At 35.6% G+C, this 60,948-nt stretch overlaps 2 protein-coding genes, 2 long non-coding RNA genes and 1 other non-coding gene across 11 annotated transcripts in view; 2 read left to right on the top strand and 3 right to left on the bottom strand.

The window, feature by feature from the left end:
- LOC126817238 (E3 SUMO-protein ligase PIAS2) overlaps positions 1–10,196 on the bottom strand; it is a 17,787-nt gene extending 7,591 nt beyond the window's left edge. The window contains exons 1-5 of the mRNA XM_050544037.2: positions 10,189–10,196; positions 9,790–9,840; positions 9,410–9,414; positions 7,384–7,571; positions 109–214 (exon numbers count right to left, since the gene is read on the bottom strand). Of these exons, the coding sequence (XP_050399994.2) occupies positions 109–214; positions 7,384–7,571; positions 9,410–9,414; positions 9,790–9,840; positions 10,189–10,196 (358 nt within the window). The remainder of the gene's footprint in view (positions 1–108; positions 215–7,383; positions 7,572–9,409; positions 9,415–9,789; positions 9,841–10,188) is intronic.
- A 10,910-nt stretch (positions 10,197–21,106) lies between these two features.
- LOC126817239 (NADH-quinone oxidoreductase subunit B 2) lies at positions 21,107–27,104 on the top strand. The gene is made up of 6 exons (XM_050544038.2): positions 21,107–21,150; positions 22,385–22,502; positions 22,785–22,920; positions 23,221–23,400; positions 23,715–23,850; positions 25,616–27,104. Exons 1-6 carry the CDS (start codon positions 21,135–21,137, stop codon positions 25,711–25,713), a joined length of 684 nt encoding a protein of 227 aa, XP_050399995.1. The 5' UTR covers positions 21,107–21,134; the 3' UTR covers positions 25,714–27,104.
- A 2,674-nt stretch (positions 27,105–29,778) lies between these two features.
- On the top strand, positions 29,779–39,891 carry LOC126818370 (uncharacterized). Of its 4 annotated transcripts, none has more exons than XR_008787997.1 (8): positions 29,779–29,797; positions 32,756–32,898; positions 35,964–36,087; positions 37,288–37,394; positions 38,118–38,214; positions 38,449–38,525; positions 38,765–38,913; positions 39,426–39,891. It is a non-coding gene; the product is annotated as an uncharacterized LOC126818370 (transcript). The 4 variants fall into 4 exon arrangements; XR_008787994.1 differs by lacking the exon at positions 29,779–29,797 and adding an exon at positions 31,039–31,145; XR_008787995.1 differs by lacking the exon at positions 29,779–29,797 and adding an exon at positions 31,375–31,400.
- A 5,145-nt stretch (positions 39,892–45,036) lies between these two features.
- Positions 45,037–48,963, bottom strand: LOC126818432 (uncharacterized). Its single transcript, XR_007679233.1, has 7 exons — positions 48,830–48,963; positions 47,747–47,870; positions 46,571–46,677; positions 46,258–46,354; positions 45,979–46,055; positions 45,477–45,625; positions 45,037–45,343 (listed from the first exon to the last, which is right to left on the bottom strand). It is a non-coding gene; the product is annotated as an uncharacterized LOC126818432 (long non-coding RNA).
- A 1,977-nt stretch (positions 48,964–50,940) lies between these two features.
- LOC126818431 (uncharacterized) lies at positions 50,941–59,712 on the bottom strand. 4 transcript variants are annotated; one of them, XR_007679231.2, is made up of 7 exons: positions 59,567–59,712; positions 58,398–58,521; positions 57,202–57,308; positions 56,846–56,942; positions 55,509–55,585; positions 53,301–53,449; positions 50,941–51,674 (listed from the first exon to the last, which is right to left on the bottom strand). It is a non-coding gene; the product is annotated as an uncharacterized LOC126818431 (long non-coding RNA). The 4 variants fall into 4 exon arrangements; XR_007679232.1 differs by lacking the exon at positions 59,567–59,712 and adding an exon at positions 58,892–58,988; XR_007679230.1 differs by lacking the exon at positions 59,567–59,712 and adding an exon at positions 58,675–58,885.
- Positions 59,713–60,948: the final 1,236 nt, after the last annotated feature.

Below are 60,948 nucleotides of genomic sequence, written 5' to 3' on the forward strand. Positions count from 1 at the left end.
ATTCATACTTTGTCATGTCATTTTAAATACATTTATTATATATTTCTTAGCATTTCTACCTTAATTACTGATTACGGTTCTGGAAATGCAAATGTGCTAATTACTTACTTAATGCTCGTGTATGATCTGGATGTCTGTTACCAAACTGTTTTAATCTTTGTAATAAAATATCAGATGTCAATCGACGTACAAGAAATACAGCTAAACAATATCCCTGTAAAAATAATTAAAGAAAACAATACATGAAATACTGTTCATAAACTATATTAAATATTCAAAAACCAAAATCAATATTAACAAGCCAACAGTGAGTGAGGCTGATATCATCAGCCGAAATCCCAAAATAAATAGATGACACATTGATTAATTGCACATTTATCTTTTTCAAAAGTATTCAGCAATCAAACTGATTATCTATACTAAGTCTAAGCATAAAATGTTCACATCAAACTAAATCAAGGTTTTGAAGTACCTGGTATTGAAACTATACACTAAGTTTTATCACTCTCCATCAGTTAGAATCAAATTTATCTTGTCCCAAAGCATTGACTAATGAAATTGCTTAGCTTTAGTGGGAAATGTTAATCGATGAACTCAGTCATTGAACTCTCCTAATGAACACCTACATCAAGTTTAAACATTTTACCTCAATTAAAAGCAGAGTTGTTAAGTTCCAAAGTTTTGACCAATCAAATTGTTTATTGCTACTTAGTCTACTAAGCAGAAAATCCTCATTATCGAACTTAGTCAAAGTATCAATGTAAAGAAACTATACACCAAGTTTCATTACCCTCACTTAATTAGAACTAAATTTATTTTGTCCCAAAGCATCAACCAACCAAATTGCTTATTTCTGTGTATCCTAATGAACCCCTACACCAAGTTTGAGAGAGAGAGAGAAATGGGGTTTAACGGCCACTCAACACAAACTAGGTCATTTTGGGACTAACATATGGTTTTGATTTTATTTCAATAATTCGCTTGCGTGTAGGGGTCTTTAGCAGTGGGAGGAAACCGGAGGACCCGGAGAAAAACCCACGAGGTTGGACAGGCGACCGTACTCCTTGTCACGTACAACCGGGGATTCGAAACCACGCCAGTCGACTCAATGACAGACTTTATGATACAGCGTGCACACGCTAACCATTCAGCCATCCAATCCCCCTACCAAGTTTGAACATTCTATCTCAATTAGAAGGAGAGTTATTGTGTTCCAAATTCTCGACCAATCAAATTGCTTATCGTTCTGCTTACCCTGAGCAGAAAATGCTCAGTAACGAACTTAATCAAGGCAATGATGTAATGAAACAATAAACCAAGTTTGATCACTCTCACTTAATTAGAAGTAAAGTTATCGTGTCCCAAAGCATCAACCAATCAAATTGCTTATCTCTGCAACAAAGTGAAACAAGGGCCATAACTGTAGAAATAATTGACAGAAATTGCTGAAATTCAATAGGATTCTTCTCTTGACTAATTTAAATGGCGCATATAAATTTCATACAGATCGGCAGTTAACTTTAGAGATTAGAGCGTTCACAAAAGTGAAACAAGGGCCATAACTCTAGAAGTAATAAACAGAAATTGCTGAAATTCAATAGGATTCTTCTCTTGACTAATTCAAATGGCACATGTAAATTTCATACAGATCGACAGAGCGTTAGAGCGTTCCCATTTTGCAACAAAGTGAAGCAAGGGCCATAAGTCTAGAAGTAATAAACGGAAAATGCTGAAATTCAATAGGATTCTTCTCTTGACTAATTTAAATGACACATGTAAATTTCATACAGATCAACAGAGCGTTAGAGTGTTCCCATGTTGCAACAAGGTGAAACAAGGGCCATGGAAATTGCTGAAATTCAATAGACTTCTTTGTTTCACTAATATAAATCATGCATATAAATTTCACAAAGATCGGGTGATAACTTAAGAAGAAATTAATGGAAATTGCTGAAATTCAATGATTCTTGTTTCACTAATCTAAATGATGCATATAAATTTCATACAGATCGGATAATACCTTTTGTTGTTGGAGTGCTCACAAAGTTCAATAAAGTGAAACAAGGGCCATAACTCTAGACTTAATTAACGTAAATTGCTGAAATTTAATAGGCTTTTTCGTTTCACTAATTTAAGTGATGCATATAAATTCCTTACAAATCGTATGATAACTTTTCTCGTTAGAGGGGGGGTTGGATGGCTGAATGGTTAGCGTGCGCGCGCTGTATCATAAAGTCTGTCATTGAGTCGACTGGCGTGGTTTCGAATCCCCGGTTGTACGTGACAAGGAGTAGGGTCGCCTGTCCAACCTCGTGGGTTTTCTCCGGGTCCTCCGGTTTCCTCCCACTGCTAAAGACCCCTACGCGCAAGCGAATTGTTGAAATAAAGTTAAACCATATGTTAGTCCCGAAATGACCTAGTTTGTGTCGAGTGGACGTTAAACCCCATTTCTCTCTCTCTCTTTTTTTTCTCGTTAGAGCGTTCACAAGGTTCAACAAAGTGAAACCAGGGCCATAACTCCAGACGTAATTAACGGAAATTGCTGAAATTCAATAGGTTTCTTTATGTCACTAATTTAAATGATGCATATAAATTCCATACAGATCGGATGATAACTTTTGTCGTAAGAGCGTTCACAAGGTTCAACAAAATGAAACAAGGGCCATAACTCCAAAAGAAATTAACGAAAATTATTGAAATTAAATAGGCTTCTTCATCTCACTAATCTAAATAACATATATCAATTTCAAAACAATCAGATGATAAATGTAGGCTGTAAAGTGTCCACAAGAAATTGTGGACGATGGACGGACATACGGACAAGGGCGACAGCAATATACGACCACATTTCCATGTGGGCGTATAAAAATGAATATATTGAAATTTTCATTCAAATTACTTTATTCTGAGCTAAGTTATGACTGTTTGAAGATGTACTGGACAAACAAGACTAAGTCTCAATTTTACATTTTATCATTAAATTTCTTAATCGAGCAGGCATTTTAATCCATTCAAATCCCTGACATCCGATTGTCTAGAGAGTTGATTATGGGCTTGTCATGTTGATGTCTAAAGAATAGTTTATATAACATTTGAAGCTCCCAAAAAAGACCTGCAATAGGCAGATTTAGCTCTTACATGATGTATCTTAAGAGAACAATAGTTACTGTTAACTCATAAAATCTAAAAAAAATGTATAATTTAGTTCTTGTGCAAGTGTCTGTAACTTGAACTTTCACCCAAAGACTAGAGTAAGAAATCGCTGAACTGGTTGGGAATTACTGATGTGCTTGACTGTACTTTTAGTTCTAGCGGTTTTTACTATGTATGAGCTGTAGTGAGATTTTCTTATTGTTGATATGTTATAAAATGCGGTTTATCTAAATTTATATATATCTACATCAGATAATTTATTGACTATAGAGTAAAAGATTCTGGAATGTTATAACATCCCCAAACATATTAATTTAATATTAATAGAATCATAAAACCTAATTCAGGGAAAAAAAAAAAAAAAAAATGACCAAGGGTTACTTATTCATGTAATAAACAAAACACATACAACTGTATTCAATTATTTTAGAAGCCTTCTGTGATGTATTTGAGTTTTAAGTTTATAATATTTGACATATATTTGGTTAATGCCTTGAAGTCCCAGTTTTAATTTTGCTCTGTAATAATATTCAAGATGTAATGACATTACAAAATATCAATACATCACCCATCCCTAGCTTGAAGGTTGTCAAAAATGTCACTTTTAAATATTTTCATTAAAAATCACTCCTTTAGTTCTCGGTCATATCAGTTAGTGGTTCTATTCTTTTTTCTTTTAGAACATAAGTCACTGTCATAACAAATTGGTCATGACTATGAGGACCTTTTCATTTTCAAAATCAAATATTTTTGTGTTTTTCAGGAATTTTGAGGACTTTTATATTCAATGAATGCCACATTTCTACCAATTTAAATCTAAGAAATTTCTATTATGGGCTTCATTAGTAGATAATGAATGTTTCTATTATTCCTATTTCATTCTTTTTGAAAATGAATATCTTCCAATTTATCTGAATGTTATCAACTGACAAAAATAGAAATAGTGCACTGAAATATTAATGTGATAAAAACTTAAACTATGTCATATATTCATGTATTAATTAATTCATGCAAATAAGAATATTTTTATCAAGAGAGAGAGAGAGAGAAATGGTATTCGAATTTCACACTATTTGCATACAAGGGGCGGCCATTTTGTCTGGCAGTTTTGGTCCGATTTTCACGAAATTTTAAATCGGATAAAAATTGTGACCTCTAGAGGGACCAAAAGCTAAAAACACGATTTATTGTAAATCAGGGGACATAATTTAGGAAGCTACCATCCGATATGCGCGAATTTTGAAAGTGAATAAGACATTTGGGTTATAAACATGCATATCAAGTTTCATCAAAATCGGATCAAAATTGTGACCTCTAGAGAGTCCACAAGCTAAAAACTTTTTCGTACAATCAGGGGCCATAATCCATGAAGTTATGGTCCAATACATGCGAATATTGAAAGGAACCAAGATCTTTGGGAGATAGACCTATATTTCATGCTTTGTCAAAATCGGATAAAAATTATGGTCTGTAGAGTGTCCACAAACAAATTGTAGACCGACGGACAGGGGCGACGACAATATACATCCACATGAAAATGTGGGCGTATAAAAAAAAGTGAACATGGAATATGATTATAAAACTGCAAAATTTTGTATTGCGATGCGTATTGTGAAAGAAATATATTGCAGTATATTAATTTTTACGGACAGTCCTGATGTAGGGTGGGGAACTTTTAGAAATGATAACAAATGCATTTGTTTCCCTGACTACTGAAACAATTTACATTTTAATTTTAAAATTCAGTAGAAATATTAGAATAGAAATCATGTTTAACTTAGTGATTTTAGTGAACAAGTCAACAGCGATGCTGACAGTTATATACCCGGCCTCAATCACTAAATAAAATAGATGACACTTATTAATAACTTGTACACTTATCTTTTTATAAAGTATCAAGCAATCAAATTGTTTATCAATCTGCATAACCTAACCATTATCAAACATAGTCAAGGTATTGATGTAATGAAACCATACGATTAACAACCTCTCACTCCACTTGCCACAAACTAGGTCATTGTTGAATAACATGGTACAATTTCTTTTTTAATAATTTACTTGTGCAAAGGGATCTTTAAGTGTGTGACGCTACTCCTCGTCACGTACAAGCTTGGGATCGAAACCACACAACTTGATTCAATGACAGACCTTATTATCTAAAGCACATGCGTCAAGACCTCTCAACTACAGAGGACAATAAAAAAAATCCACATTCTTATGACTTTTATGTGAAATTTCAATTTTGATGTACTACTGCCAACAAGAATATTAATTTTCAAATTGTTGATGACTAATTACTGGTTTTACAGTAAGGAGAAAATATTTCAATAGCATCACTTATGTAACCCCATCCCATCCTAATTCATACACTATTGTATTAAAACTTATTAACACAGCTAGTGGAGTTTGGTTGATTCAATCAAAGGAATCTATTTATAGCAAAAATTATTCATTAATACTAGTAACAGGTTTATTACAAATGGTTGTTGCAGCGACTTCCTATTTCTTTTCCTGTTTTTACAACCAGCTACTATCTTCTAAACCGGAATCAATTATATCAACATTATACAGAATTAAAACAGTGACCATTAAATAAACAAAATATTGTGTCTGTTGTAGGCCATCCCCACAATATCATGTTATAATGACATACATCTGATACCTCCACTACAATCGCAGGTTTAGTCAAACACTATAAAGATATATCAGATAAGAGAAGATGAGGTGATCCAAAAATAATTCTGGTTCTGAGAACAAACTGATGCGGCATTGAGGTTTCTGTGTTTTTATTTTGTCAATGGACCACTATTGGGCTATATGACTTCTCATAAACATCACTTCTCATCACATTGTTGAATGTATAATTATCCACTATCATTTATGATTGACATTTGTCAATTAAATCTATCAGGGTTGCATATTTGATAAATGAGCCTACGGTACATTAATGGATTCATTTGAAATTTTTTAATAGTGTCTTTCAATCAGATATATATTTCGTTCCGTTTTTTATACTTTGAATGACCTCCACTACATGACTAGTTGTAGTGGGAGGTCGTGTCAGGGGTCATACAAGCGGCTTTTGACACTGACATCTGATCAACCAATCAGCATTAGATGTTTTAATTGGGTATACAACTTTTGCTTTGTCTTCGTTGCGAATGTCTACCCACAGTTCTGTGTGCCGCACACCATTAACTAGACGCAACAGACAATTCCATTGGCTAATCCCTCACATCAACCAGAACACGAGTTATATAACAATGCTTCCAGATCCTTGTGTAGTGAAGGCAAGTAATCAGATTGAAATTACTTTCTGAAACATTGCGAATACATTTACATGTGGCAATTAATGAGAAAGTATTTAGTTTTTTTTAATAAAAGCAGTTCTTGCAGCTCTTTACAAGTGATGTGGAAGTATCTCAGAACCAGACCGTTTTGATATGGCCTTAATAACCAAATGTATTAATTGATAATTTGTTTTGTCATTGGATGTGATTAGCAATCAGATGTACACTGTAAAACATTGATATTGTGAAGATAGTTGTAGGTGGGTTAGTTTGGTCAAAACTAGATGTATACCAAGGCTTCTGCTTCAGATATTTTGTCAATCGGATATAAATATCACTAATAATATTATTGTAGAATTTTGCATGCATTATAGAATAGCATCTATAATTACAACAAAACCTATTATGAAATATTTTTATAAAGGAGAAAATATCATGCTAATAATATGAAATATGAGTGTTCTGTACAGAACATGGTAAAAATAACTTATTAGTGTTAATATAGCATGGCATAGCATAATTTCACCATTTAACTTAAATGACTAAATTCAATGTTTTGGTTTGTAACCAATTCTTGTTTCAGAACAGATAGATCACTAACACTAGTAACAATCAAACTTAATGAGTGTATAGAGGTTATTTACAAACAATTAATTGATGTTTTACGGTAATCACGTGCAGTAACAAAGAAACCATTAGAAGCTCAAAGAAGAAAATATGAAATTAAAGATCATGCATTGAGAGTATCAACAAACAATTCACAACGGTTGATATTGATTAAACATGTTCTTTTTATATTGATACAGTATCAAAGTAATCAGAACAGTAAGCCCACTTTATATTTTTTTATTATTAGTAAATATCCGATTGACACAAGTTTGACATGGTGATAAAAAGGTACCAGTCTAGGGGTGAAACAGAAACCTTGCTGTATACCTACCACCCCGTCTTCAGAAGACCACGATACAAGAATATTATTAGGCTTTGATGCCTTAAACTCTAACAGATCAGAAATGGTTAATGGACGATCACAGACACTTTTCTTTTGACATCTTGCTGTCTGAAAACACAGAAAATCCCCTACAACAACACACACAAATAAAACAAAACAAAACCTACCCGCCCAAACTCAGATGCCCAGGAAACATCTAAATGATTGGATATTGTTGGTGAGAGACGACAAAGTGACGTGATGTCAATTGCACGACCAGGACGTTTGGGTTCGATGCCAGGTTTAGTTGTAGGAATGGGATTCTGTAAGACATATAGTTGCAAAATCAGTTTTACGTATCAATAAAAAACAAGCGGTTACCAAGCAATTTACACCAACAATTTGCAAGAGATGGACAGAGAACAAGCCTAAAAAACAGAAGCGATTTTTTGTACAATCAGGGGCCATAATCCAGTAAGTTACAGTCTGATATGCGTGAATATCGAAAGGAACAAAGATCTTTTGGATATAAACATACATTTTAAGTTTCATCAAAATTGGCTCAAAATTGTGATTTCAAGAGGGTCCACAAGCTTGATATTACATACTTAAACACTAATGCGTACAAGTAGCGGCCATTTTGTCCAGCAGTTTCGTTCCGATTTTCACGAAATTTGAACTTAATCATTATTATGGTGTAACGGTAATATAATATTTGAACGTTTCTTTTTTAAATCAAATAAAAATTGTGAGGGACCACAAGCTAAAAACACAATTTCTGGTACAATCAGGGGCCATAATCCAGGAAGTTGCGGTTCAATATGTGCAAATATCGAAAGGAACTGAGATCTTTGGGTTATAAACATACATTTCAAGTTTATCTATATCGGATAAAAATTGTGACGTATCTAGAGTGTCCACAAGCTACAACGTTATTTTTTGTACAATCAGGGGCCATAATCCATGAAGTTTCGATCTGTTACATGCCAATATCAAAAGGAACCAAGATCTTTTGGAGATAAACCTATATTTCATGTTTCGCCAAAATCAGATAAGAATAGTGACCAATAGAGTGTCCACAAACAAATTGAGACCTGTAGAGTGTCCACAAACATATTGTGGACAGACATCCGGACGGACAGGGGCGATGACAATATATGTCCACATGAAAATGTAGGCGTATAAATATAAATTATGTAAAATATTTTAAGATAACAATATCTGGAACAAACTATAGAAAAGATAGGTTGCCCACAGCAGCTAAGTCGTCCGGAGAGTCAACAAGGGTTGTTGCATATTTTTTTCTTTTGTCAGAAATGAAAACATTTACGGCACACTAAAACCTGACGAGTAACAACCCATTTGGCTTCTAGTTCTGCCCTATTCCAACATTTAGCATACAAAACATTTAATATCAATTGCCATTCTAATGACCTTATTAAATATAAAGTCAATTGGATATTAACTTTAGCGTCTAAAGGGTCACAAGATTTTTCAAAATCGTTAAAAATCAATAGGCTTCTTCGTTTCATGTATAAATTTAAAGTCAATCAGATATCAAGTTTAACCTCCAGAGTATCCACAAGATTTTTTAGAGTGATCAAAGGTTATAACTCTGGCAGTAATTATCACAAATCGTTGAAAATTAATAGGCTTCTTCGTCTCATGATCTTAAACACTGTGTATAAAAGTCAATCGGATATTAACTTTAGCCCGTAGAGCGTCTACAAGCAATTGTGGACGCCGGACCGACAGGTGGGGACGACGACAATATACTATTATACAACCACCTTTCAATGTTGGTGAATAGAAACACCAAATGCAAATATTCACATATTTGATTACAATAGAATAGCATGAACTAGGTAGTTTATTTGCACAGAAACTGAAGTACACAGAAAGCTAAGAAGCTAAATATATTCAAATTATTTTTAATGTTTTGACATTACCGGTAATGGAGCCATTTTCCCATTTACTCTGACACAAATACTGGGAGGAAAATTGTCTGCTTGTTCACAACTTGTTTCTAACAAACAAAACCTATAATGAACAAAAAATAAATCTATTAGAGTATTATTTATTGTAACGTTACATGGGGAGAAATCTTTGAAGTCTGCTGCAAAACCATAATATATCATAAAGTTCAAAATAACCTAACCATGTATTCCTTGTAAATGGTTGAATAACATGCATAAGTCAATAAATACAGCAAAGATGAAAGGAAATTATCATCCCAGATATGAACTTTTTTATCATCAATATTCAGATGAAGCGTTTGGAAATAATGAAATATAATGAACATATTTACTGAGCTCTGTCAAAAGTTTTCCATATATCAAAAACGCAATTCTTAATCTATGAAAGAATCTGACAACACCAAGCAAAAAGATAATGTCCTCAGTAATTATAACTAACCGTAATTGAACTTGTACTGTATATTCACATTTAGCTCCTGGACGAAAATCTCTACAAAAAACAATAAATCAATAATTAGTAAAACAGATAGTTTAATTTTACTTACTTGATCATCTGTCAACTATCAATTTTCTCCTAACAATTAATTTATCAATGGAAAATTAGTTAACCGACAGTTGAGGATAGAGTTGACATGCATAGAACATAATGCACATATGCTAATTATGGGTCAATCATAATAAAGTCGAACTTGTAATATCAAAAATTATATCTTCCATTTGAAACATGTCGTACAGTAAAATATATCTATCAGGAAAATTCAGGTTGTGAAATTGTGAGATCAGCTGCAATACTTTTATAAATAAACCAAATAAATAGGATTTTAATGATTTCATTTACCTTGACATTGCAATATCTTGGGCTTGTTGGGGTGTCAGATGAAAAACGAAAAAGGATTCTTGGAAACGATTATTACTTTTCGGCACTGTAAAAATAGAAATTTAATTAATAATGACAATTTATATTTCAACCAGAACTAATCAAAGACTTTCTCAATATGTTTGTGATATTGTGCGGAAAATGCACTTTTAAGCATATCATTATAAAAATAATAATATTTTAACTTACCAAGACTTGTGGGTTTCATCAACTCTGCTAGTAAATCATAGAATGGTAAATGTTTGAAACGAACATCTGGATGCACAGGCATAGTTGATGTGGGTTGATGCAAACTTGCCAAATGCTTCCCCCCATAGTCAATACCTGTAATATACATGTTATAGAATACAACTTTATACCATACTTAGATTATACTTGAATTGCTTCTTTATATCTTTCATATAAATTTCACCTACTTAATTACCTAATGTCATATTAAATTCAGTTCATCTACTTAATATATCGAATTCATTATCACTACACTGTAGTACCGTAAGGAAATAAATATCTCTATATTTCATGGAACCAACAATGCACTAAAACTCAATAAAATCAGATCAAAATTTGGAAAAAAATGACAAGTCACAACCAAACAAACTTAGAACAATGTGTTAGTCAAAACACAAGCAAACACCATTCAAGCAAAATGAACCCACTTTTAGTCGTAATTAGTGATCTGTACCTTTATTATTATTTCTAGACATTTGAGAGGGTGCCATTCTGTTATTAATATTTGGCGCCACTGCAATGGGCCTAGACCTGTTTGATGGCATACTAATGTGGTTACTGTTAACAGAGGTAGCTGTTGAACTTCGTGAAGACCTTTGACTATATCCTGAATAATAATGATTTGAAAATGGGTTCTTGAAAAAAAAAAAATGACATGTATATTATATGTGTAAAGTGAATGAAATGACTGCTAAAGGATTTAGGTAGATTGACTGATAACTTGTTGTACACTGGTATTTTTCACATTGTCAAAGAAGTTGAAATATTTCAGTGGAAAAAGAATATGAGTTCAGTAAGAATGCCATGTCATGAATTGAAGAAAAAAAAGAATCAAAAGATGAATTAATCCAACAGACAGAAAAGCAAAGTCATATTAATAAAACAGCTGATGAAAGTTTTGTATACAACCAATGGGGTACTATCATTCACAAACGAAATATCAGAATGGACAGAAATGTATTTTATTAATTTGAACAATTTTTGTAACATGGTACTCCAAGCCAATATACCAGCAAAACATCTCAAATACTTAATGAAAAGGAATATGTATGAAACAAACAGTTCCAATTAAGCACTGCAATAAGTTGACATGAATAGAAATGTTTTGGTACCTGACTTCACAACTTTTTTCTTTCTTTTTTGAATGCCACCATTGCTAACATTTACTTGTTTAATAAAATCTGGCCCTGACCTACTCTGAGCTCTTGTGACAACCATCCTAACTAAACTGAATGCAGGTCTGTCTTTTTCAACAATATCCAATGACCAGGTGAGTTCCTATTAATACAACTCAAATGCAATCACTTGAACAACTAACCTGAACATAACTAGTGCTGTAGCAGCTCTACATATCTGATCAACTAACAATAGGATTAGCCCTTACAGATTATTGATTTCTCCTAAAGATTACAGACCATGTAGATTACTCTCAATGATTATTTGTAAAAGAAATTATAAGGAAACAATATTTTACACCATAATACATTTTAAAACATAGATATCACGTCACCTTTTGATGTTTTTAACCAGTATAGGAGAAAGTACGCTTTTCTTAAACAATCGTCTATTATTAATAAAACTTTCCATTATTGAAAATAATGGACAGGTTTACCAATAATAGACACTTATCTGAAAAATGAATGTATTTTGGGATAATTTATTCTCTGAACAAATTAAATTACAGTACATGAAATTACTTTAAAACATCAGTTACCAAAATGTCACATGACCGAATGTTGATTTCATGTGTTTGTCTACATAAAGAATTCCACTTAAATCCTTCCGTTTTATGTCACCTGTCCGTTTAATAGTACGTTCGGCACTAGATCGATGATACGTTTCTTTATCACCCAATAATACATTCTACAGTAGATATCGCTTGTGTGATATATTTCATAATCTACTGCGATATCTCCTTAGGAGATATCGCTTTACATGAATTTGATTGGTCAGTTGAAAAGGAACTACTTTTTTTTATTTTCAAAGAACAGTTCATTTCTTATTAAAAGTAACTTTTTTTTCTATTAAAAATGAACTATTGTTATTCAATTGGTCACCTTGATGGAAACGCTGGGTCAATATAAAGGACTTTGCAATGGTTGAATTGCTGTCAAAAAATGATGTATCACTACGCCGTAATGTTCAGTAAAAGTGAAATCTACAGCAAACAATTATATTTATCTATTTGTGTATGTAAGAAGGGATTGGGTGATAAATAAAATCTCCTACTCGTCTTTTTCAATATTCAAAAAGACTGGTAGGAGATTCTCTATATACGCCCACATTTTCACACCTTCTTTGTGGACACTCTACAGGTCAATACTTTAGGTATATATCCCAAAGATTTTGGTTCCTTTCGATATTGGCTTGTATGGGACGTAACTTCAAGGATTATGGCCCCTGATTGTATACACTAGAGGTCACAATTTTTTACCCATTTTGATGAAACTGAACATGTGTGTTTATAACCCAAAGATCTCAATTCCTTGCGATATTGGCGCATATCGGACCGTAACTTCCTGATTGTGCACACTAGAGATCACAATTTTTAGCCCATTTTGATGAAACTGAACAGGTGTGTTTATAACCCAAAGATCTCGATTCCTTGCGATTTTGGCGCATATCCGACCGTAACTTCCTGGATTATGGCCCCTGATTGAACAAAAAAATATGTTTTGAGCCTGTGGACCTATACAGGTCACAATTTTTATCCGATTTTAAAAACCGTTCAAATATATCACCGTTATACCAAAATGACAGTTGAGTTCGAATTTCCTGAATTAGTTTGTGCCTTTGATACTGTGTCCTGTCACTTATATCAGAGTATATATTAATTTCCAAATCAAAATTTGGACGGCTAGTACCCTTCATAGTACTAAGAATATTATCAATATCTACATCATTTTCGTGAGCAGCCTTTCCATCACATCTTTCATGGCTATTATCCCCCATTTCAAGAACATCACAATTTTTACGGCTATTATCTTTCATATCGAGTCCATTACCAAATGTAATCCGTATCCAAATGCTTATCACATATATTCTCATTATCAATATTTGTTTTCATCTGTGTTATAAACATGTCGTCTCCATGTCGAATATTTTGGACTGTCTGTGTATGCTTGCATTGTATGACTGGAGTGTTTTTTCACATGCATTCATCAGCATGTGCATGTTGTTTTAAGAATATATCCATTATTTTGTGACTTGTTCTTTTAGAAAACTATCCATTATTTGTATCTCTATGGTGCTATGTTTTAAGTTTGATAATATATTAATAGCCTCAGACTGTCCATTGTAAATACAAAGAAAAACTTTGGGGCTAACTGCTAATGCCCCTCAGTTGTTCTTTCTATTTACATAATAGACAGTCTTCAGCCATTATCCATCACGTACATTTGAGTTTATATGGGATTTATGATCTAACTTATTTTGCATCCACACAATACTAACGCTGTCTATCGCCATTTCCGCCACTTGCGATAAAAATATATATTTTGTCGATAAAATATTCAATCTGGCAAAATTTTTGCCTATAGCTTTTTCCTGTATGGCAATTCTCTTTTAACCGTGGGGATAAATTTGTTTTGCCACAAAACTTTGATTTCCAGTCTGTTACAGTCTATTGCAATTGGCCGAGTCAGTTATTAATAAATTTGGTATCAGTAATAAGGCTGTTTTTTGTCTATTAATTAATCTCAGATTAATGTTGATAAGTATTTACAGTAAGAGTAGTAATAAACTAAATAAGAGACACAAGATTTAATTATTTGTCTTCAAATACAATTTGGTGGCTTTTTTGATAGTTTCTATAATCAAAATGGTGGACACTATTATGAACAATACTCATTCGATTGGTTTGGGATGATGCTATCTGTTTGATCTATTTCAAATCCTTGGTTAAGGTATGATGCAAATACCGAAACAATGTTTTGTTCCACACGTGAATCAGCTAACTTTACAAATTCATTCACAACTGGTTGTAGTGTAAGAAAGCTTTCGAAAAATGGCGGGAAAAAATGGAACCCAGAGTGAGCGATGCAATCCATGCATGTTACTTTGCGATAAATTATCCACGATATGATACAACAATGTTATTTAGCTGGATGTAAGTTTATATCTACAATATAAATTTGGTTAATACTATAGTCTATAGCTAACCATAACTTTAGTCAATAGAGAGAGAAATGACAGTCAATGTTTTTTGAGGCGCGCGAGTGAAGGGAGGTTTTTCTCCCTCGCCTTAAAATTGAAAATCGCTTTCTTTATTTGTAAATCATGGACATATGTATTTTTTTTTTCAAAAGAGTGTGAAAGACTCACATTCCAGTCGCCGCCATTCTGTCATTGTGAACATTTATTTGATGTATTGGATTAGTGTATAATGTGATCGCACATGGTAATAAAATTCTGATGAATATGTTGCTAAAAATAGATGGTGCCTATGCGTCATTGGTTAATTTAACTGAAATGTAAAGTAGAACTCTCGCGAGACATGAGAAATTGCGAGAGATGGCACATGAATATTTCCAATGAGAATAATTCCGGATAAGAAATAGACTATATTTTGATGGAATTGTCAAGCGTTTATGATTATATTTTGAATAGGGGTTATGTTTTTAAACAAAATTGATATAGGCTATAAATATTTAGAAATCTCGACAAGTATTTCTATTGGAATACCGTAAGTAGTTTTAGACAATAGCATAAGTTTGACTTGACCGTACGACTAAGAGTGCTATTATTTAGCAGACGATGTTTATTATCATTTATGTAACCAGGAATGACCCCTTACACGCAGTTATTGATCTTCAGAACCATTTCCCATACATACAACTAATCACTCTCCTTAATATCAGATCTGGGAGAGCTTTTTTAGGGGAGCGATTTTTTCAATTTGTTCATAAAGGGAGCTCTCCTCTAAAATACAAAAAACGACTGAAATGAGGTTTTAATGCCCACTCAAAACAAACTACATGTAGGTAATTTAGGAGGAGCCAGGGTGACTCTGTGAGTACAATGTTTACTCGATATTAACCTCGAGGACCTGTGTTTGATTCCTGCGTTGGCCGAGAAAGTTCATCAGGATTTTCCGACGTGGTTCCTCCTTGTCAGTGGTGCAGGACAAAGGGTTTGGCAAGGGACAACGTACATTTATAGTAGTTTGGATGGGACAAAAAACCCAAGTCCTGTGTGCACATTGATGTGCATGTAAAAGACCCTTGACAGTTGGAATTCAAGTAGGCCGTAGTGCTGCTTTTCGGACAAAATTTCCCTCATAGCATTCTGTATGGTGTATGCCCATCTTCATTAGCCCTGTCACAGCAGAACAGTAGGACATAAAACCCTATTCATTTCATTTCATGTCATGTCATTTTGGTACTAATGTAGTTTTATTTCAATAATTCACTAGTGTATAGGGGCCGTTGCCAGCAGCAGGAAACAAGCGGAGTCAGAGGACCCAGAGAAAACTCTTTTTTGTACAAACTTTGGATCGAAACCATGCTACTTAATTCACTGAATTGAATGATAGATCTTATGATCTTAAGTGCATGTTAGACCACTTGACTACCCAACCCACCTTTAAGTCAATAGAAGACAGAACCTGTCATTATTATGAACGGTTAACTTGTATAAAGACAGTGAAAGAAAGCATGCCTACATCTATGTGAGAAATGAAACAGAAAAGCTCTCTGCAGAGTAAAAAGTAAGAAACTGAAATTAATTTCTCCACATGCTGAGCGTCTTTAAGAAAAAACAATGTCCCATTAAAAGTGTTAATAATCATAAATATTGTGATGTTAGCCAGTATATCAAAGATAGAAAAAGTCTAAATAAGGAAACGGCATAAAAGCAGGTCTTTTGTTAAATTACATAAAATAAGGTCTTATTTGTAGGGTAAAGCTGATGGTCAATAACTATCTGATACTAATAATAGTAACAAACAAGTCAACAGTGAGGCTGATGTCCCCGCCGCAAGTTCAATTAAATACATGACACATATTAATTAATTGCACATTCATCTTTTTGAAAAGTATTAAGCAATTGAACTGATTACCTATACTTATGTCAAGGTTTTGAAATACTTGGTAGTGAAACTATACACTAACTAAGTTTCATCACTCTCCATCAGTTAGAATCAAAGCTATCTTTTCCCAAAGCATCAACCAATGAAATTGCTTAGTTCTGCTTAGCTTTAGCAGAAAATGTTAATCATTACATTCATCTAATGAGCATTCTACCTAAACCAGGTTTAAACATTCTACCTCAAATAAAAGTTATGTTCCAAAGTCTTGACCAATCAAACTGCTTATCGCTACTTAGCCTTAGTGGTAAATGTGCATGATCGAACACTGTCAAGGCATTCACCTAATAAACACCAAGTTTGAACATTCTACTTCAATTATTGTGTACCAAACTCTTGACCAATCAGATTGAAGTCTCTACTTAGCTTGAGCAGAAAATGTATTAATATAATGAATCTATACTCGAGTTTCATCACTCTCATTGAATCTCATCCAATCAGAACTAAAGTTATTGTGTTCCAAAGTCTCAACCAATCAAATCACTTATCCCTGGAAAATGTGCACGAATGACATGGCATGATCAAACATTGTCAAAGCATTCAACTAATAAACACCTACACCAAGTTTGAACATCATACCTTAGTCAGAAGGAGAGTTATTGTGTTCCAAAATCTAAACCAACCAGATTGAAATCTCTACTTAGCCTGCTCATCATCGAACTTAGTCAAGGTATTGTAATTGAAACTATACCCCAAGCTTCACCACACTCACTCAATTAGAAATAGAATCAAAGTTATTGAGCTACAAAGTCTCGACCAATCTCTCGGCTTACCCTTAGCAGAAAAAGCTCATTATTGAACTTAGTCAAGGTATTGATAATATAATGAAACTATACATTACTATTTTCCTATAAACAAGGGAATCAGATCATATTGAATTGATGGATCTGAACAATTATTGGATTGGACCAATATCTCTTTTAGTGTTTGCCTGTATTTCTGACATGTAGCAATGTGTTTATGCAATTTAGACTTTGTCATCCCTAATCAGCCTTTAATTGTTAAATTTATAAGACATTTTTACAACTTTAAGTGGTAATATTGTTATTAGTTTATAAACCAGCGACTGCCAGGCAGGATACGCCCACATTTTTCAAGAGATGGATAGAGAACAAGCTAAACAAAAAGTGTATGTTTTATCTGAAGATTAGTGACGACAATTTTTTTTGCCTAGCAAACTCATTGCCTCTTTAAGTCCTGTTACACATGTACATGCAACCCTCTCAAACAATAACACATGCAACTTTGATTACCATACATGTACTATATAATACACATGCCATTTGGGCTCCCATCTAATATATGAAATTGAGTTTTTTTCTTCTTAACTATGACTTTTAAATGAAATGAAATGGGGTTTAACATCCTACTGTTCTGCTCCGGCTTGGCTAATGAAGATGGATTAAAACTTTTAGAAGTGAACTATTAAATCATGTCCGCACACTGTTCAATTTCCTAGCCTATGGTTTACAGTTGATTACTGTTGAACTTTTAAATTGTGTCAGCATCCTGTTCAATTTCCTAGCCATGCCTTATGGTTGATTACTGTTGACTTGAGTCAAAAGCTGGCATGATCATTGTCAGTGTGACAGTTGTGATACAATATAATAAATGTTTTAGATCAAAAAATAAGACATTTGTTGCAGTAATTACAATTTTTTTTACTGAGAATATCCTCAGACATTATGTAAATTAGACCAAGAAACCTTAGACATACATTTAATGTCTTTTGTACTTAATTCTCAAATCATTAAATTATCACAATGCAGGCTATCAGTTTATTTCTTATCATTTTGAAACTTTTGTGATGTGCTGGTATTACATTTATTGGTACTCTGAACTTTCCTGTATGCCACAAACTACATGCAAAAATAGTTAGAAAAAGCAGAACAGTGCATTGATTAGTAAAACAGAACACTGAAAAAAATAAGCATACATTTGTATGATACAATACTAACCACTAGCTATTCCTGGCGTTGGTGCTTGTGGATCTGGTTGACCAGGAGATATGGTGGTTGTTTCATTGAAACGCCGTCTATGTGCATTGGAGGCAAATATTTGTCTACAAACAACAAAAATGACTTGATTTTTAGAATGTTTTTGACAATGTGATGGTGAATTTGTTAATATAGTCATGGTTTTTTGTTAATATTGTCATGGTTCAAGAAAATTAGATTTTTTTCTGTATGATTCAAAAAACCCTACACAAATAAGGTTACATGTTCGTCTAAAAGCCTCACCTGTATAATTCTCTAATTTTAATCTGAACTTGTAATCCACATCCTTTTTGAACCAATTGTAATGCTCGCTGTAATAATTCTTGTTTTCGTCCACTTTTATTTCGACCAGCAAAACCTAGTAAAACCTGAAGTTCCGATACTCGGAAACTCATAATCATATGCTAAAATGAGAAAAAAATATTAATGAGATTCAAAATGCTATAAGCTTACTTGTCCATTTTACATGTACCTATTTTGTTACAAAGTGTTAATCAATATGTTTCGTTTCCTACTTGAATGATGGGTGAAGGAAAAATCATCAGTTTATTAATTCTGCAGTCACAAGCGATTTAATCAACCTCCCATATCCAGAATACTTATTCTTCTCTTTGGCCTTTCATGCAGACTGTTCACAACGGATGAAAGTTACAGCCTTCTGATTATGTTTACATGTACTGAGAAGCTTGATACATGTGTCAACCACAACAAGTTTACAGACAAGGTTATCCAGACAAACTTCTATCAAATCAAATCAAATCTGACTGTTTCAGTAGCTACACAATGCTCACAACCCGAATGAATGTTCCAAAAGATTTGCACACAATATTGACAAATGTTATTCCCTACCCCATTTAAAAAAATCCTTGCTTTTAAAACAGAGAGGAATTTTGCTGGGGTTTTGTCTGATAGATTGTTGCCAACAAGTAGTACTTCATTTGCAAAGGCCAAATATCTGTGTTTTAGTGCTGGCACGCTACATGTATAAAGTTGTATCGATGTATCGTGATTACACATTCTCCTGATTCATGTATTGAATCGCATGATGCTGAATCGATGTATCACGATTTTTTTTCAAATTTTTGTCGCTTCAATAAGTAACCTGTCACTCTTAATTATCCATGTTACACATTATCCAGGCCATAGGTAGACTTAAAGAACCATTATTAAAGAACTAAATCTGCCTACTGCAGGTTTTTCTTTGAGCTTTAAATGTTACATAACTTATTAATTAGACATTTATTAACATGACAAGACCATAATCAACTCTTGTTACCATCAGATGGCTGATTTTAAGTAGATTAGTACAGTTCAGTCCTTTACTGATTTAATTTTAAAATGGAGAAGCAAGGTTAAGACTCGAATAACCAGCACAGTGGTTACAATAATAAACAATCAATGCACTCATCTTGTCAAAACTACAAACAGTGATTAGTTCTTTCAGAATAAAGTTTTTTGAATGAAATGTTCAATATATTCATTTTGCATTATCTATTTTTAAACTATAGCAAGAACGGACAGTTCTTTATCTAAATATTACATGTATCATTAAACGAACACTCTTATATTGTTTTGGTCCTTATTTTGATCCACATCAATATCGTAATGACATAAAACAGTTTTATTTCTTTCACATCAGCAGGATTAACAATTTCAATTATTCATTTATCCTGTTGTTTTCTTGGTAAATATTGAGCTGGTTATGAATCGTGATACGAATTGTATCGTAGCACCTGACAGCACTACTGTGTTCTATAAGCTTACTTCTCTTTCAGTCTTTGTACAAGTAAAATAAGTTAAAGCTGCATTATGTAAGATTTCAGTAAAAAGCTGGCGATTTAATATCTTCGGCATGGTCTTGAGAGTTGACTGGGCTTCAACACATCTTTAAACTTCCTATTAATTTCAGTTGAAACAGGAATTGAAATGTAGCAGTTGGTTTGCATTGCTTTGCATGACACTGACATGAAATATTTTCCATTCGACAGGATATTTTCTAAAGTGATTTAGAATAAAACCTGTAATTTTTCCTATAAAAATTTTGTCCTGTTAATTTCAATGATTAATTTGATGCTAAAATTACCAAGTTCTTCCTACTTCCGGACTTTTAAGGCTAAAAGAAAATGAGTTACCCCCCTTTGAACGAATTTTAAGCTGACAAAAATATATTTTATGAATAAACGATGAAAGTAAAAAAGACAATAACGACAAATTACAAATCTCTGAGTTATGCTTTACAACTGAAACAAAATATATCATACATTAATGGACAGGATTCGCTAAACTTTTCATGAAATGTTGATTGGGGCGATCCATGACAAAAACTGACCGGACTTTCCTGACCAGAGAACACTAGGATTAGAATATCGTGTACAACGAACGCCAAACTATTGGAGATATGCGTTTACAACACACAGTACCTGTTCCAGATTTTGTCTACCTACATTAAACAGTTAGAATAACTTATTATCCATTCATTTATTAATTTCTTTCCTTATTTTTCCTCGAATACTTTACCTTTAGCTCAGCGGCCTCCGCCATTTTTCTTCTTTATGTCTGACATGCGCAGTATTACTTTTATTGGATGGTTGTTCAAGATGGCGACTTGCAGAGGTTGTTTGTTTCTCCTCTAAGTCCGTTCAGTTTTTTTAAGGCTTATCGCGATAGGTGTCATTATTATGTCGACTGAAAACAATAAGCTATCTTTTAATTTTGTGTACTATAATATATAATTAACCGTTCCTTTTGTAAAACTGTTGTCAATAAACACAAGACATAGACTTTGTTTATAAATTATATAATGTAAATTGTAGCCTATAGTATTTGTTGTATTGTAATAATGGCATTGCAAACTTTTTCAGTTGAGTAACATAACGTTATTCAGGCTTATTATGCTAGATCCCGGTCAAATTAAGCAAGTCCCATTTCTTATGGCATTCTATGGCAGACGTATCGCCTTTGGAAAAAGCAAAGTTAGATGCAGAGAATCTTTCTTCCTGCGCCTTAATTTTTAATTAAAATGTTTAGCTGCTGTCCTGTGAGAAAGAAAATTGATTACTTTTTTTTAACATGCTGCCGGTGCCCCTGTCTAAGGACGAGACTCAGTTTAATAAAATAAATAATAATATATCATTAGCATTGTTTACTTTTAACAAATTTCTGTCCAGAGTATGAAGATTAGCCAACACAATGGCTATGACAGATGAACATTCTGTATAATGATTGTTTTTCGATATTACTTAGAATTACTTAGAGGTCATTCCATGTCAAGTAGACAATTTTGGTGAAATTCTCTCCCATAGGTCAAATATTTCCACAAAGGTTGCCAATTTGATTACAAATTCTCTTATGCTGTATGCTCGATTTTCAGCTCTGCTGTTTATTTCTGCTTATACGGTATCATACTTCTAATGCGTCTATAGAACCTCCTAACTTGGAAATCTAAACTGCAATATGTAGATTACATATCTTTTCATCGTATGGAGTAAGGGAGTACCCCATCTGTTATGGTTGACATCAAAGTAAAAAAAAAAAATCAACACAAATGTTTACATGATTTTGATGTTTTTTAATTGCCCCATTACCTACATGTATCTAGCAACCTTTCTTTAATTTTATTTTTTAATAGGATGGGATACTGGGGTAGCATATTATTAGTGAGTAGTTATTGATATAATATAATTTTAGCAGAAGATAGAAAAAATATAACGTAATAAAGTCTTACTAAAAGAAGTTAGTAAATATAATTTATGAAGGTAATGCAAAAGGTTATGCATCACATTTAGTATTGTGTACAATCTGTTTTTCCCTTGTTTGTATTTGTTTATTTTATTTTTTTCTATTTCAGTTCTTGGCCTGCGTGGCATCTTTTCACCATTTCTTAGAAACCATCAAACACTGTTAGCCAATCAGTCACGTCAATTATACACTGAAAAGAACCACACTGAAACACAACAAAATCTCAGGTACGTGCATAGAGGCTATTTAATATTCTTATGTTATGTGTATTAATCGATCAAACTTTAAGTGTAGTAGTTCTTTCTGTAAAGGTTCAACTTACGTAGATTCTAGATGTATGTAGAAAATGTTCTGTGAATCGGTCCTCTGCCAATAAATAATGATTGATCTCTGTCTCTGATTAACTGAAGGTGGATTGATGATCTGGTGATACTGTAGAATGTGTCTATACAATAAATATCCAGAAATCCATGCAAATAAAATAATGATACATGGATGTACTTTTCTAGTTTGGTGCCATACAGAGAACAAAGTACAAGTCAGAGTGCTGTTAAAGTGAAACCATACTCTCCATTTCAAAATCCAAGTAACAAACTAGATTATGCATTGGCTAGAGTTGATGATTTGATCAACTGGGGTAGAAAAGTAAGTAAGCACAACATTTAACACTATAATCCCAATCATTTTCTATCAGGGAAGACTTGATACAGATAATGCAGCATCTAGATGAGAAAGAAGATTTAAATAAAGATATTTTTAGGAAAGGTCTTGAAGTTTAATATATTCACAAAATTTAATTTACACGTTACAGATCCAGTCATAAGATCATATTTATTTTGTTTTGGTGAATATCTCCATATTAATAAAATACATCTCATTACTAACATACAGTTGCGTTAACAAAGAACACAATTAAATTAAAGTCACCTTTGGTCTTTATTTCAGAGTTCGTTATGGCCAATGACATTTGGGTTAGCATGCTGTGCTGTAGAGATGATGCACATGGCTGCTCCAAGATATGACATGGACCGATTTGGTATTGTATTTCGAGCAAGTCCACGGCAATCTGATGTGATTATTGTAGCTGGAACTCTTACAAATAAAATGGCACCTGCATTAAGAAAAGTATGAGTTTATATAACTTGTAAATGTTGGAACAAGAAGTATTGCCAGTTTTTCAGATACTGTGTAAAAAAAAATCACAAACCAAAAAACAATTGTTTGTGTATGAAAATTGGGATTTAAAAATAATTATTCAAATACCATATTGACAAAAACATTGAGTTTTCTAACAAATATAATGAATAAACAACTCAGCATAAAATTATCATAACCTCTAGGATAGTTAATTTCTATGTTTCAATGTCTGTGGTAGTAAATAATATTTAATGTATTTAAGTTCAAATTTTAAGTATTATTTTATATACTGTAAATTGTAGGTATATGATCAGATGCCTGAACCCCGATGGGTTGTATCTATGGGTAGTTGTGCTAATGGTGGAGGTTATTATCATTATTCATATTCTGTTGTACGTGGATGTGATCGAGTTATACCTGTTGATATTTATGTACCTGGTAGGTATTATTCACAACATAATTGTCATTACTCTTTATACAGCCTCATACCTTAGTAAAGCTCAGTTCATACTACATCCGTATCCATAAACGTATCCGCATCCATATCTGCACCCTCATCTGTATCCGCGTTTTGCCGTTCAAACGTCCGTCTTTCAAGGCTGAATTGTCTGTCAGAGATAACATATTGTCATTTGCAATCATAGAGTCTGACAGTGACACAGTCACAGAGGAAGTCTTTCTTTTGTATTTATGGACCCAAAGACAAAAGAGAAAAAAGAGAGTAGGGGTCCATGAACTGTTACAAAGAAGAAAGAAATATGGAGAATACCACAACCTGGTGCAAGAATTGTATTTTCATCCGGACAAATTAAGACAATATTTCCTCTGTCTTGTCCATGTTTTGTTCTTCACAAGACAACATAAATCCACAGCACACAAGGCCAGGCTTTTCTTGGAATGGATTGAGTTTCTATTTGGGGAGATGATGTAATAAGAGGAAAGTACTCAGTGATTGGCTAAAGCTCGGCTCACTAGCCGAAATGCCGGACGTACTTTACAAAAATACGCTCTGGGAGCAATCAATCCGGCTTAACTGACGCAGTTGTTTTTGTGCGCAATACGTGCCGGATTCTATTTGAACCCTTTCTCTAAAAGTAACTAAAGTATACCAGTACGTATTCACGCACGTATTTACAGATACGGATACGGATGTGGTATGAACGGACCTTAAGGGTATTAACATTTGACAATGTTTGTGCATGAAGACAGGTATTTGTTATTGAATCTCTAGTTACTTGTAGACATTGATTGGTGTATTGCAGTGGCTCAGTGGGTATGGGTTTGATACTGGTGTTGGCCCAGATTGTTTCTCAGGATTTTTCAGTCTGGTTTCCGTCTTGTTAGTATCGCAGGAAGGAGAGTCCTTCTAGGTAAAGCATCTAGACAAATAAAACGAGGTTCTGTGTATGTCATTGGCAGCTCGTTAAAGATCCGCCAACTGATCGAAAGAGTAGACTGTTGCACAGCTGTCCAGGGCAAAATTTACCTCATCTAGCAATACTGCATGTCATTTGCTCGTCTTCATTAGCCCAGTTGGCAGAGAAAAGTATAATTAACTCCATTTCATTTCATGAAATTTTAGTAAGTGTATAATGTTCATGCACATGAAATTTTAGTAAGTGTACAATGTTCATGCACATTATAAGGAGTTTTTTCCCTTTAGTTTCATTTTGAGTTTGAGGATGGCCTGCACACATTAGTTTTGCTGGTGTTTGTGTGTCATGCATGAGAATTCCCCATCACTCTTATTGTTAACACAATGATTATTTAAGCATTAGAGAGAGTCATTTATACAAAACTAAATGTAGTGGCATAAATCAATGGCATGAACAAAACATCTCGGTTATCTATGTGTGCAGTTAGTAATTTATTTAGGAATGCAGATTGTTTGTTGGAGATGGCCTTTGTGCCAGTAGTGCACATATAGCAGACGAAATGGGTGGGACATTAACTGTTGGACATTATAATTTACTGCAAACTAATGATTATTTCTGTGATGGAAAATCACCTATCTTAAGATCAATTTTCTCTGCTTTGATGACATTTACAATAATGTAAAAAGGGGGGTTCATTATATATAAGTTATAATAGATATAATGTAATGTCCCTGATAAAAAGTATGGAGACTTGTGGGTTCTTAATTAAGTTATACATAACTTTGTGTTTCTTTGCTAAACATAAACTGACATATTTTATTTTACAGGATGTCCTCCAACAGCGGAAGCTTTATTATATGGTATGTTACAGCTACAGAAAAAAATCAAGAAAATGAATAATGTTCAAATGTGGTATAGGAAGTAAAAGGTTAATTTTAATAAAGTTATGTAAATATACTAAAAGATGTGTAAATGCATTTATTAGATACGAGCGTGAATGGTATTTAAAAAAAAATGCACTTGATTGAACTGACAATACACTAGTATATCGAGCAGCTCACTGACTAAACCCAGGAATAAAAGAAATGGAAGATTCAGTTTATAAATGAATATATATATACAGTGGTATTTTTACATGATCTGAATATCTACTAATTATAGTGTGAACAGTGTATTGTGTATTTATTTACTTGATATTTATTATCAATAGACATTCTTTGTAGATAAATACCTTTAAAATAAATTTATATTCAGAAGCAGATAAACTTATTTCATTATGATTTTTTAAAAAATTTTTAACAAATAAAAAATGATGCATTATGTAATAGCTAAATCTGCCTACATGCAGGTCTTTTTTCTGGCTTCACGTGACAAGTCCACTACTAAACTCTCTAGATTTAGACCATTGGATGGCTCCAATTTTAATTGTATTAGAATACCACAGCCTTTTAATCAAAACTTAGTCTTTATAGTCAAGTATCGTTGCTACAATAATAAACAATCTACGCTACATTTTGTGAAAACTTCAAACACTCACACCTTGGCACAGTCCAAAGATAATTGACTGAAATTATCTGTTTTTAACATATTGCATCTTTAAAGGTATAATAAATCTAATGACAGTGAAGAAAAACCAGTACTATATTACTTTATACTGTACAGCAGCAAAGAATTAATGTCACTAACACAAATTAAACTGACAGTGTCTGGATAATCAGTTCTATATTACTAGCCATGCTTATATAATAAATCAAGTCAAGTTACCTTCAAAATTCTTATTTCAGAAATCACTCCTGAAAATAGACCATGATAATAATCCTAAAATTAATTGATGACACATTAATTATACACATTTATCTTTTAAAGAAGTATTATGTAAGATTTACTTAGATAAAGAACTGCCCATTCTGTCTATAATAGTTCAAAAATAGATAATGTAAAATGAATATTTTGAAAATTCCATTCAAATTACTTTATTCTTAGCAAAGTTATCAATGTTTGTAGTTTTGTCAATTTGTGCATTGATTGTTTATTATTGTTATCACCGTACTGGTTGTTCGAGACTTAGCCTCTGCAGTCGGCAGATTTAGCTATTACATAATGCATTTTCTAATTAAAGATTAAATGGCTGAACTGTTCTAATATACTTAAAATCAGAGCCGACCTATAGCTTAGAGAGCTGATTATGGACTTGTCATGTTAATAAATGTCTAATTAATAATTTATATAACATTTAAGGCCTAAAGAAAGACCTTCAATAGGCATATTTAGCTTTTGAATAATGCCTTTTTAATAAAGCATCAAGCATTCAGATTACTTGTTTAATGGTAAAAAAAAAAATCTGTAAGTTGGCGAACATCCTTCCTAGATTTCTCTCAGGAAGCTACTAGTCCGTTTTATTTGAACTCTTCATACTTAGTTGAGGATGTGCAGTTGCCCCCTACATTTTGTCGCTGGGAACCGGGTCACATGTGACGCCACAAGTAGACCGAAGTGTAAAGATATTTGGCTGAAAAATTGCCTTCTTAATTGTGCATATTTGCATGGACTCTGGGCTCTTTACTCTTTTACGATACACTTCTATGTTTAAAATGTTTTTAGAAACTAATGAGGACATTTTAATAACTCTTATTAGGTTACGGGAATGTATGCACTAATTTCTTATTAGTTTTCGCCGTGGGGGTGTCATAGCTGAATAAGTTGGGAACTCGTCAATCATCAAACTTAGTCAAGGTATTGGTGTAATGAAACTATACAAAAGGGCTTCACCACTCTCACTAAAAGTTCAGCAGAATGAAATGAAATGGGGTTTAACGTCCTACTGTTTTGCTCCGATCTGGGCTAATGAAGACGGGCATACGCCATACAGTGTGCTATGAGGGAAATTTTGCCCGGACAGCGGCACTACGGCCTACTCTTATATCGAATTCCAACTGTCAAGGGATCTTTTACGTGCACTCCAATGTGTACACGGGACCTCGGTTTTTCGTATCATCCGAATGACTAGACAGCTGTCCTTGTCAGGCCCTCCGTCCTGAATCACTGACAAGGGGAAACCATACCGGAAAATCTGGATGAACTTTCTCGGCCAATGCAGGGATCGAACACCCGACCTCCAGGCTTCAGCAGAATGACAAGTAATATGATTGCTTGATGCTAAGTGTACAACTACTTAAAAATCCCAAGAAGGTGATGCAAAAATCTCACACCCGAATGAAAGGAAGGTCGGAAGAGTCCCTATAACAGTGCAGGCAAGTTTAGATCTCATTGATGCAGCTGAGGAAGAACAGGAACCATTCCTTGTCAGTAAATCATAATACAAATTCCCAGGCAACACACTTGACAAAACTGTGAAGATTAAACAAATTCATCCAGGACACGTTTCGGGCGTTTGCCCTTGATTAACTAGTAAGAAAAATAATCCTGTCACCGGGTATATATAGACAATAAAATTATTGTGCATGCGCATAACGTTAAGAATTATTAATCCCTATACCGGGATTATAAAAATAATAATGATTTAAATATAGACAACTACTCAATCAGTGTCGTCGATTTATTTTGGGATTAAGGTGGGGAATATCAACTTCAATGTTGATATTTTGCTATTATAAAGGGATATTGCCAGAGCTGTCTTAAATTACAATGTACTGTGGAGATGGAATATGCCATTGTTTGCTGCCAATGCCCCACATACGATGACAGTTAGGGGGCAGAACCTGCACTATGCCCGAAAAAAAGGGTACAGACGGCGGCGCCGGTCTTCTGCGAGAGCGGAGGAGTGAAGGTTACCAGGTAAGGACCCCCCCTCCCCCCGAAGAAAATTTTGGAAAAACTGCCGGCAGCAAATGCGTTTTCCTGCTATTCCAGCCCCTGAATACAGCAACTTAAGTGATCTAATATAGCCTATTGAAGATGGCTGACTCGAATTTCAATCAACCAATCAATCAATCGTTTATAGTCCACGGAGACCGGACCGTCGGAAGAAAATTTTGAAAATTTACTGCTGCAAACGCGTTTTCCTGCTATTTCAACTTGTGAATACAGCAACTTCAATGTGGTCCAATATAGCGTACCCTTGGTGACTGACCTGAGTCCCCGAAAAACAATCAATTGTCTCGGGGTATGGGGGCCTCGCCCCCCGGGACAAAATTTTGAAAATTAAATTACCGCAAATGCGTTTTTCTGCCCGTGAGTTAAGCAACTCCAAAATTGTCCAATGGTTTTGTCACAGAAATCCCACTCTATGCCAACCTGAATTCAACCATCCAATCAGACTGTTGCAGCTGCATTCGCAAATAATAATCGATGCCCGAAAAATGTCGCTCAAAGTAGATTGGCTCAAGACAAAACTTGTTAATCCATAATCAATTCAGTACATATTCGTGGTATTGAATTAAAAAAAAAAGTAAAATTAATGTTTTATTTCGGGCCCTTTCTTTTGTCAACTAGATGAAATATTTTTTTTTTTTTCACTTTACCCGTCTGTCCGAAAAGTTAGATTGCCCGAAAGTTAGGGGGCAGCTGCCCCCCTGGCTCATACGCCTATGATGCCCCAAGTATATCAAGGCAAAACATGGTAGTACCATGATAGTACCTATATGGGTTATTTATCCTTATTCCAACCAGTGTGTGTCTTTTTAATCCAGGCAACTTTCCAGTTTTATGGTGCATGCAAATTTGATATAACCCTGATTTTACAGGCAATATTTATTCTCAAACCTCACTGGCCAGGGGTGGATCCGTGTCCAAACCCCCTCCCTACTCAGCTACATAAAACAAATTTTAAAACAACACTTTTATGAGAAAAGTGTCACGGTCGTGTGCTTTATCCTTTATCATCAGATGGTGGGATGGCGTGGGCATTCAAAGCGTGAGATAGTGATATAGACATATGTGATATCACAATTAATGCTTTGCATCAATGAAATTGAATCAATTGAGGTCAAACAGGATGTCAATTGAGGTCAAACAGGATGTTGGATTTCTCTCTTTAATAAGCTTAATGTGTATGTATGCTATACTAATTAAATCTTTTACTGATATTTTAAAACAGTGATGGGATTTCGCCCGTATGTTCCGGACATGTCCAACGCTATTTTCCAAACGTCCAATATTGTCCGACCAGGAACATGATATGGTGAATAATATTCAAAAATTTAAAACCAAATTAACAGCGTGCTATCATCATCTTATTCTTCATTTTACTGCAGACTTTGAAATTAGTAGAAATAGCCTATGGATACGAAATTTAACAATCTTAGTTTAAGGTGAATGAATGAATGAAAATACTTATGTTGCGCCATTTCTAGAAAACTGCTGAACCGCGCATGGGAAAATTCATCAATGACACAAAGGTGAAAACACTAGTCAAATATGAGCCTTTCACAGTAGGCTTCACGGAAAAAGTGTGTCTTCAGTCTCGATTTGAAGATATCAATTTTGTCCAAAGCTCTAAGCTCCAGGGGGAGCCGGTTCCACAAATAAGGACCAGCAACCATGAACGAGCGGTCTCCAAAGGTACGGGATCCGGATGGTGGTACATACAGAGACGGCTCTCAGATGACCGGAGAACTCGAACTGGCTTATAACTGGTGACGAGGTGCCATTTTATCAGTTTCCAGCCCTTCAGGGGTTTTTGAATATTTTTGCTATACTGTGTTGGGTGTTGTGTGCCCGAATGGTTAACATGTGAGCGTTGCATCATAAGGTCTGTCATCGAGTCAAGTGGCGTGGTTTCGATTTTCTGCTTGTATGTGGCTAGGAGTAGGATCGTCTGTCTAACCTTGTGCATTTTTCCCGGGTTCTCCAGTTTACTCCCACGTCTAAAGATCCCTACACGCAAGCGAATTAATGAAATAAAAATGAACCATATGTTAGTCCTAACTAAAAATGATATAATAGGCATAAATATTTAAGATTGGAATTGAAGACAAAGAATATGTAATGGTTATGAATAGTCTTGAGTTAAATGGTTTGACACTATAAAGCGCTTGACTATATGTGTAGTGTTACCTCGATGTGTTTTGAAAGAATAACAAGATGGCATTTTCACTGTATCTATTTAAACTGTAAAAATCTGAGGTCCCATGTACACATTGGCACGCACGTAAAAGATCCCTTGGCAGTTGGTGTGCCGCTGCCTGGGCAAGCTTTTCCACATAGCACACTGTATGGTATATGCCCGTCATCTTTAGCCCAGTCGGAGCAGAACAGTAGGACGTTAAACCCCATTTCATTTCATTTGAACTGTACTTCCTAGTGTGCCGAAATGTGATAGAAATAATGAGTGGGCACAATATCATAGGCTTCAAAATAATCTTCACATGTGACCCAGATCTATACAGAATTATTACGGTATGTAGGTTGAACCATGGACCTGGTTGAACAGCAATACACTATAGATAGGGCATATATAATTTATATAAATAACGAGTCAAGACAATGTAAAATCCGATACACAATATCGGTATATAAAATTGGATTGCAATAAAGAACGATCCAGTTCACTTCCCTTCGCATTTTATAAAACTCGCTAGATAACGCAAATGAGCCATATGTACACCACCCTTTTATAATCGGGCTAAAGAAGACTGACATTCGCCATGCACGGTAGTGCATGTAAGGGGAAATACTGCGCTGACAAATTCCAACTGACAAGATTCCTTTGCGTGCGGACGTGACCTCGGTCTTTGGGCCGATCCGAACGACTAGACAGGGTTCCTTGCCAGATTCCCCCGTCATGTGCCAACAAAGGACCGAACCCCGGACCTCCTGGTTAAAGAAATGAAATGAGGTTTAACGTCCCACTTTTTTTGCACCAACCGGGATTATGAACACGGGTGTACGTCATATGCAATGTGCGCTATGAGGAATGTTTTGACCAGACGTGTTCTCGAATCTCTTCATCAATTTCCACCTGCCAGGGATTATTTTACGCGCAAGCCAACGTGATTACAGGGTCTTATAGTTTTCCGTTCCACCTAAACAGCTAGACACTGTTCCCTTGAAGTTTTAAGTACGACCCGGACGATAAAGCTACTGATGGTTTGTGATACGAACTATGTTTTATCTTAGTTATTTTGGACTAGAAGTCATATACTTTTTAAAACGTTGGTGCGGTTTTATAATCTCTATATTCATGGAGGAAAAAAATAATAATTATTACATAAAAAATATTACAATTGCTGCACGCTGGGGATTAAAACTGGACATTACTTGCCTACAGTAAGCCTTGCAATAATCGCCTATATTTTCTTTCCCAACGGATTACATTGTCACCGTCTTGCAAACTAAAATTATGCCAGCATTTTTTTTGGCCCCCATTTTATTTGGGGGGATCACGTGGCTAAGTGGGTAAGACGCTAGCTCGCTAGCCTGGAGGTCGGGTGTTCGATCCCTGCATTGGCCGAGAAAGTTCATCCAGATTTTCCGGCGTGGTTCTCCCTTGTCAGTGATGCAGGACGGAGGGGCTGACAAGGAAAGCTGTCTAGTCGTTCGGATGGGACGAAAAACCGAGGTCCCGTGTACACATTGGCGTGCACGTAAAAGATCCCTTGGCAGTTGGAATTCGATATAAGAGTAGGCCGTAGTGCCGCTGTCCGGGCAAAATTTCCCTCATAGCACACTGTATGGCGTATGCCCGTCATCATTAGCCCAGGTTAGGAGCAGAACAGTAGGACGTTAAACTCCATTTCATTTCAATTTCATTTTATTTGGGTGTGCACTGTCGACACCACTGCCTTCCGAACTGTGTATATATGTTATAAACGCTCTACATGACAGAGTTTCGGGATTTCGCTTCATTTCCTAATGTTAACAGAAATGCTTTTATGGAAGAATATGCCATGTCATATCAGATGTTCTGAAATCTTTGGGGTATTTATATGAAATGAATTCATTTCGTTTATTAACATTACTGAAGAGACTGAGTAATTCTTCTGGAGACATTGCCTTTGCTTTTACAGGTGGCGAAGTTTCGGGAAGTTTGGAATAGATAGTTGTTCAAAAAAGAAATATGAAAGTAGAAGGAAAGACAGTATTCATCACAGGCGCTGCACAGGGTATAGGCCGAGGAATAACCGAGGCCTTGTTAGAAAGAGGGGCCAAGGTAATGTGTGCAATCCCGCGATATCCCATCCTCGGTATCCCCAGTGGTGCCATTCCGTTCTACCCCACATACGTTCACACCAGGGATCGAAAGCACAACCGCAAGCCAGAGAATGTGTGTGTAATAGCTTTATTTAACGTCCGCTTCCTCCGAGATGATATCACAGCCAAAGTTCAATAATAACAAACATATAAATGTGTTTGAAATATATACATTATTTACATAAATCATTCAGTAAATGGACCCTTATAAAAACGAACGTGAAACGAAGGCCGTTTCTTTAGTAAGACTGGTTTGTAATGTAAACTGTTTTTTGATTGTTTCGTAGACTTTAGACACAATCAAGGCCAGGGCAGATAATTTGAAATCGTTGAAACCCTATGGATTAACCCAGGGGTTAGTGGAGTAGAACGGAATAAGACCGGGGATACCGAGGATGGCGATGTCTATCTGATATAGACTTCAATGAGGTTTATTTAATGTCTTGTCAAGACTTCGGTCATTTTGAAACAAACATAGTTATTTTAATGGAAGGAGGACTGGGTTTCCGAGGTCTATGGAAGCTCTTAAATATCCACACCCGATTGACAGTACAACGGAATATATAGAATCACATTATTTTTGATGGCCCTCATTTAATAGTGCTGATACAATATATCGCTGAATCGATGTATCTCCATTCATCTTCTCAGGATTCGCGTATCGATCCTTTTATGTTTTTTTGTCGCATCAATAACTAACCCGTCACTCTTTATTATCCACGTCACACATTATCCATAGGTTCAAAACTCCCTTAAATTGTTTTGGTTCCTATTTTGAACCGAGCATTAATTACAATTTTCTTTTCAGGTTATACTGACTCCAATAAAAATAAAATTATTCATTTATCCTGTTGTTTTCTTGCAGTAAATATTGACGAATCGTACCGTAGGAGTCGCAATACACAGCAATTTCATTTATAGCTATTCATATTTGTAGACAGGCGAAAAATGACATTTTATTTCAATTTGATGGGATAGAGTCGCGTAATCCTAAAGATAATTGGAAACTTGTTAATTCCCTTGTAAATGATAATCCTGAAGTAAAACATGAAAATGGTTGTATTTCTATTCAGTGTGGGGAAAACCATTTTGCAAACTTATTTCATAATACTTCTAATCCAAAATCAGATATTGATGAAATTAAAATTAAAACCCATTCCGTGAAATCTTCATTGACTATTAATGATGAAATTAATTATAATAAAGAAATATCCGTATCTGTGTTTAACAATCTCAAACGCAAGTCCAATGGACCCGATCTTATACTCAATGAAATGCTCATGCCATCCCGTGAAATCATGATCGATCAGTATTTAAAACTTTTAAATTTAATCTTATCGTCTGGTATATGTCCTGAAATATGGCAGGATTCTTTAATTTTCCTGATTTATAAGAAAGGAACGAAAGTTGAATAGCCCTTGCTAGTTGTTTGGGTAAATGCTTTCTATCAGTAATCAATAAACGCATTGTTTCGCACTTAGAATCAAATAACCTTCTTGGCCAATCACAACGTGGCTTTAGAGCAGATCGCAAAACTTCGGAAAATATTTTTATTTTTAAAACATTGCTTAATAAATGCAAGAATAAAAAACAAAATTTATACGTGTGCTTTATTGATTTTAAAAAGGCCTTTGATTGTGTTTGGAGAAAATCTCTATGTCTCAAGTTGATGAAGCACAATATAAATGGCAATGTTTTGGACTTAATAACCTCCCCGTATATCAAAACGTCATTATATAATTAAGACTAATAATGGATATCTTTCTGAAAAAATTCAATCGGCGCGAGGGGTCATCGGATCTGAAAAAATGCATGGGATAAATTAGACTTAAATAAAATTACCATGAAAATTTGTAAGTCCATTTTAGCGCAACCTACAGAGGTACCAACTATTGGCTGCTTAGTGCTTAGCCGAAGCACACATATTCCCGCTACAAGTTGATGTTTATCGTAGAATGCTATTATATTTTAGGCCTCTATCCAACACACAACTCAGTATAAATAACCCAATTCTTTTTGCTTCCATTAAAGAAGATAGTACTTAGAGTCCATTAACCCTAAACTCTCTTGGACAGCAGCCATTGCTGAACTGTTAAATACTTTTAATATATCATCTTTTATTCCTTCATCAAATCAGATTACTAAATGCCTTGAAGAAAAATTCAACGAAGTTTATGCCAATCTATGTTCTTCAAATAACCAGAAACTAAAAATATTTTATAGGTTTATAAAGAATATCAACGCTACGGTGCCATACCTTCAAGTTGTTAAAAATCTTAAAACTAAAACCGCGATGTCCCGCCTTAGACTAAGCACACATTCCCTTGAAATAGAGAGGGAGGGCGATACAAGAATATACCTGCACATCAGCGGTTTTGAACGAACGAACTGCCATAAACAGCAAGTTGAAAATGAGTATCATCTTCTCATTGAGTGCAATCGCTATGAGGAACTCCGCAATACAATTGTTTATGGGACATTTGAGATTCAAAAGTATCCATTTTCTTTCGAAAACATGTTTAACCCGCCGTTTACTCTGGCAAAAACAGTGTGCATCTTTGTGCAACATGCTTTCAAAATAGGACGTGGCATCCTCTTCTTCACGTTTAGTTCAAGCGACTATGACATCCGTATTATTCAAATGTACATCTATATATACATGTACATTTCATCTACTTTTTATGCAATTTTCATCCACTTTTTATATATTTTTCCTCCATTTTTTATGTATTTTTCATCCATTTTTCTTAATGTATTTATCATGCATACCGTAATATATACTTTACATGCTGCCCGAAAAAGGGTGTTTTATGTAATAAAATCTATCTATCTATTTTGGAAAGGGTTTTTGGAGCCTGCAGATAATTCGGCTTTATTGCACTTTTTGTATTTGTTTTGTGGAGAATTGTAATCCAATACAAGTTTGGCAGATCTGTATCTTTATCCTAGTTTTAATTCCAAAAGATATAAGGACTCAAATTACACTGAACTATTCAATTTTATTTTAAATATTACATTTTGAAGGTTTGTATTGCTGATTTAGATGATAAAAAGGGTGAAGAAACCGTAAACCAATTCCAACAGAAGTTCGGAAAAGAAAATGTATTCTTTATCAATGTTGATGTAACCAATGAAAAGAAATTTGAAGGTACATAGTTACAATTCGGCAAAGTAATATTCGATTGAATTCAACGAATAGTGTCATTTTGTATAAAAGAAGATGTCGGGATACAAAGCATGTGCCGACGGAAATGAAATGAAATGGGAGTTAGTCCTCTCTTTCTTAAACAACCGACCTAATGAAGACGGATATACGCCATGCTAATTCCAACTTTTACGTGCACGCCAATGTTACCTCGGGCAGAAAATTTTCATTATCGAACCTAATTAGTCAAGGTATTGATGTAATGGCCCAATACACCTAGTTTCATCACTCCCATTCAATTAGTCATCATGTGCCAAAGAAGCCGCAAATAAAGTGCACATCTCTGCTTAACCTAATGCTCATCGCCGAACTCAATGAAGACATTCACCGAAGGAACAGGTGGTATACACTCAAGATTAAAATGGTCCGACGGACAGACAGGCATAGAGATTCAGTGTCACTCGATTATGGCCAGACAGCCGGGCTCTGATATTGTTAACAAAAAGATGGGCATGGGTGAAGTTCATAATGATTTCGTTTTCCAACATAATCGGCCATTTAACAATTGGCTAAACATGCATTATGCAAGAGCTAAATCTGCCTATTGCAGGTCTTTCTTTAGGTCTGAAATGTTATATAAATTATTAATTAGACATTTATTAACAAAACAAGACCATAATCAACTCTTGATGGCATCGGATACTCGAGATTTTAACTAGATTAGAACGGTTCGCCATTTAAAAATTTAATTTAAAAATGGGAAAGCGAGGCTAAGTCTCAAATATACCAGTCCCCTGGTTATCACAATGCACACAGCTTGTCAAAACTACAAACAGTGATAACTTGGCTCAGAATGAAGTAATTTGAATGACATTTTCAATATTTTCATTTTACATTATCTATTTTTGAGCAATTTTTGCCAGTTCTTTTTCTAAATCTTACATAATGTTTCTTTAAGGACGCGATACACTTTGTCCAGAACGAATTCGAAGTTTTTAAGCTGAATTGTAAGGTCGACATATTACACTTATTGGTAATAGATGCGATGATGTGTATCGAATGGTTGAAGGAATTTGGCATAAGTAAAATAATATCGATATTATGATGTCTTTCAAATTTCTAAATGGGCTAAAACACTTGATAATATAGATATTAGATGTGTTTCAAATAGTTTAAGGAGACCTAGTATATGATGTGTTTCAGATTGTTTTAAAGAAGCTGTGACACGACTGGGTAATATAGATATTATGGTCAACAATGCTGGTATAATGGATGAAAGTAGATGGGAATTAATGATTCAACTTAATATTGTGGGTAGTTTTCATTTGATCTTATCTTGTCGTTAGTCATATCCAGCGTTTTTCTGATTGTTGATCCATCGTTCCATTGACATGCAGTCCATCGTAGATAGGACATTTTTATACGCCCACATTTCAGTGTCGGTGTATTATGTCGCCATCCTGTTCGTCGATCCACCAGTCAACAATAGGCTTGTGAACGCGATAAAGGCTATAGTTTTCGACGAATTCTTTTCAAATTTGGTGTGGAGCATTGTGGTCCTGACATGACGAAAAATGTCAATAGACAGCGTTCTGTGATTTCCAATCTGATGGGTTTTCTCCGGGTCCTCCGGTTTCCTCCTACTTCTAAAGACTACGCGCAAGCGAATTATTGAAATAAAATTGAACCATGCGTTATCCCCGAAATGACCTAGTTTGTGTCGAGTGGACGTTAAACTCTCTCTCTCTCTCTCTCTCTCTCCCTCCTCTCTCTCTCTCTCTCTCTCCCTCCTCTCTCTCTCTCTCTCTCTCTCTCTCTCTCAAACACACACAATTGAGTCCGTTAAATTATATATATATATAAAATATTAAACAAAATTAAACGAAAAAAGAATTTAAAAAAACCCCGAACAGATCCCTTCTAGTTGATACCTCATGAGTTAATTTGCATATTTTGCATATTTGGCATAGACAATGTACCAAATGACGTTTTATATGTTGTGAACACGTTTTGTTATTTTGTTTGATTATCAGACAAGTATGGTTAGAGGAACCAATATGGCGATAGCTCACATGAATAAAGTAACTGGAGGGAAAGGAGGACTTATAGTAAACACAGCATCTGTAGCAGGTAAAACTTTATTTAATACACGATGTCATATTATGTTGTTATAAATTTGAATGGTAATCTAAAAGCATTTTTCTGCAGACGTCTCGTTTCCGAAACATTGAACTTTAAGCTAGTCGGTGATCTGGAATTTGTACTTTTGAAAGATTATGTATGTTGTGTGCACGAACCTTGTTGCTATTTGCCGTGATATTTTGGAATTGTATTTGAAGCTAACTGTTAATTTATTGTTTGCAGGTTTTGGTCCAGGATTCTGGTTTCCTGTTTACGGAGGAACAAAACATGCCGTTATAGGATTTACTATCAGCTGGGCAGTACGTTATCTTTACCTAAACCCGTCCGTTCAGACCTATTGGTTATTTTTAAAACATCTATAACTGATATTTATTGATAGTAATGAACATTTTCATTATTAGAAAATCTTGGTTAGAGTCAAAGTGATTATTTCGTTGTCTCTGTTTCCATCTTTAGTAATACTCTGAAGACCAACTATCCTTGTATTAGAATCGATTTATAAGATATGCTCATGTGCCATACCTACGTTTTTCCTCAGGCTAACCCAAATGTGGAATCGATGGGAATCAGATTTGCTTGTTTATGTCCGTCTGCAGCAGATACAGGATTATTAGATTTAAAAGACCACCAAGGAATCATGGTCAGCCATTTTACCAAATTTGTTCATGAAGTGTTTGGAGTTTCGTCGTAAGTAGCACTGTTTAAAACTAAAAGACCGCTCACACTCTGAATTCTATTTTCTGGTAAATTCTGGTGATGATGTCTATCGCATTTATAGATTATGTGTTGCTAACATCCAATCTGTTGGTCAAAAACACCAGCGCTATACCATACGGGTTTCTGATCGCCGACTTCTTAAGGATGTTCTGCGCTGGAATACCCTATTACCTTCGTGTTATATGGCGTTATCCTTTTTAAGCTTTCACACATTGCAATGATTTGTTGATACAAAGCTAAAATTCAGGCCTACACGAAAGGAGTAAAAACAATTTCATTACAAAAACGAGCTTTTAGAAACAGATTTATTCACTTTGAGAAGCGTGGGCCGAGAAAAACCTTTGGTATGTCATTTTCAGCAAAACACATGGACTGATACGGTTGTATTTAGGCAGTATGCCAATAGAGTATAATAGATTACAGTTTTATTATACTAATCTTGTAAAAACACACATAACTGTTCTCTTCATTCATAATTTCAGAGTTAGTAAGATCGTAGAAGGATTTATTACATTGGTAGAAAAAGACGACAATAATGGCGCGCTTTTAGTTGTTGGTAAAAATGAAGGAATACAATTTGTAACGCGGCAGTATAATCCTGGAACTCCTAAAGAAAATCAAGAAAAGGCTGATACTAATAAAATATAAACACATTTTGAACTGTTTAGATTAAACTTCTAGTTGGTAACATGTATTTCTAAACAGAAAGTCTTTGCTTAACTTCTCAATAACTTATTTCCATGGAAATGTTTTCTGATATGTCACGGGTACATACTATGTGCAAGTATTTGCCGGAACTAGTTTTGTTTAAGAATCTTGGAACCGGGGTATAAGATTATTTATAGAACTCGTTTCCACTCGCGGACCCCTTGGGGCATCTACATTCACTCTGTTCAGTCAGATTTAAATATTTTACATTTCATATTGAAATAAACCATCTATCCGTTCGCTTTGCCCTTGACGTTATTTGTTGTCCCCTAAAAATCACCTCTTTTCAAATAATGTGAATCGGAAATCGTTGAAAATCGGGCACCATGGTGACCCAGTCAGACGCTGGCTCACTAACCAAGAGATCCGGGGCCGAGAAAGTTTCCCCTAATCTTTCAAAGGGTTTTGCAGGACCGAGGGCCTGACAAGGAGCAGTGTCTAATCGTTCGGGTTAGACGAATAAATCGAGGTCCTGTGTACACGTTGGCGTGCTCGTAAAAGAACGCTTGACAATTCGAATTCGAATAAGAATAGACGTCCGGGCAAAATTCCCCCCATAGCACACTATGTGGCTTATGCCTGTCATCATCATCGTTATATTATGAAAATTGCAGGGCCACAAGAAACAATATGATTTCGAGGCACTGTTTTAAGCTGTTTCCGAGCATATCTAGACAACAGACAATTATGTGTCAAGATTAATGACGTCAAATCTGTTAAGATACCTACCTATGATATGTGGTGTGCCCAAAGGATCTGTTTTAGGCTTTGTACTGTCGATGGTCTTTTCCCGACCATTATCGAAAATCTCTGAAATATTTGGCCTTAATAATCACTTGCATGCCGATGGTACACAGATATACGGTATACGTCTCCTTCAATCAACAATCAACTAATTCACCTTTAAATGTTTTATTTGGCTCTCTTCGCCTTCGCAGAAATGTCTAGAAAAGATTCCTAAATGAAATATAATAACCTGAAAAAGTTGTGTTTTTCATAACTGTTATGGCACTTTGAAACTAAATTAATTATTTCTAATGTATTGGATATATACATAAATTTCACCTTTGATGCTATAGTTTGAGAGTATCATAGTTGTAAATATTGATATTTGCAATAAAATGCAATTAAATGTAATTGAAATGTAAAATGTAACTGAAATAATAATATAAAATGAAATATAATTAAAATGACCATTAATCCAAAAAGCGTTCCATTACCCCAGCCCTGGTTCTCGTTTTAAACTTATAAATATAGTCTATAATTTGCTAGTTCTGATATTTCTCGTTTTAGCCCTATTATTAATTAAACAAGCCAACTTTGATGTTGCACCCTAGAGACTTGATATATAACACTACACTGAACATCCATTATTAATAATCATGAGCAGCTTTTGCTTATTTGTTAAACTGCGTGTAAATTTTGTATACTGTTCATTATGGATGTAATGAAACAACAAAATCTTATCTTATCTTATACATATTATCTTAAGGTCTGACAACCATTCATGTTTCATGGTTTCTGCCCCCCCCCCCCCTGTTGCATATGACAAGGCGTAAGGTCCATAGTCGTCTCTCTGACCCCGTGGATTTTCTACGGGCGGGTTTTCAGTTTTCTTCCACTCCTAACGACCAATTTGACCAACCTTATTATTTAATTGAACATACATCTGATGTTAGTCCAGAAATTACCTTTCTGGTGTGGCGTGGACATTTTTCGTTTTAATACGAGACAAATCAACTGTACTTATTTAACGCATTGCGGTAAGGGCGTGTTTTCAAGTTTAGGAATACACTGTTCTATTTTGTGTATTCAGGTCATTACTATCTTCAATAGAAGGCTTGATCTCGCTTTAACTACGTGCATCTTATCAAGGCCTTCGCGTAATACCCTGTATATTTCGGCACTAATTTCGATTCCTCGGTCATCGCGAATACCAAGTCTCGCGCTTTCAAGCTAAAATGTATACCAGTGATAATGGAGTTGCAAAGTTCAAGGTTCGTTCACTGTCAAGGTTTCCGTGGAGGTCGCGATGTCACATCCTCTGATTGGACGTTACTGTTCACGTGTCTGTAGATAACGTAGCTATTAAGTTCGGGAATTGTGAAGTAATCTAGCAACGTCAAGATGTTGTAAAACTCGCAGTCGTTGCTTCAGGAACATGGGTCATTACCTGTATAATGCCTTACAGTTGAACTTGGTATGATAATACTATATTGCTATATACCCTTTGTTACCCATAGTTAATCACAAAAGAATCCCTCCACTCCGACTCTCGCATCTTATTTTTATAAACATGGGCATACAGTTTCCATATCAGTATATTGTCGTTCATTCTTGGGTACCAATCAAGTAAAAGTTATGGTGTCGCGCCATCTCGGGGTGATAGCCGACATTGGCGGGTGGAATCTCGTGGAACTCAGACTCTAGATTACATCTTATAGCTGTACTGGTAGTTTCTTGTATTACTGTTATATGAGCAAGGTTAGAATAATACGGATTTCTAGTGTTTCATTATATTAAAAGTGCGCAACGTGAAGTTCATAGTCAAGTCAAAAATATTGAAGTCCATATTAGAGTTCAAGAATGAAGAATTTAGGATCCCAGGACAGTCGCACACTAATCTATTTAGTGTCACACGACGTGATCATAGTGTCACATTGAGGAAGTAGTGGAATAAAATAAAACCAAGTACGAACAATCCAAACCATAAGACAGAATTCGAAGTCCTAAAAAACGTTATAGGCAAAATAGTGTATTCAAGCAAAATAGTGTAATCAGCAAATGGACTGCTCCTGTGTACAAAATACACGACAAACAGTGGTAACAGGTGTCCGGAAGAGTAATCTTACCCTGCCTGGCGCCACACCCGCCATAGCTGCATCCAAACTATTAGGCGAAATGTCGGTAAAATAGCGTGATTGGCCAATGAACTATCATGCAAAATGCACGCGATGAACTGTGTTAACGATGTAGTAGACATTATCAGGGAGATAGTAATAGTATACGTGTCAATTAAATATATCTAGAATAATAGCCTTAGAGACACGTTATATTTACCAATCAAATCAATATGACGGCCATAAAACTTTTTAAAGGTTTTAATAAGTTTAGTGCGCAAGTATCCTTGTAGTTGAAGCTTTGATGACAAATGCCTTGATCTACTTAAAAAATCAGAATAAAAGGAACAAGCTCTCGCGTAACGAATTAGCTGAGACACAAACACTCCATAAGCTGGTGATAATGGAATGTTACTACTAATAAATGGAAAGTTAACAATCGGAAAGTCAAAGTCATCACGTTTATCGTACAATTTAACACTCAGTTTATGGCAATTGTCAAAATCGAGACGCAGATCCAAGTAGGAAGCTAATTGTCACTGTCAGTGGTGTTTTTAATTTCGAGCTCATCAGGATATATGAATTCTACATAATCACTAAATTTAGGATTATTAAGTGATAAAACGTCATCGATATATCGATAAGTGAAATTAAAAAGTCTGACTGATCGTTTATTAGTTTTTACGAGCGTCTGTATGTAATCGGCTTCGTACGAATAGAGAAACAAATCAGCAAGCAAAGATGCACAGTTGGTGCCCATGGGGATGCCAACCACTTGCTGATATATTTCCCCTCCAAATTCAACAAAGATGTTATCAATTAAAAAATCCAACATCTGAATTATCTTGATGGCTGTGAATTTGTTTTTGGAATCACTGTGATTCTTAACGAAATATATGGAATTGTAATTTACAACTAAATATTGATATCTAGCAGTACCTGATTTAGACGAAAAGAGGCTGTGAATAATGTCTTTCAACCGGGCTTTTAATTTACTATGGGGAATTTTAGTGTACAAAGTAGAAAAGTCAAACGTTTGAATAGATGAGACTGAAGCAAGGGATCTAGATTGCAAACCATCAAGTAATTCTTTGGAATTTTTCAATATCCACATTTGATTTATACCACTACGAGAGTATATTTTGTCACAGTATTTTTGAATACCCTCTTTAACAGCCGTTAGTATAGATGTCAATACTTTTGAAAGTGGTTTTGTGGAACAACGGGATGAACCTGCTATAAAACGTTGCTTGTAGGGATTTTTATGTAGTTTAGGTATCCACACGGAGTACCAAATGAAGTGAGTACAGATTTGTGATTGGATATAATTTCATCCTTACTAAGAGTAGATCGTTTATATGTAGCACTGTCGATTGGTTTCCCGAAATTAAGTTCTTTGAACAGACAGTCAAAATAATGTCGTTTACATATAAACACTATGTTATTGGACGCCTTGTCAGCCGGAACAATGACATACTTGTCATGCAAGGCATTGAGATTTTCAACAATGCTAACATCATTGAAAATGGACTTAGGCCTAGTGTCAACTGACAAACGTTGCATGTATATTCTTCGTTTAAGTAAACGACTGATAGACTTAGTCCAATCAGAGAGAGTATCCGAGTTAACATCTTCCCTCTTGGCCCATGATCTAGCGTAGTCTTTACGGCATCCATAATAAGCTTGAAATTTTGATCCCATGAAAATGGTTGCGGTTCCCGGTATTTGGGCCCTTTGGACAAAATTTCACGTAGCTTATTATTCTGGACTATGTTCAAATCACCAGTGACCACATGTCCAGCTGGTGGGTAAAGGAAGGACGACGTAGAGCAAGAACATGGTAGAGGGTTATTATATAAGTCTTTTGCATTGATGTCACATAATGCGTTTCTGTAATTAAATAGTTTGGATGCAATGGGTTTAGTATAAGTATAAGAAATCCTAGGAACAGTAACAGTTTTGAAGTAAGGAGGGATGTGTGCTGTGACTTGCTTATGGTGTAATTGTCAGTTTTAGAAATGAACTGTTGGTGGTGTGCGACGCATCAGGCTCAGTCGCAATGTCCAAACGACGGTGGGCAATGTCAAGAACAATGGATACAACCCTGTATTCAGTGGATGCAGGATCAGTGCAATTTGAATCCAAACATTCAGATTTAAGTAATTTCAAAATAGTAAGTGGAATAGAATATAATTTAGTACGGATATGGTGTGGCCTTAATGGTTCTTGAATAATTTCCAGAAGGGCATCCAGTGATATAGTGCTGAGCTTAGGTGGTGTGTAGCGACGATGTCCATGACGAATGTCACAGAATAGTGTGACACAGATTAGTGCTATAAACCCGTTTTGGGTTTCCGTGACAAAATTTCCCTCATAGCACACTGTATGGCATCTGCATGTACAGATGCCTGTCTTCATTAGCAGGACCTTAAACATCATTTCATTTTTATTACGTGGCTCATATCTTGCCTATGTATGACCATATTATTTTTTTTTTAAATATTTAATTCAGACTCACTGAATGGAAAACTTTATTCACCTTTGGTCTATTTTTGTTGTTCATGTATACGTCGTAAGTGTTTTAAAACAAATTTATCACAAAGTAGCTGAATTTTACAACGAATTTATATAATTATCTATTAATTTCCCAACAGTCTGTACAACAAGACATCAAATTTTGTTGTTATGAAGTCTTTGCAGCATCAGCCTTTTCTTGATTTTCTTTAGGAGTTCCAGGATTATACTGTCGAGTTACAAATTGTATTCCTTCATTTTTACCAACAACTAAAAGCGCGCCATTGTTGTCATCTTTTTCTACCAATGTCATAAATCCTTCTACGATCTTACTAACGCTAAAATTATAAACACAAATAATAGAATACAAACAAGCCCGTTTCTTTAGAAAAAAAAATAAACAATCAGATTTAGGTTCTTTGGAAATATCAAGGAAGGTTTCAAGAAAAGACTTTTCAAGCATCTACTTACGGTGCCACACCAATCACTTCATGAAGGAATTGTTTAAAATGGCTGATCATGATTCCCTGATTTTCTTTGTAATCTAAAAGTGCTGTATCGGCTGCAGACGGACATAGACATGCAAATCTGATTCCCATTGATTCTACATTTGGATTAGCCTTAAAGAAATGGAAGAAGAATTAATTTGATGTTAAAAGTTTGATTAGCTGGAATTATTCCCTTTTGCTGTCATAGAACCATTGGGGGATCAAGGTGGGTGTGTGTGTATAAAAAATCGACTTATTATTTTGTCTGAACAAAACGTGAAAAGTTCAGCTATTTGATGATTTGGGTGGCGTATCTGATGAAACTGAATGTTATTTGTGCCGACCCCGCCCACTTTTATCGTCCCGAGACGCATTTAGTCCTTTTAACGAAAGCTGCTCTGTGAATCCCACCCGGATCTGAATGTATGCCATAACAGCGATGTATATGCCATAACAGAGATGTCAGACACATAAAGACAACGTACCGCCCAACTAGTAGTAAATCCTATAACAGCGTGTTTTGTTGCTCCATAAACAGGAAACCAGAATCCTGGACCAAAACCTGCAAACGACGACAATATGGACATAACTCATACATATGTTGGAATTTTGAAACATCAATCCAGTTAAGTCTCATTTTCTTTTTTTAAAACTGATGAAACAGACTAAAGATATCTCCCTGTCTCTATCCTTATCTTGTTGATTGTATTCAAATCTTTCGTTAAAGAATATTTCTGAAAAATGAAAGTAAAATATAAGTTTACCCGCTACAGATGCCGTGTTTATTACAAGTCCTCCTTTACCTCCAGTTACTTTATTCATGTGAGCTATCGCCATATTGGTTCCTCTAACCATACTTGTCTGTTAACCAAACAAGATTAGAAAATAATATAACACAATAATAGATTGTACACTTGTGGTCGTACGAGCCGGCGTGAAGCTCTAGTGGGTTGGGGCCGGGTGTGTGGGTGTGGGTGTGGGGGATTTGGTTTATTACAAATTAGTAGTTGGCGTTTTTATCTGTGTAAAATTTTCTTGTGTTTGACTGCACTTGGTTAAATTTTAAAAATTACCCACAATATTAAGTTGAATCATTACTTCCCATCTACTTTCATCCATTATACCAGCATTGTTGACCATAATATCTATATTACCAAGACGTGTCACAGCTTCTTTAAATGCATCTGAAACACATCATAATGTTTATATCATCAAAACGTAAAGCCCCCAAAACACATCATAATCTTTATATTATCAAGACGTAAAGCCACCAAAACAATTCATAATGTACGAAAAAGCTTGTGGACCCTCTAGAGGTAATATTTTTTTATTCGATGGTATATATCGTTCAAATATATTATGTTGATTAAACAACAATCACGTCACGGGTGAGTTCGAATTCGTGAAAATCGGACCGACACCTCCCCTACACGCAATTAGTGGCAAAGCATAATACATATACCAAGGTTGTGGACAACAGATCTAGGATGAGTTTGATTTTGGGATGCATCGAACCTTAGGTTCCGGAGTTATGTCCACTTTTCCGAGAACCGTGTGAATAGGATAGGCCATATTTTTTCACAGATGTTTTTCAAATTTCGCCAGAAGCATTTTGGTCACGAGATAATAATAATAATGTATCTATGTAATGCGCTTAACAATCCATCCATATACGCATGCTCAAAGCGCAACATTTAAAGAGTCTCTCGTCAATAAAAACACACATAAACAATCTGTTTCTAATCTGGATAATAGAGTTTAAACAAATGAGTTTTTAGATGTGACTTAAAAATTGTGAAAGTCTGGGATTCTATAATGTTTACTGGTAACTGATTCCAAATGCGAGGTGCAGCAGCACTGAAACTTTTATCACCAAATTGTTTTAGTTTTGTTTTAGGGTAATCAGCATCCCGCTACCTTTCGTTCCATGAGTTATGCCTCGTTGCCGAAAACTTTGTGAATGCGATAGAGGCTATAATCTTTAACAGATTATTTTCAAATATGGGTTCATGAGAGCTCACACGCTATCAATACTCCCCTTTCCGCGCCCCCTCCCCTCTCCTTGCGGAAAACCAATTGAATTCGATAGATGCTACATTTTTTAAACATATTTCTTCATATTCGTTAAGCATTTGGACAATGAGTGAGCCAGTTCTCTGTCTATCTCTTAAAAAATGTGAACGTATCTCATGGCAACCGCTTGTTTTATCGATATGGCTAAAAAAACAACCAAAAGATAAATAAATTATATACCTTCAAATTCATTTTCTTTGGTCACATCAGATTTGATAAAGAATACATTTTCCTTGTCGAACTTCTGTTGGAACTGTTTGACAGTTTCTTCGCCCTTTTCACGGTTCAAATCAACAATACAAACCTTTAAATATTTTAATTTTTATTTTTTTTTTATGTATAAATTGACAGTGCCATAGGATATTAAAATATTTGGAATTCGTAAATACATTAAGGCTAGGATTACATGACTCTGCCCTTTACCGTGGATGCTGTCCGGTTGCTAGCCCCCATATATTTTGGCCATATATCTTGGACATCATACCGAGATGAGGTCTACTCCGAAAACAGGAGAGGTTATTTCCCGTTAGGATACAGGACTGGACAATCATTGCGCAATTATTGAAATACCGTTTATTTTCTTTGCTCGAAATAAGTTCATATCACCTTACAATTGAAAATAAAAAAAAGGTTTTGTGTATTTAACTGTCGTGGTTGATTTATTTATACATATGTGGTCAATCATAAATGCACATAGTCAGTAGCGTTTCCAGATGCTGTAAATAGGGGTGTGGTGTGGGGCCCAAATCTAGGGCGCCATCCACAATCCCACCCCACAATGAATGTCAACGAAATACGCAATAAAATGTACAAAATAACACTGAGTATTGGCAGGAGCGGCTGGCTGGTACAAGCCACCTGAAGGGATTATTCGTGGGGAATTCGTCTATTTTCTACAGTTGCTCGCCGATCGTTATCTCGTCGGAAAGCTGTTGTATTCAAGTTGGCGTAAAGTTTGTGTCATATTATGATTGTTATTGATTTTGTTAATGTTTTTTTGTGAACCTCAAGGGCGTTTACTAGGTATTGTGGTGAGGTCTGGGTAATTAACCGAAAATTTCATAAAATCATAAGCTCTAAGACAATACAGGCTTAGTGATGGATTTGGGCAGGCCAAATGGCGGCAATGCTTCGACGTTTTCTTTTCAATGAACGTAGGAGAAATAAAATGTTCTGCGCGAGAAGTGGGTAAATCTGGATTTCCCCATAGACAGGCTTTCGAATCGTCGAAATGGAACAGTTTGGGTGTCTTGAGTACATTACCTTAGCCCCTCTTTCTAGTAGGGCCCCGGCAATTCCTTGTCCTAAGCCCTGGGCGGCTCCAGTGATGAACACGGTCTTTCCTTCTAACTTCATATTAATTTGTTTCAAGACACAGTGAATTACTACCACTGCAATTATCCACGTAAACTAGAAGATTATTATTTACTTAGGACACGCGATGTCAAGATAACCCAGTTTCTGACCTCTCTACCGCGTCGTGAATCAGTTCGCTTTATGGACAGTATACCTCTTATATTATGTGATCAAATATCCCCCCGTTATCACACGCAGTGGCTGAATTAGTACAATAACACTAATAGGCTCTAAATAAGTAAGCATTATCGACTGAGACAGGGGGGTTCAAGTTAGATCAGTGGTTCCCAACCGTTTGTTGGTTGCGACCCCATTCCAGAAAGCCTCATATGATCGCGAATATGAAACATCATCATTATTTACAGATGAGAGACCGAGGAGACAAATCATGAGCGTGAAAGAGGAAAGACAGTGGCAGATATTTACGAGGGCTGACTGAAAAGTTCTAAGCCTATCAGTGAAAGACTTGTAAAAAGTCGATGGTTTCCATTTTCTTTTCTGCATAGTCTGGCGTCATAATTACTATGAAAATTCTGACCGGCTAGTTGCTTTTTCATTTTTGGAAACATGTCTCTCATCCATGGTTACAAATCTGGCCAAAATATTATCAGAATCTGCTTCAAAATTGTTACGGGACGTCAGGAATCTGACACGTTTCTGATTCGCAGTCAAGAGTTTTGGCACTCATCTTGCAGAAACTTTTGTCATTTGTAACTCGTTGGCGATAATGTACTCAACCCTATCAGAGATACCCACAAACACTGGCAATATGTCGAGTGGCCAATCGTCAGTCAGCCATCACCATGTCATGCACTCAGGACGCGGGTCATCGTCAAGGCTCTCTCTGCCACGCTTACTGTGGAAAAGGAAGGGGCATCATCCCCTTAAGTGGAGACCATGTCGGCATGTTTTTGTGTTGGGGTTAGTCCGTTCAGTTGCAGGTACTTGATGGCTGCCCTATAACCAGTATCTCCATGATTTCAATGGGAGTTTCACAAGATGGTACGAAAACAATAATAACATACAGTTGCAGTTCGTATGTCTATGATTCTTTCAATGATTGTACTTGTTGGTGGCAAAAGTTTGTTTCAACCCAATCCATCTATTCTTTCAGGGTTAGAACTTTTCAGCCATCCCTCGTATATGCTTTTCATGAAAACATAGCACTTATTCAAAGTTTCAGAGTAGTCCGCCGCGATACAGAGGTTGGGAACATAATATATGAGTTAGATGAACACAAATGAAATGAAATGAAATGGGGTTTAACGTTCTACTTAGATGAACACCCGAGCTCGTGCTAAGTTGTGCACCGAGACCGTGTAGCTTACGCGGTCGAGGTGGTCAATGCACGAGCAGCTGGGTGTATGTCTAACTTTCCCGCGGTCGTGGTCGGTAACTAGCTTACACACTGAAATCTTTGTGTAAGAAGTTGAATGAGTGAATGCAAATAGACGAATACGACACAGACGAAATTTTATCACAGGCCCTTGATCTGCATGAAGAGGGGGCCACGGTGCACAGTAAGTAAGACGTTTGTTCGTTGACTTGGAGGTCCCGTGTTCGATCTTTGCGTTAGCCGAGAAAGTTCATCGGGATTTTCCGGCGTGGTTCCCCTTTGTCCGTGGTGCAGAACAGAGGGCCTGGCAAGATACAACGTATAGGCGTTTAAATGGAATGAAAAACCGAGATCCCGTATACACATTGGCGTGCATGTAAATGATCGCATGGCATCTGGAATTAGGTATAAGACTAGGCCACAGCGCGGCATAAAACCAAACCAAACTTTGCGTAGAATACATTGCCGAGTGGTAATCAGTCCACCGTTGGGGCGTTTTCGAGATATTCGGGGTCAAAGGTCAAATCATTGTTTGCGTATTCTACGCAAAAAAAAATACTGAAGAAAAGTAGGGTCTGGTTTTGAGCCCGTTTGATGGACACCCCCCGCACTGAGCCTCCAGACTATATAATACATACATTATTTTAAACGTAATAATATTGTTGTTTCAATAACCTGAATATAGCAAGTCTATATACCCGTTTATTTACGATGAATACAAATCAGATCATATCAAATGTCAGGTTTATGAAATACAATTTTAAGAAATTTATATTGGCTACAGATAAATGTATTTGAAGCCTATTTGCTGATTTCACGTTTTAGACACTATTTTTTAAAATCCGCAATAGGCCAATGGGAACGGTGTATGCCACTGAATAAATATCACGTGGTAATAGCATATAAGTTAGAATAAACATCCAAAAAGAAAATTAAAATTATTTTAAAAAATGGCCAAACAGTAGTTTATCCCCAGTTCGCTGGGTTTTGTGTATTTATTCTGTACTATTGGACGAATCTTCTAGCTAATGGTACTATTTCACCAACTATAAAGCTATTTCCATCAAATCACTGAAAAAATATTTATTGTTAACTACATGTATTTATCTTTTTTAATTAACACAGTGTTTCTTGTTATTTATAATACAGTGACGCCTGAAAATGCATGGTCAATTTTTCACAATCACCGGGTATCTATTAATTCTATTTTACACAATTTCGTCGCTAAACTGACCGAATTATACATTTTAGGAAGTCTTTGCAGTATCATCCTGTTTTTGTTTTGATAACGAAGCCATTGGATCATAAAACCGATTTACAAATTGTATTCCTTCATTTTTACCAACAAGTAAGAGTGCGCCATTATTATCGTCTTTTTCTACCAATGTAATAAATCCTTCTACGATCTTACTAACTCTGAAATAATAACCAAAAAGCATTCTTTGAGTACTCTATAAGGGAAATAAACAGGATCTCCCCCTCCCCCCACCACCCCCCCCCCCCAAAAAAAAACCCCAAAAAAACAAACCCCCAAATCATTTGAAAGCAGTGAAGGGGCAGTCTTAGATTTCACAGCGTATCCGTTGATAAAATTGGAATATACGAATCCAACCTCAAAACAGCCGAAAAGATTCAACTCAAATATTGAGCCGGCTAACTTGCCTTAAACATACATTATGCAAGAGCTAAATCTGCCTATTACAGGTCTTTCTTTAGGCCTGAAATATAAACTATTAATTAGACATTAATAAACTTACCAAGACCATAATCAACTCCCGGTGCCATCGGATGGCTGCGATATTAAATAGATTTAAATATGTTTTGCGGTTGACGATTTACCGTAAAAATGGATAATTATCGTAACAACTGTAATTGTATCGCCGATAACGCTTGAACAGTTTTGGGAAATACATGTCCCTATCGTCTTTTTCACGTATATACATACACACTGAGCTTTTAAAGAGAAAAACCTAACAATTTTTGATCAAATTGTAAATCAATTTCTTTGCAGCAAAGCATTAATTGCGATATCACATATTATTATCTCACGCTTTGAATGCCCATGCCATCCCACCATCTGATGACAAAGTGAGAGAGAGAGAGAGAGAAATGGGGTTTAACGTCCACTCGACAGGTCATTTCGGGACTAACACATGGTTTTAATTTTTATTTCAATAATTCGCTTGCGCGTAGGGGTCTTTAGCTGTGGGAGGAAACCGGAGGACCCGGAGAAAATCCACGAGGTTGGACAGGCACCCTACTCCTTGTCACGTACAACCGGGTAATCGAAACCCCGCCAGTTGACTCAATGACAGACCGGATGGTACAGCGCACGCGTGCTAACCATTCGGCCATCCACCCCCTCCCCCCTTGCATCTAACAAGTTTTATCCTTATTTGGTGTTCTTACATGTGTAATGTAAATAACCAACGAAAACGTTGCTTTTTCGATCACGCCAGGTCATCTACAGGTTCATTTAAAACAAACCCAACGTCAGCTATCTTGGATATTGGTTAGACTTTATGTAATGTAGAATCATAAAGTGGAACTAATGTTATAATTTTAACTAATTTAGCTGCAAGATGAAAAATGTCAACACTCTCAGTCGCATATTCCTGTATACATGGACCTTATGCTGTAAATAAAGGAATCCTGATTTGGTTACTGATGAACAAGCAAATTTTAATCAAATTTAACTAATTTAATCAAATCTAACTACTCTAACCCCCCTGATGACAAAGGATAAAGCACACGACCGTGACACTTTTCTCATAAAAAAGTGTCTTTTAACAGAAATTGGTCTGGAAAAGTGTACTAAAGTACATGTGTCGTAATTCCGCCATAAGTAGGTGAGACAAATCTGCATTTATACATACTGAAAAAATTATGACACTTATAGATCAAATTTCTGCATTAAGTCCCGGAAACTGCTTTTAAATCCAGAGACAGAAATTGATATATTTACCCATAGTACATCTTTGGGTGGATTTCTAGCTGACTGAACTATGGTTACAAGAAATTGCATTCTAACTTTCTACTTACGGTGCCACACCCAACACTTCATTAATGAATTTGGTAAACCGGCTGACCATGATGCCCTGGTGGTCTTTTAAATCCAAAAGGGCTGTATCTGCCGGAGACGGACATAAACAAGCAAATCTGATCCCCATTGATTCAACATTTGGATTGGCCTTAAAGGAATAAAAGGGTTTAATGTTATATGTGGCTCGCGATAGCCGAATGTTTTGACCGCATATCCATTGTTAACGATTGACAATATATCTACCATTGAACAGCATTCCCGGGTATAGCATCCCTACCATTGTCTCGATTTTACTAGGAACCTGGTTTGGCTCAGAAAACCTTATTTATTTTACTAACAAAAGATGGAATATGGCAACCTTGTCATTTTTGCAAGTAAAATAGTAGATATACATAATATGGTACTCAACTGACCTAACCGACATACTAATCAGATAAAAAATGAAGTATTCCAATAAATATTAAATCCTCCCCTCCCCTGCCCCATATTAAAGATTTTAATTTTATCAATAATAACGATGGGTTGTTAAAAAAGTCCTCTACAAGGGTATTTCATAAAGACAGTGGAAATTGGATAAATCAATTCATAGCTGTTATAAAGATAGGTTGCCAGGCAACGAAACATACGCCCACAGCAGCTATATCGTCCGGGCAGTCAACAAGAGTTGTCGCATATTTTTACTTTTTTCGGTAATAAACCATTTATAATACATTAAAATCTGATTAAGAGTAACAACTCATTAAGTAATTATCAGAAAACCATTAGAATTTGTTCGGTTTTTATAAAGTTCTGCGCAATGCTAACGTTTAGTATACGAAACTTTTAACATCATGGATTTAGCTGTTCAAGTCATAAAGATTCATTGAAAATCAATATACTTGTTCGTCTCAAGACCTTTAACACTGTGTATAAATTTAAAATCAATCGGATATTAACTTTAGCCTCTAGAGCGTCCACAAGATTTTTCAAAGTGATCAAGGGCCATAACTCTGTATCGGAAATCGCTGAAAATCAATAGGATTCTTCGTCTCATGACCTTAAACACTGTGTATAAATTTAAAGTCAATCGGATATTAACTTTACCCTCTAGAGCGTCCACAATATTTTTCGAAGTGATCAAGGGCCATAACTCTAGCTGTTATCGGAAATTGCTGAAAATCAAAGGCTTCTTCGTCTCATGACCTTAAACACTGTGTATAAATTTAAAGTCAATTGGATATTAACTTTGACCTCTAGAGCGTCCACAAGATGTTTTGAAGTGATCAAGGGCCATAACTCTAGCTGTAATTATCGGAAATCGCTGAAAATCAATAGGCTTCTTCGTTTCATGACCTTAAACACTGTATATAAATTTAAAGTCAATCGGATATTAACTTTAGCCTCTAAAGACGGACGGGGGCGACGAAAATATACGACCACATTTCAATGTGTGCGTATAAAAACAGTTTACAAACCAGTCTTACTAAAGAAACGCCTTCGTTTCGCGTTCGTTTTAATAAAGGTCCATTTACTGAATGATTTATGTAAATAATGTATATATTTCAAACTCATTTATATGTTTGTTATTATTGAACTTTGGCTGTGATATCACCTCGGAGGAAGCGGGCGTTAAATAAAGCTATTACACACACATTCTCTGGCTTGCGGTTGTGGTTCCGATCGCTGGTGTGAGCGTATGTGGGGTAGAGCGTCCACAAACAATTGTGGACGCCGGACCGACGGACGGACGGACGGGGGCGACGACAATATACGACCACATTTCAATGTGGGCGTATAAAAAAGGATCCATATGGAAACAAGAAACCAGCCGGATATGTTACAGATGAGAGTTTAGACGATTCCAATTCAGAAGAGAGGGGGGGGGGGGTAACGTCCACTCGACACAAACTAGGTCATTTCGGGACTAACATATGGTTCAATTTTATTTCCATAATTCGATTTTATTTCAATAATTCGCTTGCGCGTAGGGGTCTTTAGCAGTGTGAGGAAACCGGAGGACCAGGAGAAAACCTACGAGGTTGGACAGGCGACCCTACTCCTTGTCACGTACAACCGGGAAATCGAAACCACGCCAGCTGACTGAATGACAGACTCTATGCTAACCATTCAGAAATCCCCCTCCCCACACCAATTCAGAAGGCAATCGCGACACCTGTACACGAATTTGAAGCTAACGATATCCGAAAAGTCGACATAAGATTACATACCGCCCAACTAGTAGTAAATCCTATAACAGCATGTTTTGTTCCTCCATAAACAGGAAAAGATACTCCTGGTGCAAACCCTGAAAGCAATCATAATCTAATAGAAACACTATACTCCCCCCAGATTAAAGGAAATTCTATATTTGCGCTAACATAAAGTATTAATATTTCAGAGAGAATACCTTTTAGCTTTAAAATGTTATTTTTGATAAAGAATGTAAAATAAATGTTATTTTATTTTTTTTTTATAAAGAATGTGAAATAAATGTTATTTTTTTTACAAAGAATGTGAAATAAATGTTATTTTTATACGCCCACATTTTCATGTGGACGTATATTGTCGTCGCCCCTGTCCGCCCCTCCGTCAGTCGGTCTGTATGTCGGTTCACATTTTGTTTGTGGACACTCTACAGGTCACAATGTTTTCCGATTTTAACGACACTTGAAATATAGGTGTATCTCCCAAAGATCTTGGTTGTTTTCGGAATTGGCATTATCGGATCGTAACTTCATGGATTATGGCCCTGATTGTACGAAAATCACATTTGTAGAGTGTGGACACTCAAGAGGTCACAAATTTTATACGATTTAGATGAAACTTGAAATGTACGTTTATAACCAAAAGATCTCGGTTCTTTTCGATATTCGCGCATATCGAACGTAACTTTCTGAATTATGGCCCCTGATTGTACGAAAAATTGCGTTTTAAGCTGGTTCCTCTAGGTCACAATTATAATCCGATTTAAAAATCCTTTCGCATATATCACCGTTACACAGTAATGTCGGATGAGTTTGAATTTCGTGAAAATCGGACCAAAACTACCGGACAAAATGGCCGCCCCTCGTACGCAAATAGTATAAATATATGGTATATCAAGGTTGTGGACCCTCTAGAGAACTTAACTTCCTTGCTTGTTCGAAAATTCGCATTTTTAGCTTGTGGACCCGCTGTAAGTCATAATTTGTATTCACTTTTAAAAAAACCTTTTAGTATATCACCGTTACACATCAATGAAGGTTGAGTTTCAATTTAGTAAAAAATCTGACCCAAACTGCTGGACAAAATGGCCGCTATTTGTACTCAAATAGTGTAAAAGTATGAAACTTAAAATATATCTTTATATACCAAATACCTCAGCCCCTTTCGATATTCGCGAATTTCAGGTCATAACTTCTTGGATTATGGCCCCTGATTGTATGAAAAATCGATTTTTTTTAAAAAGCTTTTTCTCTATCCATCTCTTGCAAAATGTGGACGTATCTTGCCTAGCAACCGCTGGTTATAAAGAATGTGAAATAAATGTTATTTTTAATAAAGAATATGTAACATCAATGTTTACCTGCTACAGATGCGGTGTTTATTACAAGGCCCCCTTTACCACCAGTTACTTTATTCATGTGAGCTATCGCCATATTGGTTCCTCTAACCAAACTTGTCTGATAAGAAAACCCAAAATATATTGTCCAAATTAATAATCAATTGTGTGGTGAATAAGAATAAGCCTGTGAAATCTGAGACCTAATCAAAATAAAATCTCTTAGTGATTGACTCTTGTTGCCTTTGAACGTTTGCAAGGTTTCGGTGAAAGGGACAACAAATCCAAATAAATTTTTTTGCCTGATTGTGAACTTTGATTGGGTTCTTCCTCCTTCCTAATTCCTGTAAATAAAATGTAGATGCAAAATAAGTACCCACAACATTAATTTGTATCATTAATTCCCATTTACTTTCATCCATTATACCAGCGTTGTTGACCATAATATCTATATTACCAAGACGTGTCACGGCTTCTTTAAATGCATCTGAAACATAATTATGATAATAATACATGTAACACTATTTTAGTGATAACAGAGGTCAGTTTAGTAAATATAGGATTTATGACCACTAGTACATTCCCTTTGAAGTTCTGCGAGTGTTTGTCGTGTATTTTGTACACGGTGAACAGTATTTTGCCTTATTACACTATTTTGCCTATACCGTTTTTTTAGGACTTCGAATTTTGTCTAATGGTTTGGATTGTTCGTACTTGGTTTTCTTTTATTTATTGCACACAGATCATGTTTAACTACAACACAGACAATCGTGACTTAAGAAAAGTGCTTACAGAGTTGAAAGGCCAATATTGTATATATTATCAAAACAGCTGGAGGTCAACAAATTCAATTTGATAAAAGTTATAGAGTACTTTGTTACATATAACGTATTTAGGACAATCTGATATTACATCGCTAAGACGTATTATATAACTCATTTAAAATCATCTGAAACATATCATCATAAGGCAAAATTCTACTTGAAAATAGCGTCGAATTATTTTAAATTTGTGTCAGATGTGGTCAGAAATGGTTCCTTTTGGCGAAAAAAAAAAGAAGAATCATGCTGAAAAATAGAAGGTTAGGATTCCAAAATAGCCTTAAAACAGAGGTGGGGAAGAGCGGTATTTTCATATTGCAGGTTATTAATAGGGATGAATAAGAACTAATGAAATATCTAAAACACATCTTTATTATATCTATAGCTTCTTTAAGGTCATCTAAAAGACAGATTATCACTTAATGTTTTTTTTTATCCGACTTTTCCGTCGAGAGCTGTGGGACGACTTCGTGAGACCCTTGTGCCAAAAACGAAGCTATCCGTGTGCTCGCCAAAACCATTTTAATCGGTGTTACTGAAAATTTGTAAAAATCTTAAGAGATTGTTTAGGGTTAGAGTTGAAGATGCATTGTGCTAGGTGTTTACATTTATCGTAATTCATTGTAGCTCCATTTCCATTTGTTGTTGCAACGTTTTAAATAGTCTTTTTTTCGATTATAGCGGTAAAGGCGAACGTAAGCAACCCAGTCCCTCATATCAGATAAATTACATACATAATAAGGAAAAACTTATACCTTCAAACTCCTTTTCATTGGTTACATCAGCTTTGATAAAGAATACAGTTTCCTTGCCGAACTTCTGTTGGAACTGTTTGACAGTTTCTTCACCCTTTTCGAGGTTCACGTCAGCAACACAAACCTTTAAATATTTTCATTTTGAAAATTTTAAACAGTTAAAAACAATTATCAGGCTACAAATTGACAATGTGCTTATATCTTACAAATGGATAAATACATGCACATAGATGGTTATGAATTATGGAGTATATAATACACCATAGGCCTACAATACCTTCGCCCCTCTTTCTAGTAGGGCCTCAGTAATTCCTTGTCCTAAGCCCTGGGCGGCCCCGGTAATGAACACTGTCTTTCCTTCTAATTTCATAATAATTGGTTTAAAAATACTGATACTGGATACGATGAATTTGTAGGACTGCAACTATCCACCTAAACTAGATTATTATTAAATTACTTTCATCACGAGCTATCAAGATAACCCAGTTCCTGACCTCTCTATAGTGTTGTGAATAACTTCGTTTTATTGACGATATTGCTATACTGACATAGCTAAAGTCTACGCAAACCTACTTGATCACATATCCCCTGGTTATCACAAACAGTGACTGAATACCGGAAGAGTGTTCTGAAAAGATCAAGACTTGAATAAAATAGAGAGAGAAATGGGGTTTAACGTCCACTCGACACAAACTACGTTTTTTCGGGACTAACATATGGTTCAATTTTATTTCCATAATTCGCTTGCGCGTAGGGGTCTTTAGCAGTGGGAGGAAACCGGAGAAAACCAAAGAGGTTGGACAGGCGACCCTACTCCCTGGCACGTACAACCGGGGAATCGAAACCACGCCAGTTGACTCAATGACAGACTTTATGATACAGCGCGAACGTGCTAACCATTCAGCCCCCCACCCCACCTCCTCTTGAATAAAATCCACTATGCTCAAGCTAAATGTAAGCTAACAGAAGCTATAACATTTGGAAGAACAACAAAAGTGTCTAATCAGCTATATTAAAATTGCTGACTCAAGCACCTGTATTTCACCCTCAGTGAAAAATCTGGGGGTGTTTCTTGACCCAACTTTGTCTATGAATAAACAGGTTTACGATGTTTGTTCAAAATGTGTATTCAATCTCCGCAAGATTGGTTCCATCCGAAATCTACTTACTCCTTCTGCTACGGCAACACTAGTCCATTCTCTTGTTTTTTCCCCGTTTAGACTACTGCAATAGTTTACTCCCCGGAATAAATAAAACTTCAGTATATAAATTGCAGCGCATACAAAACAAAGCAACGCAGATCTTAATGCGAACTCCATTAAGAGACAGTATCACCCTTGCACTTAGGTCAGGCGAGAATTGACTTCAAATTGAATTCTCTTGCTTATCAATGTGTGTAGTGTGTAGTGTCATTTTATCTGAGGGAATGGTACCTTTTTTTACATGCCATCAAAAAATATATAAGATCAAGTACTACGATCAACCTTGTCCCAAAATATAAACTCAGCCCCTTCAGAGATCGCTCATTTGGTGGTGTTGCTCCGAATTTATGGAATTCGCTACCGGAGAAACTTATTAGACTCCTTTAAATCCACACTGAAACACCTTTATTTGAGAAATATTTGCAAGAGTGACTGTGTTTTTATAGCACTATGGGCATGACTATGTGTGGAACGAGAGCCATACAAATGGATTTATTATAATAATTATTTATTTATTCGCTTAGACAGTTGCTTGGGATTTTCCAGTCTGATTTTCCCTTGTTAGTGGTGCAGGACAGAGGGTCTGGCAAGTCCGGTAGATACCACTACGACAGCTTGAAATCGACAATTTCCGGCAAGGCACACTGCATGGTGTATGCCGGTCTTCATTAACTCGTAGATCAAATACACAAAACAATGAGTATATATATGTAACAATCTTACTGTCTGCGATATCACTTCGGTGGAAGCGGACGTTAAATAAAGTTATTTCACACTGACATGTAGTGAAGTATAGATATATGTCTCTGTTTGTTATTGTTCTACACTCAGTAATAAACAGTAATGGTAATGTGTATTCCATAGCACTGTGTCTTGTGTATTGCATTATCCCGATTGTTGCAGAAAAGTAATACCTTAAACCACTATTTCATGTCTAGAGAAAAAGAGAGATTTAATGTTTAAAGGGACTATCCCGATTTGAACAGAGTCTCAAAATAAAAGTCTGAGTAGTATGAAATTTAAACGCCAAAATATAGAGGAATGGTGTATCTACCTTGTCTCAAATTTTCAGCTCAAAATATTGAGTCGTTTGGACGTGAATGTCAAAACTGCTTATCCGGACACGTAACCCTTTTAAGATTTCGGGTCAAATTTTTCGTTGAGTGACCTGATAATCGATTTCTGTTCCATTAGAGGTCTATACAATGAATGGCCCATGTGCTGTACTTGATAACGAAAGGTAAATTTCACCTACACATTATTTTTATAAAATAAAAGTCTGGTTTTATCCAGACACCGCATTATACAGGATGGGACACCGTTTTCCATTTCCAGATGAAGACTGACGG

Source organism: Patella vulgata, chromosome 4 (assembly GCF_932274485.2).
Source record: "Patella vulgata chromosome 4, xgPatVulg1.2, whole genome shotgun sequence".
Taxonomy (NCBI): domain Eukaryota; kingdom Metazoa; phylum Mollusca; class Gastropoda; family Patellidae; genus Patella; species Patella vulgata.

Coding starts and splice junctions, on each gene's coding strand:
- LOC126817239 (XM_050544038.2), top strand. Junction 22,921..23,220: donor TGATCAACTGGGGTAGAAAA/GTAAGTAAGCAC, acceptor TCTTTATTTCAG/AGTTCGTTATGGCCAATGAC. Junction 23,851..25,615: donor TGTTGATATTTATGTACCTG/GTAGGTATTATT, acceptor TTTATTTTACAG/GATGTCCTCCAACAGCGGAA.